Source organism: Amphiura filiformis, chromosome 1, assembly GCF_039555335.1.
Source record: "Amphiura filiformis chromosome 1, Afil_fr2py, whole genome shotgun sequence".
Lineage (NCBI taxonomy): Eukaryota > Metazoa > Echinodermata > Ophiuroidea > Amphilepidida > Amphiuridae > Amphiura > Amphiura filiformis.
In genome coordinates, this window is record NC_092628.1 from 96,460,081 (window position 1) to 96,532,169 (window position 72,089).

At 35.6% G+C, this 72,089-nt stretch overlaps 2 protein-coding genes and 1 long non-coding RNA gene across 3 annotated transcripts; 1 reads left to right on the forward strand and 2 right to left on the reverse strand.

The window, feature by feature from the left end:
• Positions 1-5,247: 5,247 nt before the first annotated feature.
• LOC140167710 (15-hydroxyprostaglandin dehydrogenase [NAD(+)]-like) lies at positions 5,248-15,483 on the forward strand. The gene is made up of 7 exons (XM_072191008.1): positions 5,248-5,417; positions 6,137-6,263; positions 6,506-6,612; positions 11,297-11,390; positions 13,094-13,170; positions 13,454-13,605; positions 14,983-15,483. The coding sequence occupies exons 1-7, from the start codon at positions 5,325-5,327 to the stop codon at positions 15,173-15,175; spliced, it is 843 nt and encodes a 280-aa protein (XP_072047109.1). The 5' UTR covers positions 5,248-5,324; the 3' UTR covers positions 15,176-15,483.
• Positions 15,484-22,855: 7,372 nt separating this feature from the next.
• Positions 22,856-27,392, reverse strand: LOC140167718 (uncharacterized). Its single transcript, XR_011861069.1, has 4 exons — positions 27,369-27,392; positions 24,671-24,715; positions 24,133-24,242; positions 22,856-22,973 (listed from the first exon to the last, which is right to left on the reverse strand). It is a non-coding gene; the product is annotated as an uncharacterized lncRNA (long non-coding RNA).
• A 6,604-nt stretch (positions 27,393-33,996) lies between these two features.
• On the reverse strand, positions 33,997-55,742 carry LOC140167725 (neuronal acetylcholine receptor subunit alpha-10-like). The gene is made up of 7 exons (XM_072191021.1): positions 55,535-55,742; positions 43,056-43,195; positions 39,951-39,995; positions 38,246-38,355; positions 37,387-37,608; positions 35,346-35,659; positions 33,997-34,565 (listed from the first exon to the last, which is right to left on the reverse strand). The coding sequence occupies exons 1-7, from the start codon at positions 55,599-55,601 to the stop codon at positions 33,997-33,999; spliced, it is 1,467 nt and encodes a 488-aa protein (XP_072047122.1). The 5' UTR covers positions 55,602-55,742.
• Positions 55,743-72,089: the final 16,347 nt, after the last annotated feature.

The following is a 72,089-nucleotide window of genomic DNA, read 5'->3' on the forward strand; positions in this document are numbered from 1 at the left end:
AATTCTTCAGAATGATCTTACTACGCTTCACTGGTGGTCAGAGAATAATGCTCTCCAACTAAATCCCCAAAAGTGTCAGGTTATGTGCATTACCCGTCGTAAAAATAAGCCTTCTCCAATTTATCTTGTGTCTAATACTAAGCTTTCTCAAGCGAACAGTCTTAAATCTTCTTGGGGTTCAGATTTCTTCTGACCTCACATGGAATGTACATGTATCTTATGTAACCAAAAAGTGCAATAGATTGTTAGGTTTTCTTAGAACTGTTGTTGGAAATCAAAAACAAAATATTCTCCTTACACTGTATCGTTCTCTTGTTTTACCTATTATTGATTTCTGTTCCCCAGTTTGGTTTGTTTATCGCAAAAATCACATTAGCACCCTGGAAACTATTCAACGTCGTGCCACCAGGTTCATATTGGGTCAACGGCGGGGATCAATCATATGGGGAGCGTCTCAAACAACTCAACATCATGGATCTTAACAACAGAAGGAAATATTTGTCTATATGTTTTGCCTGTACTTGTATATTAAATTGTAACACTTTTGGTTTCAGCAATTGGTCTGTAAACACACGTCACTCAGAAAACTTAGTTTTTAATCATAATATCACACCCAAAACTGACAGTTTCAAATTTACCATTGCTGTAAATTTCCCTCGTCTGTGGGCTGGTTTGCCAAATTCTGTAAAGGATCATTTTATCTTGTACATGGGCACAAAGTCTTTTAAAAACATTTGAAAACTTATTTAGTAAATAATAGTACTGAAGAGCAGGACTCTTAAATTTTGTTGTCTTGGTTTTCTGCTCAGTGACCTACTTTATCCGTCTTCATGGCCTGTGTTGGTCTGGTGGGTGGGAGTGGGTGTTGCTGGGTGGGTTGGTAGGGTTCAGGTGGGTCGGGGAGGAGGGGGTGGGGGTAAATCCATGTGTCTGATAGGTACATGTAGGGGTCACTGAGCAGATTTCCATCTTGTAATAATGTAATAATGTGTACATCCATATCGGGAGGGTGGGCTTGTCGGCTGCTGCATGTGTCTCTTTCCATTTGTTGGCCTTGGGTGGATGCCGGACTCGTCCCCGGTCCCGGTCGCTTGGGTCGCCACCGGGTTGCCTGGTTTGGGAATGTTTTCTGTATTCCTTCATGTAGGCAATGTGGCTTGGGGATGATTTGGAGTGACCTCCACGTGGCATGGGTCTGGTTTCTGTTCCTGGCTGGTGGGTGGGGGAGACATGTGTGGTGGCTGGTGGGTGCATCCTTGTGATGTGGATGTACACACAATGTGTTTAAACAGTGCAATAGTATATCTTTTTATGTAATTGCCCCAATGGGTTGGAGGAGTCACACCTTTTGGTGACAGTGTCTTGATGCTTCTGACTCTTCCTGGCTAGCCCATTGGGTCTATTTTTACTTTTGTTTCCTTTTGCATGTATTGCGTAATTTTACTTTGCTTTTTGATGTATTTTTAGCCGAATTTGTAAAATAAAAAAAAAATAATTCTTCTCATCTGAAGAGTTTAGTTATTGCATGCAGGTCGCACCATGTGCATCTCTCACATGAGTCTAGTGTGCGATATTGCACTGACAACAATGATTGCCTTATGTGAAATCAAATTCTCCCAATTTTTGCTTCATGCATGTATTAACCCTAACCCGCCTGAATACTACAAAATACTACTTGATATATGCGCTGTTAGTGCATGCATCCCACGTGGTGTGATGACGCAATCGCCCTAAGTGATATATAGGCACGGTTTCGCTGGCCAGCGAAGCCCAAGACCCGTGGCAAAGTGTCGCCGACCGAGTGCTTGGCATGCGAGGGGTCTCGGGTTCGAATCCCACCCAGAGCAAACAACTTCTTTCCTTCTTTTCTCTCTTTATTCTTTCCTTCTTTCCCTTCCCGTCAAAAAGCCCTTAGGGGTTAGGGTTAGGATGGTGGTCCAGTCTGGGTTCTCAGTCTGGTTTAATTCTCTGCAGATTCAAGTGAATAAAGAAGAACAATGCATCCACAAATTTCTGACTTATTTCCATGTTTGGTTTTGATTCCTTAATCCAGTTAATATTTTTGTGTTATATTGGGTGTTTTGGGCTGTTCAAGAAAATACATGAGATCGCAAATCCAGAATTATTTAAAAAAAGTTTTGATCACAATAATGGGATATAGGATAGGAAATTTCTTAAAGCTATTTCCCTCAAAAATAGAGTACGTACAGTTATCAATACAGTGGAGTGAAATATAACAGGTGAAATTTGATTCTAGTCCAGAGTGAGTTTTTTCTTATCTTATGACTGAAAAGAGAGTGTAATTTACTCTAAACAAGAGTAATAAGGAAGGGCAATTTATCTGTTCGAAATGGTTTTTTTTGTATTTCTGTTAAGTTTTGTATACTATATCCCTGTGGATTTGTATTTTTTCTAGTGCTGTAGTGCAGTGTCATTCTGTCAGTATACACCTCCATGGTTTATACACTGCGTCAGTTTTTATCTTAGTCTTTGTCTTGTTCCCCACATCGAGTTGGTAATCCTGGCTCAAACCTTTCTGTTGGTATATAATAGGTATAAATTGTTTTCATAACATTCCTAAACAAGCTTGCTGCCAATTATTCTACCATAATGAATGTTATTTAAATGTTGACAAGATATTTTGCACAAATGTTTGCAAAAATATTTGACAACATTTAAAAAATGTTTGTGTAGTGTTTTTAACACAGAATGTTTTAAAACCTTTTCATGACCTTTATTTAACCCGACATGTTAATGTTATTAAGGGCTCTAGTAGTATGAACGTTTGCACAGTATTTTTGTGGGAGATGAGAGCACATCAGACTATCGAATTTGGATTTTAAAAACAATCGCGATATAATGCAACTTTTATGGCAAATTAATAAAAATTGATATTATTGACATTTAACAGTCCTCAAAAGTAAAATTCATAATTCTAATGATATTTTCCTAAAGTGCATGTAGCTGGAAGGAAAAGGCGATGATCATTTGAAAATTTTGATCTTTCGTATTGAAGATCTAGTATTTTTTCTCCAAAATACCTAAAAAATTGAGGTCTTTTTCGGGAAAAATATTTATCTTCAATACGAAATGTCAAAATTTTCTAATGATCGTCGGCTTTACCACCCAGCTACATACAATTTAAGTACATATCATTAGATTTATAAATTATACTTCGAGGATGGTTAAATATGTAAAAATAACAAACATGTCAATTTTTAATAATTTGTCATAAAATTTGTATTATATCGCCAATTTCAAAAATCAATATTATATGATATCAGACGGTCAGTCCTCGTTTTCAGAATACAATTTGATATGTCTGATGTGCTCCCCTGTCACACAAAAATACTGTACAAACGTTACCAGAGCCTTTAAAAGTTTTGACCAAAACCCAAAATATAGCCTGTTTAAAACGTTTTTGTGTTTGGTGGGTACTCGATGCCGTTTTAGTTGGCACAGCGCTTCTTGTATCATCGCTTAAAAATGAAAGACAGAAATAAAGAAGCGAAACAATAAAACAAATGAAAGAAATCAACAAAAAGAAAGCAGGCAAACAGAAAGAAAAAATGAAAGAAATGAAAAAAAGAGAAAAATGTAATTTGAAAGAAACAATAGACCGTACAACAGAAGGAAACAATAGAAGGAAAGGATGGAAAGAAACGACAAATAGAAAACAACAAAAAGATATATCTACTCCCCATTTCAGAAAAATACAGCACTAAATGTTTGGGGATTAAAGGGGGACTCCGGCAATCGTAACAGTATGCATTATATGTTAGGAAAAAAATCAAGCACGAATCACATTGTTTTATTTAAAACAAACTCATATTGACTCTAAAAACGAATAAAAACAGTCGGCTCTCAACACGCGATATTCAAAATTCCCGCGCCGAAATTGTCTAAGTGCGATGACGTAATGGTTATTTGTGTTCAATTGTCGTCAGCCTTCATTGTATTACTGGGACGTCATTGCACTCGGCGCCTGGGAATTTTGCATATCGCGTGTTGAGAAACGGATGTTTTTATTCGTTTTTATGGTCACCATGAGTTTGTTTTAAATAAAACCATGTGATTCGTGCTTGATAATTATTTTTCTAACATATAAGGAATAATGTTGTGATTGCCGGAGACTTCCTTTAAAAAATATGTATTATCAAGTTCTGCCAAATGAAACATAGCTCAATTCTAATTATTCATTTAGTCCAAACTGGGGATAAAAGAAAAAGACTTGGAACAAGTCTAAGCATTAAAAATCTTGAGTACTAGCCGCAATTTTGCTCTAATTTTCACCTTTTTCTGTTACTTTCATTAAATGGTTATAAGAATTAAACACATCTTTTCCAAAAATTAGGAGGCATAAACTGATATTAGTCTTAGTACAAGTTTTTGGGCTTGATTGTCACTACATACGAAAAACACCCTAAAACGAAGGCTCTTTTTAGAGAGAGTGTACATTTTAAAAGTCTTCGAGCTTCCAAAAAAGGACTTTATTGTGACAATGTTCGCGCTTAGCGCGCAAAATGTGGTATTTTACACCATTTTGGCCCATGATCGGAGCGACTTTGATGGGAAACGGGCTCCGTGCCCCTTTTCATTTCCATTGCTTTCTCGGTTTTCTCTTTAATTTTTTGTCAGAGGAGCACTTTCTCTTTAAATTTTTGTCAGCCTGAGGGGTTTCTCTTTTATTTTTTTTTTTTTAGTTAGGGGGGGGGGGGGGCACTCGACCACACCTGCCCCACCGCTGGCTACGCTACTGATCGGGTAGCAGTATTAATTTGAAATCTGCCCGGGAAATCGGCTAAACCCTAGAATCGCGAAACGTAGTTGTTATATTTTGACACATTTTCGTCCAATGCTAAGTAATTTAATAATTTTAAGAATAGAATAAATTGCAGTTGTCAAAATTTAGAAAAATATGTGGGTTTTATTCCTCAACCACATCAACTATTAATTTTGTTTCTGTTTGGTTTTCGTGCATTAAAATTCCCAAATATTAAATAGGCCTAAAGCTTATTAAAGAGCTTTAAAGTTTCCGACGATACAGAACCTTCTTTTCACTCAGGAACCCCGTCAGGAACATAAAGTATAATAAAGTTCCTTCCGATCACACACACAGCCCTAGCCACACACATATGCCTATTATTCCCATAACAGGAGCTTTCCAAGCGTTCAAGATTATTTTGACCTACGATACGACCAGAGTTCAGGTCGTCTGCAAATATTGTACTGCCCTGATTACTTCGATCAGTGCATGCAGTGGCATACAGTCAAAGGGTACTTCGATATTCAATTATTTTATTTTAATGCTGAATAATTGAAACATGGACGTTCGCGGTAAAGTTGGCATAATTACCGGAGGAGCCTTTGGTATTGGCAAAAAACTTGTTGAAACTTTATTGCAAAAAGGAGCTAAAGTAAGTATAATAATTATGACGACGCCTGGTACTATTCAGAAAGCTTTTTTAAAAGCTTCGGATAAAAGCTTAAAAGCTCTTAAAAGCACACTGAAAAGTATGTTCAATGGAATATCATGGGGCGTATATGCTCCCACTTGGGGGGGGGGCGGCGTATGTAGGGCTGTAACTTTTAAGTTAAAAGCCCAAAAGACCCCCTGTTCCGTATTTTCTGGAGGCTAGAAAATCTAGGAGGCCACACTTCCGGGAACACCCCCTCCCGTGCACCCCCTTTTCAGCTTCGCTGTCACCCAAATAGCCTACCCATTATTTTTTAATCACACGTTCTGTCACCAAATACCTCTTATTTTTCCATTCGATCTGTTACCCAAGTGCCCTTATTTTTTTAATTCGAACAGAAGATTTCACCAAAACAATCTTTCCTGATAACATATAATATTATGGCATTGACCCATGCAATTTCACAGTCATGATAGTTGCAGGGTGTATAGGTCATGTTTACCTCTCAACCGGCGCTAACCTGAAAGAGGTCGCTATGAGTTTGCAAAAAGTATTTTGCGTTTGTTAAAAGTATTTTCTTCATATATACACATGCATGAGGAATCGTGAGCAGGGGCATAAATATGGCTGAAAGCTAAGAAATATCGAAGAAATATTGTTTACCGTTATCGACGGTAACGATCGGCAGCGAGAATAAATGTTTTGTCTTTCTTTTCCAGGGTGTTGTCATTCTAGACGTTAATGAAAGTAATGGTCGCACAACTCAAGCTGAGTTTGAGAAAAGGTTTGGTAAAGGGAGAGTGGTTTTCCGAAAATGTGATGTATCCTCGATGGCGCAGATGCAAGGTATAATACATATTGGACAGAAAAACATAATCACATAATTTTCATGAGGGCTCTACATAGGCCTAATGTTTTTCCCATTTTGTAGAAGAAAATACTTTACCGATTTCAACCAAATAATTATAGTTTAATAATGTTACTCCCCGTAATCTAAGCTTTCTTCTAGTTACGTTATGTTTGGATCCCCCGCAAATAACTTAATATTTCCCTAATTATACGTATGATTCTCTTTTCATTCATTCCAGCTGCTTTCCAGTTCACTATTGACACCTACGGGAAACTTAACATCGTTTGCAATAACGCAGGTTTTTGGGACGAACTCAACTGGGAGAAAATGTTTCTGGTTAACATTGTGAGTAAAATTATTTGAAACATGATATAAACATTGCTAGGTGACGTTACTCGTGACCTGATATCAGTTTAAATCAATATGAATTTCAAATTGTTTGTACGCTTCGTGCATACTGTTTTCTATCAATCATTTTAATTTTAAAGAGAGTCGGCAAATAATGCACAATTTCAGAGACACAGTCATAATATAATTATAGTAAATGCACCAACTGCACATCTTCAAAATATATACAACGTTATTGCATTAATATATCAGTTTCAGTGTGGACAATTCCCGCTAATTCAAAATCTGGAAACCAACAGTGTTCGGAAAAAACATCCGTGTCAAAGCTCCAAAATCAGCCTGGTCCGCGACGAAACGCGGTTATGATGTCGAGTACCTGTCAAAATTAAATCTTAAGGTGGCCAGGCAACGATATCAATAGAGGGTCCAGACCATGAAAGTTTTGCGTCATATGACATATCACAGCAAACACAAAACGTTTTCGACATCATTCGCAAAAAGGTTATAAAAGGTTGTCAGAAAACGTTTAAATGTCGGGTTATATAAAGGGTATATTAAGGTTATAAAACGTTTTCATAACATTAAAAACATTTTTGATAATCTACTGCCCAACAAACACAAAACATTTAAAGAACATTTCTGTGTTTGCTGGGTGCAAATGTTTTAACATAATGTTATTTTAGTGTCGACAAAATATTTGGCAAAAAATGTTTGCAAAATTAACTTACAATAACATTTTGAACACATTCTAAAAATATTTTTGTAGTGTGTTTTCATACAAAACGTATTAAAACGTTTTCATGACCTTTATATAATCCGACATTTAAATGTTATTAAAACGTTTTGAAAAAACATTTTAAGAACATTTCTATGTTTGCTGGGCGCAAATATTTTAACATAAATGTTATTTAAGTGTTGACAAAATATGTTTGCAAAAATAACTTTAAATAACATTTGGAACACATTCTAAAAATATTGTTGTAGTGTGTTTTCATACAAAACGTTTTCATGACCATTATATAACCCGACATTTTAATGTTATTAAAACGTTTTTACCTAAACCAAAAGCCAAAATATAACTTATTTAAAACGTTTTAAAAACATTTTTGTGGAACAAATGGACAAATCATTATATCAAAATGTTCAGAAGAATCTAGAGGATTTTTTCTGCCATGTTGTTAAATTTGTGACCCGCGAATTATATTCCGTTCCCATGGCAACGGTCACGCCATTTAAGGATTTTTGTAATTGTTTACTCCAAAATGTCACATTTAACTAGCTATTTCTTTAAAATTAAATGGAGTAGCAACATTATACTGGTGTGCAGAATACACGACACGTGGATATAACAACATGAGATTCTTACATTGACATGAGCTACCTAATTACAAGATCTGTTATGAGCTATCTTCAGAAGATAGCAATATTGGATTGCTACATTGACATGATCTGATATGAGCTATCTTCAGAAGATAGCAATATTGGATTGCTACATTGACTATAGCTCTAGATTGACATGATTTGATATGAGCTATCTTCAGAAGATAGCTATATTGGATTGCTAGATTGGCATGATCTGATATGAGCTATCTTCAGAAGATAGCTATATTGGATTGCTACATTGACATGATCTGATATGAGCTATCTTCAGAAGATAGCTATATTGGATTGCTACATTGACATGATCTGATATGAGCTATCTTCAGAAGATAGCTATATTGGATTGCTACATTGACATGATCTGATATGAGCTATCTTCAGAAGATAGCTATATTGGATTGCTACATTGACATGATCTGATATGAGCTATCTTCAGAAGATAGCAATATTGGATTGCTACATTGACATGAACTGATACGAGCTATCTTCAGAAGATAGCTATATTGGATTGCTACATTGACATGATCTGATATGAGCTATCTTCAGAAGATAGCAATATTGGATTGCTAGATTGACATGATCTGATATGAGCTATCTTCAGAAGATAGCTATATTGGATTGCTAGATTGACATGATCTGATATGAGCTATCTTCAGAAGATAGCTATATTGGATTGCTACATTGACATGATCTGATACGAGCTATCTTCAGAAGATAGCAATATTGGAATGCTACATTGACATGATCTGATACGAGCTATCTTCAGAAGATAGCAATATTGGAATGCTACATTGACATGATCTGATATGAGCTATCTTCAGAAGATAGCAATATTGGATTGCTACATTGACATGATCTGATATGAGCTATCTTCAGAAGATAGCAATATTGGAATGCTACATTGACCTGATCTGATACGAGCTATCTTCAGAAGATAGCTATATTGGATTGCTACATTGACATGATCTGATACGAGCTATCTTCAGAAGATAGCAACATTGGGTTGCTACATTGACATGATCTGATACGAGCTATCTTCAGAAGATAGCTATATTGGATTGATACATTGACATGCTATTAGACTTTAGCAAGGCATTCGACAAGGTACCACATCTGCGCCTTGCTGCCAAGCTCAACTACTATGGCATTAGAGGGAAGATGTTAAGTTGGATTCAAGACTTCCTTGTAGGGCGAGACCAATGCGTCATTGTTAATGGCACGCATTCTAAGTGGTCACCAGTGACATCGGGAGTACCCCAGGGCTCGGTCCTCGGTCCCACCCTCTTCTTGTTATACATAAATGACATAGTTAGTGACATCAGTTGCACCCTGCGGCTTTTCGCAGATGACAGCATCCTGTATAAAGAAATAACATGTGCCGATGATTATAATCTCCTTCAAGAAGATCTGAACAAGGTGTTTAGATGGGCCGACCAGTGGCAGATGTGTTTTAATGCTGGGAAGTGTAAAGCTCTATCCATCACCCGTAAAACAAAACCATTCAATTACACCTATGAGGTTGACGGGCAACGCATCCGGAAATCATCTAAGCATAAATACCTTGGCGTCACTATCACCAACCAACTGGATTGGAAAGACCATGTTCAAAATGTCACTGCTAGCGCACGAAGCACCTTAGGAGTCCTTAGACGTAATCTTTCATCTTGTCCATCACAAGTCAAAAGTAGAGCATACCAGGCATTGGTACGACCAAAGTTGGAGTACGCCTCGGCTGCGTGGAACCCGTACGTCAAACAGCAGGTGAACGCATTGGAGGCAGTGCAGCGTCAAGCAGCTAGATTTGTTTACAACAACTATGAAAGACAGGCTAGTGTTACACAGATGCTGCAACGCCTTGAGTGGGACTCCCTAGCTACCAGACGTCTGCTCAACCAGAATACAATGTTCTTCAAGATACATCATGGGCTGGTTAATATTCCTTTCCCTCGACGGTACTACCATCTGTTCGTCAGGGTAGAGCATCCAACATCTATAGCTACCAGGCCATACAACCGAGGGTCAACACCTACCGCTACTCCTTCTTCGTTCGTACAATACCAGTTTGGAACAGATTGCCATCTCCAGTCGTATCATCTTTGACAGTTAGCCATTTCCAGGCCCTGGCGTTACCACTTCTCCGGGATATGGCAACTACACCAACCCACCAATCCTTGTAGTCTTCGGGGCTTCGCCCCTTTTTACTCGCACTTTTGTTGATGTTTTTGAGCACCGAATTTGGCACGTATGCACAGCACAGCTCTCCTAGGAAAAGCCTCGCTTAACAGGAGTTCATCACTCAAGACTCAAGACTCAAGACATGATCTGATATGAGCTATCTTCAGACGATAGCAATATTGGAATGCTACATTGACCTGATCTGATACGAGCTATCTTCAGAAGATAGCAACATTGGGTTGCTAAATTGACATGATCTGATATGAGCTATCGTCAGAAGATAGTTATATTGGATTGCTACATTGACATGATCTGATACGAACTATCTTCAGAAGATAGCAATATTGGATTGCTACATTGACATGATCTGATACGAACTATCTTCAGAAGATAGCAATATTGGATTGCTACATTGACATGATCTGATATGAGCTATCTTCAGAAGATAGCAACATTGGATTGCTACATTGACATGATCTGATATGAGCTATCTTCAGAAGATAGCAATACTGGATTGCTACATTGACATGATCTGATATGAGCTATCTTCAGAAGATAGCAATATTGGATTGCTACATTGACATGAACTGATACGAGCTATCTTCAGAAGATAGCAACATTGGTTTGCTACATTGACATGATTACGAGCTATCTTCAGAAGATAGCAACATTGGATTGCTACATTGACATGATCTGATACGAGCTATCTTCAGAAGATAGCAACATTGGTTTGCTACATTGACATGATCTGATACGAGCTATCTTCAGAAGATAGCAACATTGGATTGCTACATTGACATGATCTGATACGAGCTATCTTCAGAAGATAGCAACATTGGTTTGCTACATTGACATGATCTTCAGATGAAAATAACATTAGATTGCTTCATCTTTATTTTGGTTAATGATATCATAATCTCAAAATAAGTAGGCTTGCAATCTTGATTATAGAGACAAATATTTAGAACGAAATCTGACATGAGCCAATTCATAAAATACCTTGTGTTAAAAAAGAAAGAAAAAATGTTACTTTTTATATACTTTGAATCTTTGTCATCTGGATTAAAACAATGTCAAAATATAACCGAATTTAACAAGATTTTTTGATGCTGTTTATATTTTCAAGAATGGGGTAGTAAATGGTACTAAAGCTGCTACTGAATTCATGAAAGGCGAAGCTGATGGGGGCGGCGTCATAGTCAATATAGCGTCAATAGCAGGTATGCAATCATTATATTAGATTGAAGATTGTTTAATTTAGATAATCACTTATTAGGATCTCGATTAGCAATTTTATACCATTTTGCATGTTTTGAGATACAGTTGCGAATGTCGATGACGGGTCGACGACACGAAACTAGTGACAATTTTGCTGTCATGATACTAGATATTCATGATCATTCAGTGATCCCAGCGTAAGTATAAAAAAAGTGTTTATAAATTGTGAAATTGTGAGACATTCAAAAGGTATTTTTGAAATGAAAAATTTGGCAAAAAAACGAAGAAAACAGCAGTATTGACAAAGTTGAAGCCCTATTGAAATTTCTCTACTTTTAAGAAGAGTAATTACAGATTCGTGTAAAATGTCTTCTATTGTCTTAAATACACGGCTTTCAACTTAACCATTAGCATGTTATGTTAGCACATTTATGGCGCTAACAAATGTGCCCAAATCTGAATTTGTGTGATTTTTACGATCCTCCCGATGAGCAAATCACTGAAGAGGCCTTTAAGGGGGGTCGATCTTTTGTGCGTAATTATAGAGGGCCAGGGGATTCACTCTATCATTAAAAAATTATTTGAAGAAGTCAAAGAGCCCTAGGAATAAAAACTGTAGTGTAATTCACGCCAGATACAATTTCTTTATACGACAAAAGTTAATTTTTGTAATCGATCAAAAAACAAACGTTTTATATCAATTTTAAATTTAGCCTGAATCCGTAAATATGGTACCTCTCGCCCTTTTTTAGGTCAAGGCTATTTTTACCATTATGCAGCGAACCATTGTTGAAGCTATTTCACATACATGTACAAAACATTCTAGAGAAAGAATGAGGTCATATAGTGTTGAAATATCTTTTGTTGATTTCGAATGATAATGTCATGAAGTCGTAAATTTTAAGGTCAAATTCCTAAAACCAAAACAAAACATTGCGACGCAGATAATTCCCGACTTACGCAATTTCATCATCACATCAGTGTCTTTATTATTTGTTTGAAACCTTTCCCAAACGTTCGTGCTATTTATGCGTAAAACGGCTAATCTATCTTTACAAAACACGTCTTTTTTAGTAAACAAAAGGCTAAAGATGGCATTATGAGATTTATCTTTTATCATTACACTCATCCGCTCAACTGCCACGGTGGCCAAGTGGTAAAGCGCTAGACGCGTAATCGAAGGAAGTTTAGAATCGCTGGTTCGAGTCCCAACGAAGCCTGTGGAAACTTTTTTTCTTCAAAATTCATGATCGCATTCCGAAATGAGTCACTTGTCGGTAAATCATGTATCGTATCCTTAATGTGATTATCAATCATTTGGATTCTTTCAGCCAAACAAGCACACGCAAATAACATGTAATTTTGACTCTGGCAATCGCTCGGTGTTCAAAAAACTCGCACGTGTGTTTCATTGTACATGTGCACAGCACAGATCATATTTCCCTACAACATTTTCTCATCACCCATTTCTAGACAATACTCAAACTAAATAAACCCTCAATACCGAAACCTTCCGGATATTATTATCATTATACCGTAATTATTTTGGGCGCCTCTATAATATCTGATTAAAAGCTATGCCTGTACTTGCATAGTCCGATAGTCATTCTTTATTTCAAGCGAAATTTTAATTTTGTGTACCTGTCTGTCATTATTTTCTTTATACGGTAAGTAATAACTTTGACCTTGCGTGTATTCTTTGCAGCATTACTGTTAATGCCATTGTCCCCACTGTATGCAACATCAAAATATGCTGTACTTGGGTATTCTAGAAATGTAGCGGTAAGTGCAAGTTCTCTTTGATTACCTTTCAAGTATGTGGTTTTTTACCTCAGTTTGTGATTTCCACACCAACCAAAAAGCAGAATTCCTTTTAAAATTATGCATGCCAAAATTGTATCACTCTAAAAGGGTAGATTTTCACTTATTTGTATTCAGCAAAAACGTCGACGACTCTGAATGCTGCATTGACAAGATCTGATATACTTAGTAAGCTATCTCAAGAAGATGTTCAATGTAAAAAGACTTGGATGATTTTAGTTTAATGCTTTTCTTATCTTGATAGCATTTTGATCGAAATGTAATACGGAAGAAACTCCGAGTGAATATCTTATGTCCAAGTGCAGTAAAAGAGACAAACCTCCTTCCAGGAGCAAAAGCTGCTGTAGGCGAACAAAAACTACTGGACGACTATTTAGCTGCTATACCATCAACTACGTAAGTTGCATTAATCAATATTTGGACATTCTGAAACAAATTAAAGTAGGAGAAGGCTAACACCTTTGAGTTGACGTCATTCTGAACACAATCCTTTCACTGCAGTAAACTGTAAATCTCGCTTGTATGGCGTTGACCACATGTCAGCTTCTAGTTTTCCATAATGTCGCAACACTGCGAACATAGCCTTTCCACGGAATCAAAGGCCTTCTTGAAATCTATGTGACTATGAGAGGATGCTGGTAAATTAACCATCCATGATCCGTCTAAGAATGTGGATCTGCTGGGCACAGCTTTAACATTGGCGAATCCAGTCTGATTGTTCCTTAAGGGGTCAATGTGAAATTGGTTTTTATTATAATGGCAGGAAGGATGCAGGATCTTGTTGTATACTTCAGCTGTAATTGACAGGATAGATATTCCTTGGTAGTTGGTCATGTAAGACCAAGGTCTCCATTCGTGGGTATAGGACTAATGACGCTAGTGATCCATTGGCTGGTGGTGTAATATATAGTACTAAATACATTTCAGCACACAAACCATGCATATTAGTATTTCTCAACCCCATTGTACGTATCACCACCATTCCGGACCGCAAGATATACAATTGCACCATCAAGATGTGTCACCTTGTTATTCTTCAATTGGGGGGATAGATTTCAGTGTCTCCTCACGTATTGGTGGCAGGGCCGGATTTACCATTGGCCCAGATGGAGCCCCAAAATTGCCCTGTGCAGCTTCCTTTTTAGCCCGAAAAAGCAATTTACGCGCTTCGCGCGCACTGGCCCGTTAGGTAGCAATATTCACCTTTATTTTGGGCCAAAATAGTCTGCAATTGAATATTTTGAATATTTGTCGCGCCCATTAATGTTCTAGTAAGATCTATGCTTGTTTCCCTCTAAATTGTAATGCTTCCGACGCCACTGTCCATCTTATACCCAAACCAAAACTTGGCCTAATTGATCTAGCGCACATGCCTTTCTGATGGCGAGTTTGGGGGCTTCTAAATTTTGGCCTGGCCAAGGGCACCTAAAAGGTAAATCCGGCCCTGATTGGTGGATTGACCTGAATTGGTAAGCTCCTGAGCAGAAGGTGGGGCAGTTCAGAAGGTTGTTGACAAATATTGTTGTTAAGCAGAGACCAGAAATATTCCCTTCATTTGGGCAAGTAGGTCCTTTGGCAGTATCATCTATTTTCGTAATATTATCTGGGTTTCTTGTCTTTGCCATAAAGATCATGGAAGATTTTCCATGTGGTGATACAGCTACCTATCACCTGTTAAGTTGGCCAGCTTGCGATCTGTTATCTGTTTATTTATTTATTCATTTATTTCCAAAAGGAACTTACTTTCAATGTTATTATTGCTTGTCTCCACAGAACTGATGCCGTAGCCAAGGCGTTTCTTAAGGTTATCGAGGAGCCCTACAATGGTGCTAGTTTTTATATTCCATCATATCGCCGTCAGAAAGGAGAAGTGGCTCCCGTGTTCATTGAAGACGAGACCGCTAGGTTTAGAAAACAACTCGGAGTAGAAAAAAGTATGCTTGAAGTTGTCAAGTCTAGTTTGTAAAAAAAAATTATACAGCATGTCTCAAAAATAATTGGCAATTAGAAAATACCGTTGTGGCATGATGTTTATATCAATGCCAAGGGCGTAGTCGTAGCTCTCAAATACCGGTTGTTCTGTTCAATTTGCTTGTTTTAATCTCGAGATATGTTTAGTTAACAACGAAAGGGTAAAATCACAATTGTGCCACTTTTACTAGGGAAGAGAGCTGTACATGTAAATCAATGATAGCATCAAGTTTATCAAGAGTTCCTTCGTGAAATCAAAAGAATGCATCAATTACACAACAATACAAAATTGTTTTTACTGTTTTATCATGATGCGGGTATATAATGATTCTCTTTTCTACTTAAAACACATTAAAGGAAAAATAAATATTTCACATTCTGCTGTAAAATTAAATACATGTGTATGTCAATGATTTTATCATGGTAAATACTGTTCTCTTTGTCACTTAAGGGCAGAGTAATGGGAGAGAACATGGACCTTTTCGAGCTTCATTATTTCTGAATTGTAAGTCCAAAGTATATAAAACTATACATTTTTGGAAAGGAAATGAGTCAAGGAACCCCATGGTGACGTCAGATTTGTTCAAAAATATCAAGTTTTTGAAAAAATCACAAAAATTCACGTTTTTTACCCCATTTTTTTTGTGACAACTTGGAAAAAAATCCGTTCGGAGTAAAAAAAATTCAGTTAGCTTTTCATGAAGAAGAGACATGAACTTAGGGAAGCTTTTTTTTATTTTTGAAATTCGTCTCTTTTTTCGAAATATTGAAAAAAACATGTGAAAAAAGCCATTTTGTCACTCTATTAAGCTATAAATTGCACATAATGGTGTATATTTTTTTTTAAAACAAATATTTTGAAAAATGAAAAACCTTCCCTAGACTTTGATGAACTGTAAAGGATAGTGCAAAAAGTTTACCCTTTGCTTGCATATTTTTCGAGTTATCTTGTCACAAAAATCGCGCAATATTGTCAAAAGTGAACTCTGAGAAATGCACAAAACGTCCTTAAATTTTAAAACGGTAAGACTTTCACACTTGTAAAAGCTGTATATGGTGCATGGTCTAAATATGCATCTTTTTGCACCAATGAATCTATAATATCTGCTTTCAGTGCGCCAAAATTCAAAATAATTAAACAATCTAAGTGGCATTTTGACTGCAAATTTTTGTTTTGTTTACACCACATTTGCTGGCGTTAACAACATACCGAATGCGCCTTGATGCGTTTGACATACGCGCAGACTTGCGCCGCGTCACGCGACGCGAATCGCTGCGCGTAATCACAATATTTCGCATTCTCGCATTTCTGACTCATTATTTCCCGCCAATTTACTAAGCTGTCTTGAGCCATGTGACTTTTTAGAGTTGAAAAGAGTGAAATAAATCAAGCAAAAATACGAATAAATAATAGCAAGTTGTATTTTATCAGTTTCAAGTGAAAGAATACATCTTAGTGTTGATAAATATCAAGAAATCTTAAATTCGGTCGTGGATGAATGTGTCTTCCATTACTCTGGCCTTAAGACATCTTAAAAGACAAACTAATATTGCACACTTATATGTTAATGAACGCGTATTACTTGTTGGGAGAGAAATTAGACAAAATATTGCACACGCGCTGATGTTGATGCGTCTAATGCACGAGCCCAGAAGGGAGAGTGCATTAGACGCATCAACATCAGCCATCATTGATTTACATGTACAGCCCTCTTCCTTTAGTAAAAGTGGCACAATTGTGATTTTATCCTTTCGTTGTTAACTAAACATATCTCGAGATTAAAACAAGCAAATTGAACAGAACAGACGGCATTTGAGAGCTAAGACTGCGCCCTTGACGTTGATGTAAGCATCATGTCACAACGGTATTTTCTCATTTCACTTGCACAATTGTTTTTGAGACAGGCTGTATATAAAAATTAACAAGTAGGCATATGCCCACAAGTGCGTATAATTGAAAGAATGGATGTAATTTTGCCAGATCAGTTGCTCTTCTGAAGGTGGGTGAAAAGGGACAAAATTGTTCATAAATTTTCCAATATTTGTAAATCAGAAAGAGACAGTGTTAGAAGATCGTAAACTTTGCGAGGATGAATGTAAATCAGAAAGAGACAATGTGAGAAGAATGTAAACTTTGTGAGGATGAATGTAAATCAGAAAGAGACAATGTGAGAAGAATGTAAACTTTGTGAGGATGAATGTAAATCAGAAAGAGACAATGTGAGAAGAATGTAAACTTTGTGAGGATGAATGTAAATCAGAAAGAGACAATGTGAGAAGAATGTAAACTTTGTGAGGATGAATGTAAATCAGAAAGAGACAATGTGAGAAGAGTGAAAACTTTGTGAGGATGAATGTAAATCAGAAAGAGGGAAACGAACTTAAATAACGGGAAGGATAAGATTTTGTTCTTGTAGTTTAATATTGTCTTGTTTACCTGAGGTCTTAGATTCCTATCCTGGGCAATTCACATTTTTCAATTTCTTCTTGAATATTATGTTACAATGTCCACAAATTAATGATACTTGACAAAATTGATATCAAACTAACGCTTTCTCCTGATTCCAGAAAAATACAATTTTATCTTGTTATTATCTTGGCAAATAAATGAAACATATATGAACAATTTGAGAGGAAATTAGCTAAAAACATGCCAGTTTGCATGTTTTCTTTCAATTACAATATTATAAAATTCAAATATTATGATTTTAATAATTTTAATATTTATTTGTACTTTAACATATTTTAATGAAAGTAAAACTGTTTCAACCAATTTTACCATCTTTCTTTGTAATAAATCTTATATGAAAGGAACTCAACACACTAATGCACTTTGACCTTCATTTATGGCATTCAAATATATATATCGAGGGCTCAGCACAACACTGCCTTGTCTCCAGTTTGGCGAAAAAGGGATTCTGGTGTCAGAACACACTTTTCTCAAGATGGCCAAAATGGAGATGAGTATTGCACTGATTATGTTATTTTTTATCATTGATAGGACAGTGATTATCAAATAATATTATTGAACATCTCAAAATTAATTTCATCCACACTTCCTATATTAGATCACATAATATAAATATATATAATACTGTTTATAGCTTAAATTTATGAGGGGCATCTTTTTTTTACAATCGTGCACTAAAACAAGTTGGGTAATGATTAGGTGTGAGAGATATCTTCAATACGAAAGGTCAATATTTTCAAATGATGGACGGCTTTTCCTCCCAGCTACATATCATTAAATTTATTAACTTCACTTCGAGGACTGTTAAATGTCAAAAATATAATAATTTGCCATAAAATATGTATTATCCGATCCCTTAAAATAGGTGGTCTAAAGATTTTGACCACTCATCCTCCATGTCTCGTATCTACCGCTGTCTAATAAAATCCCCACTGGTAGGGGTGTATTGACATATGTACATGTAATACATGTAAAGTGTGACGTAAAATTATAATGTTAATACTGGACAGCCTTTAACAGTCTCTTATTATACAGAACCCACGGTGTAAATGAGGACCAACCAAAGTAATCTACAGTAGGTATGTCTGAAGTGGGTAATTATAGGCCCGTCAGTATTCTTTGTATAACATCGAAAATTCTTGAAAAAGCTGGTTTTGTTCAAATTGATTCTTACTTACGGGAAAATAATATTCTTTATGGACATCAATATGGTTTTAGGAACTCATTTTCAATAGATACATACATGTTTAATCCATCTTACAGATTATATAAACAGCCAAACTTCCATAGGCAATTACACTGGACTAGTCTTATTGGATCTCCAGAAGGCATTCGACACTGTCGACCATGACATTCTATGTGAAAACTTGGGGCCAGAGGAGGCTTAAAGGCATTCCTACAATGCACTATGATTGGGAAATTTGATCAATATAACCTAATTTTAAAGGCAAAGTTCCCATTGCCACACACACAAAATGGTTAAAACTGCAGCCAACAAGTTAATAGTTGAGACTTATAACTTATATTTGACTTTCTTACAGGAAACATTCATATTGTCCCACTGTATTAATTTTATTCATAAGTCTCAATGTTTTGAATGTTAAATAAAAGGATGAAAACACCAGATATGTGCACACAAGCCCAATGCAAGGTATGGTCAACTGTGCAACATATGTACAAAAGCCAGACATACAAGGTCAGAAACTCCATTGGGTTATGGGAATGTCTTTAAACATCCTCTGACTTGGGGCCATGGGTATTGACTCGGTGGAATGGTTTGAGCGGTCGAAAGCAGATTGTCCACGTGAACAAGGTGGATTCTGACCCCTTCCAATCTCTTGTGGAGTTCCTCAGGGCAGTATCCTAGGGCCACTCCTTTTTTGAGCTATATAAATGACATGGCCGTCAGTGTCGGATGCAAACTCCTGCTTTATGCAGATGACAGTGCTCTGCTAGTTTCAGACAAAGATCCAAAGTTTTACTGATAAACTAAGTAAAGAGTTGGAGACTTGTCGTCAATGGCTTGTTGATAATAAACTTTCCTTACATCTTGGAAAGACTGAGAGTATAATTTTTGCAATGCAATCTATTGTATTTTCTTTTTTGTTTGCAATTTTTGATGTATATTGAGTACTAAATAAAATGAAATGAAATGAAATAAAACATTTTGGTGGTAACCATAATTATGTGTTTTAAACTTTAACACATGATCCATAGACTCGGGTGCTCTTCGGCGCTATTAACATATAATATTTAGCACAATAATAAATTAGCAATATGTTTTGAAAGAAAAACACTCCTTTGCGTGCTGGCCATAGGCTTCAACATAAAAAAGGCTAAGTTTTGAGACATTTTCTCAAAATAGTAAGAGCTATCTCAAGATCCGTTGAACCAATATTCTCCTTGTTTGGGTTTATTGAATGCATTTTTATACTGATTTCAAATATGATCATCAAAATAAAAATTTCAGACAATTTGAAACTTTTCTTCGATCCCCGTTGGTAATTACGCATCAGAGAAGAATGTTTTAGCCTTCCATTCATCTTTCAGTTTACCCAAAGCATCGTCAAATTCAATGGTACTTTGATACCATATGAATGTAAGAATAGACACAGTGCTCAATATGGCAACAGCACAGAAGAGCAATGCAAAAAAGCGACTAACAACTAGCGCTACAAGGAACCAGTCTTTGGCAAACACGCTTTTATCATCTTTGTTATGTGTAGTAAAACCTTGATCATGGTTAGTGTTTTTGAAATCCGAGTTAATGGCAACTGCCGGATTCAATATGTGTTGAATCACATCGTCATCAATTTTGTTTCGTTTTCTTGTTGTCGTCCTTTCAGGTTCTGAGTTTGGTGTTTTGTTAGCTTCCCTTACCATCTGTACATAGCTGTGCAAGAACAAAATATGTGGTAGTATTTCAAATGCTAGCCATTTCATCCATTTGGGAACTGGTTCCTGAGATCGACTGCTTATATTGATGACAGCAACTGTTGCAAACACAGATAAGCTGACCATGATGATCATGATTTGGAAATAATAATCTGAAAGTAAAGAAGTCACTAATGTATATAAGCGTAAGGTGTATTCTTAGAACATCTGGCATGTTTGGTGATTAATTTCATTGATAGCTATAATAGCTATTGTTCTGGCTTTTTGCTTTGAATAATAACATTGTTGTACATTTTCGACATGAAATGTCACAGATTCGATGACAAAAGAATGACAATATATTAAAAAAAGTTCATGTGACTGTTTTAAAGAAATCAATGATGTCACATACATTTGAAAGGAGTGATGGTAATTGGAACTTTAACTGTAAGGCCCTGTATCCATAGGCTGTTCCCTTGTGGCGTGTGCCCTTGTTCCGTGTTCACTTGTTCCCATGTGACCTGCCACACAGACAACAAACCTTTGTTTTGCTTAGTGGCCGTAGCGGCCACTAAGCAAAACAAAGGTTCGTTGTCTGTGAGCTTCTGTGTGGCAGGTCACATGGGAACAAGTGAACACGGAACAAGGTCACACGCCACAAGGGAACAGCCTATGGATACAGGGCCTAACGGGAATCCAAAAAACTCAAATAGCCCATCGTGGTTTTTTGCAACCATAGCCCATCGTCGTTGTTTGGCAACTGTTTTATAATAAACTGAAATCAATATTTGAAACAAAATAAGAAGCTGAAGTCAACGTCATCGGGTTAAACTATTCAGAACCCGGTTATTAAGTCAACGTCATCGGGTTAAACTATTCAGAACCCGGTTATTAAGTCAACGTCATCGGGTTAAACTATTCAGAACCCGGTTATTATTTCAAATCAAGCTCATGCGATTCTGGACTTTAAAAAAAGGTTTTGTTTCCATTTTTTACAAAAGCAACAAGCCTTTTAGTTAAAAATAAAACAGGTTTCTCATAAAATATGCAAAAGCTTTTAAGATGATTGCAGTTTTGGACAAGATGCATTTCTTTTATCAACCCGAACTCACCGATTACTGGTGCATTTTCCCCGGCAGGCGGTATCACTTCAGAAATAAGTTTTTGGAAGAACGATAATGCCAGCAAGTTTGTTATTGAAAACTGTAACTTTGAGCCATTATCAGGCGGTAAAAAGAATACTGTGACGGCAAGAAGTGAGAGTAAAATGACAGGAATAACGATATAATTGATGTAGAATGAAGCCTGACGATGAAAGACAAGCCGATATTCCAAGTTGTAGTAATTGAATTCGCAACAGCTGTACTTTGATGTTACTTCTTTGACAGAAACTTCAACTAAATCCCAGATTCCATTCTCCAAATAGCTGAAAGTAAAATTATCTACATGTTATAAATTCATCTCGCCATTCTAGAAATAACACCAAACGTACTTAATATTTATGATAAGGTTATAGTGAATTAGTCAAGATAATCGCACGTGACTATACCATTGTATACGAGTTCGTTAATAGTCTGGACCCCGAACAGAAACCTACAGCAAGGGTTGTTAACATGGATCCTTTTGAACAATTCCAGTGAAAATGATGTTGAGTGACGTTTCACCACTACACTAGTGTTTTCATCAGACTGGCAACTCATCACATCTGACTGTTTCCTTTTATAGGCATCAGGAACCGTTGAGGGCGTAATGAGTTGGTCAAAGATGTTGTTGAGTGAATAGGTCCCTCATCCTTGTTTAGAGTGTCTTTTCCTTTTCGGCGTATCCAGATGGCTTGTCTGGTCAGCTTCCCTGTCAATAACTTTTGAGTCCTCCCAGTTGATAGAATGATTAGAAGAGGCTACATGGTCGGTAATAGCGACTTGAGAATGTCTGTGATTATGATTTTCATCTTGGCCAACTCATCACGCCCTCAACGGTTTCGGTTGCCTATAAATGGAAGCAGTATTTATATTCAATTTGTAGATCACAAACCAAGTTGCACAAGCCGGTGCATAGGTTTGCGTTGTTACAATAAAACCTTCAGTGAATATAGTGTCACCCCTGCCCATGTAGTCGCGCGTGTCTTATATATTTTTCTCCATCATACACTCCTGCATTAATTATTTCGGTTCGAAACTGTTTGACTTCAGTTCAAATACGGATACTAAGAATGTGATCTACATACCTTCTTTGGGTTCCATCAACAGATTTATCGGAATATATACGTAATTCCCGACCATTGTAGGTCCAAGATAGATATTTCATGTAGCAAATTTGTGCATCGAAAGGGAACCATTTAACCCGAACAGGACAATTGCCTTTATATATTGCTTGGACGTACCAGTAGACCATGCCATCGTTGTGAACTTCCACAAAAGAGTCGGGGTTGTACCGCTGAAACTCAGGGCTGAAAAACAAAACATTCGCATTAGATATTAATCTTCTAGCAACGATTTTAGGGTATAATATATTTGTGATTACTGACTAACCTTTCAATCATAACTAGTGATATAAAATGCGCTATGAAACTATATCATCGCATTCGTGTTCATGGTAGTAGCCTGGTATACACAAACACTGTGAAAGCCACTAATCAGTTAATTTCAGAAAAACCCACAATTTTCCCTGCGCGTCCCATTTGCGTTCTCAAAAACAAAACACAAAATCTTTTAGACTCACGATCATGATGTAATACAGTAAGAGGAGTTATAGCAGGGATAACATACACTTGTTTGTACCGTGATATTGCAGTCGCTTAAATTGAAGTCTCCGGCATTCACAACATTATGCCTTATATGTTAGAAAAATAATTATCAAGCACGAATCAGGTTTTAATTCAAACAAACTCAAATAATAAAAACAACCGTATCTCACCACGCGATATTCAAATTTCCGAAACAAGCAATGACGTCCCAGTAACACAATGAAGGCTGGCGACAATTGAGCATAAATAACCATGACGTCATTGCTCTAGACTATTTCGGCGCGGGAATTTTGAATATCGCGTGTTAAGAGTCGGCTGTTTTTATTCGTTTTTATGGTCAATACGAGTTTGTTTAAAATAAAACCACGTGATTCGTGTTTTTCTAACATATAAGGCATAATGTTGTGTTCCTTTAATCATAAGCGGCGGAAACTAATAGAATAATTTAAATAAAGCAATAATTGGGGATAATTTTGTTTTGTTTTCTTTTGCCTTTTTCTTTTGCCTGGGTTACTCATTCAGTGGATGTTTTAAAATATCCCTTGTTTTTCCATGAGGCCCAGGGGCTATATTAAAATATACATAATTAAAAAATATGCATACAAAATATGATATAAGCCAAAATAATCCAACATAAGGTTCATGTTAATTCCTGAAACTATTGATAAGATTGTCCGTTCAAAATGATAATAAACCTAATCCAAATGAACAGTACATCGCATCAAAACGAAAAGTTACAGGATCAAAAATACACGAGTAGGGATTTAATTTAAAAAATGAATACTACGAAATTAGAGTGTATGGATGCACACAATTGCATGGTATGATCAGCATTTGAGTGTGATGAGATGTTCTACATTACCCTTGTTCGAGAGTAATATCTGGTTTCCAAATAGAATCATGGGGTAGATAGATGACATCGGTACCATCATAATCGGACGCATTCCAGGTCAAAAATTCGTCTCTCCAAACCTAGAGCGTCAATTAACGTTTATTTGAAGTAAATGAAACCAAAAGAAAAAAGCAGCAACAATTATTTTCATCCTAACAACAAAGCTCAACAAAATATAATATCCAATGTACATGTTTGTAACAATAATAATGGCGAAGAAGAGAATAAACCAAATTACCGAATGTGCGATTAGTGAATGATATAATGGTGTTTTTAATTGTCATGAAATATGACATTGAAACACATTATGACATTGAACGAACTGTTTTGTGTGCGTTCTGCATGCCACCGCATCGGACAACTAGATCGATACCTCATATATTTTTTACATTTTAATGCAAGTTGAAATAATGTATCTGTATTACTGCGTTGTCTAACTTTATAGCTCTTTATTTGGCTGTTGATATTAAATTAATATATGAAAATGGAGGTGGAATATGGCACTTACTGTTTTCAGGTAAGAAAAAAGTGTGTACTGTTGGTTCCTTGTATCCTGCAATCATGACAATGGCAAAAAAGACATAAAATAATAGTTCCTCTTCTTATTCGATAGAGTTCATTATTATTCATGTAAATCAATTAATGCCTCATATTCAATAACATCAATTTTGGAGCAATAAGTCTACCAATTCATTAGTAGTGTCCCTTGAAACATTGCCTGTAAAAGCGAATCACTGACAAAATTAGCCACGGGATATGAAATTGTCTGGTTAGACTATGTACATGATGTATGAATCCCTATTTTGCGCCGCGAATTCAATGATTGTCATAATACTGTCATCCATAATTACTTTAATACGCTCGTACATCACAGCGACCGATGTAAATTTAAAAGCTCATAAATAGAACTCGCATTCAAATTCAAATAATAATTCTAAACAAATGTAATGATTACTAAGTCGTTTTCCCTATTATCGTGGCTGTGTAAAGAAATCTATGTAATAACCTACAAAATATCAGAAAGACAACAATGCCAAACATTTTCAATATTTTTATACTTTTTTTTTTATGAACGTAACCCCCGGGACGTAACCAGAGTCAGTTAACAAGTGTAGCACAACCCACAGAAATTTACTTCGCGTGTTCGAATTTCAAGCGGGTCTAGAAATTCCATAGAGATGGTAAAAAGTGCTTAAGTTCTCTTTAACGTGTCGTCATGCAATTTTCAGTGAATTTCTTGAAAACATGTCTCAACCTACATCCGAATTCTGGAAGAGTGTGAACTTATGAACGTAACCCCCGGGACGTAACCAGAGTCAGTTAACAAGTGTAGCACAACCCACAGAAATTTACTTCGCGTGTTCGAATTTCAAGCGGGTCTAGAAATTCCATAGAGATGGTAAAAAGTGCTTAAGTTCTCTTTAACGTGTCGTCATGCAATGTTCAGTGAATTTCTTGAAAACATGTCTCAACCTACATCCGAATTCTGGAGGAGTATAATTAAAGAGAAAATTACATTTGAGCGTTGTTTTCACCACTGTTCTATGCCCATGGTCTAGATATTCCATAGCGATGGTAAAAGGTGCTTCTCTTGCGCTCACAAATACGTGTCGTCATGCAATTTTCTGTGAATTTCTTGAAAATATGTCTCAACTTAAAGACCCATTCAGTGATCCCAGCGCAAGTGTAAAAAAATTAAAATTGTTTATAAATAGCTTAAAAGTGAAGGATAAGTCATTCAAATTGTCATTTGGTATTTTTGAAATGAGAAATTTGGCAAAAAATGGATGAGCAAATAACTGAATGGGCCTTTAAATCTGAAATCTGGAGGAGTATAATGTTTTACAGAAAACGTTTAAATGTCGGGTTATATAAAGGGTATAAAAGCGTTTTAATAACATTCCAAAAACATTCTTGAAACCTTGATTCAAAACATTTCAAAACATGTTATTTTGGGGTTGAAAAAATATTTTGCGAAAAATGTTTGCCCAAAATATTTTTATTTATTTTTTTATTACCTTTATATAACCCGACATTTAAATTTTATTAAAAGGTTTTGAAAAAAACATTTTAAGAACATTTATGTGCTTGCTGGGTTCAAATATTTCAACATAATGTTATTTAAGTATTGACACAATATTTGGCAAAAATATTTGCAAAATTAGTTTACAATAACATTTTTTATAAACATTTACAGGCCTATTTGGCCTTCCAGCCTTCTCCTCCATAACATGTCTTGTTAATTGTTGTAATTAAGTTATTTTTCTGATTTTGATGTATTTTGATAATTTAATATTGTCTGATTTTGATGTATGTAATTATGTATTAATTTGATATGGAAATAAATGATGAATGAATGAATGAATGAATGAATGATTTACATGATGTTTACGTAATGTGAGATTCAATCAAAGTGCAATGTGGCCACTTCAACGGCGATTATTTCCATGTTCATTTTCTCGGTAATCGATAACTTTAATGCAGCATCCAATTACGCTGATCGTGAAAAGCAAGAAAATAGTTTTCTCGTTTAGTTGGGAGGAGGGGCGGGGGTCTATTTCCGATTTTATGCATCATGTTGTGCAGGTTGCCGTGTGTGAATTGTAATTTTTGTATACTTGCAGAGGTGTGGGGGAAAAAGTAGTGGGGATGTTTTATATGTGTTAGGATATTTAATTATAGGTATTGTTGGTCGAAGCAACCTAAAAATCGATTTTCATTATCTAGATCAATATATTATTGAAAAATAACACCTTGATGTTTTGCAAAAGTTCATTCTGCAAATCTTATACTTTGCAAACTTGCTTAATTTATTGTTGTTAATGAGTTATGTACGTTTTACAAAAGTGTTGTTGTTTCAGCCCTCTTTACAACGTAACTCAAGAACCGCAGCACGTATAAAAGTATATCTGTGATATTTTAATTCTTCTACACACTCGCTATGAATTGAGCAATACAGTTTTTGCCAAAGCTCACTACCATTCGTAAGATGCTGTGAACTACCAAACAATAATTAATAACCTTAATTATATACATAGTATTGTACTGTCAATCGAAAAAGAGAAAATCTGTCTTATCCATAAACCAAATTAAAAGACACGTCTGGTTGCACAATAATTCAAGACTCTGGAGTCAAAATCAAGGTCATTCGAACTGGTTTTAAACTAATTTAAACACTCTAATTACATTTAGTTACTTAAACGTACCATTTCAATCAGGTTAACAAAGATAGGTCTGAAAGTGACATTTGTTGTAGTCGAAGTTTTTATCACGGGTCGAATGTGAATGGTTGAATAATCTTTCATCAGGAAATCTCGCAATTCTCGATGTGAAGAACCGTAACAACCTAGGAAAGGTCACAATAACACATTAGTAGAAATTAAAGGTAGCTAATCTAATTGACAACACCGTCAAAATTTGACAGTTTGACACCTGAAGAACTTAGGCAAGAAAGTTTTTATTTTTCTCATAACCCCAGTAGAATTTAAGGCCCGTTTGCTTGTAAACAGAAAGGCGATGAAATAACGCGAATCTATAATAATAAAGTCACCATTTACCCGGCTGCTGTGTGTAGTTGTGCCTGTTTTATTTGAAATGAAATTTAACCTCGCCTTTTAGAAACGAGAGCAAAATATACTAATGCGTGATAAAAGGTCCATCTACTCTGTCAATTTGGATGCATTTCATTAAAAAATTAGATCTTATTAAAGTGTCCTTGAAATACCATTTGGAAAATTAAAATGTTTGCATTGAAGAAAAACAACAATTATGATAAATGACACAAAGAGCATATATGAAATGTACTCAAATTTTATGTCTAAATATAAAGCATCTATAATATGTCTTTGTATGGATTTATCAGTTTTAGAATTGAGCTTTCTTGAAATGTATGTACTTTATAATGTTTAAATAAATACACGCAATGACTGCATTTTTTGATGTATTTGGTTTCACTATTTCACTCGTATTTGTAATTTAAAAGATGTCTCCGGCAATCAAAACATCATGCCTTACATGTTAGGAAATTAATTATCAAGCACGAATGACGTGGTTTTATTTTAAACAAACTCATATTGATCATAAAAACGAATTAATACAGCCGCCTCTCAACACGTGATATTCAAAATTCCCGGGCGCCGAAATGGCTGTTTTTATTTGTTTTATGGTTAATATGAGCTTGTTTTATATAAACCGTGTGATTTGTGCTTGATAATTATTTTTCTAACATATAAGGTATAATGTTGTGATTGCAGGAGACATCCTTTAAAAGGAAAAAAAACCTCTTTGTTGAATCAGTCATTCCGGTTCAGTCCAATTAAATATGTGTAAATTGAGAAATAATTCATCTACAAAATAATGTCAATTAGAGTTAAATGTTCTAAAATCTAATTTGCATACATTGTGGCAGTGTACATACAGTCATGTATAATAGGCTTTTTGGTATCGTCGATATCAATCCATAACTTAAACGTGGATTTGACATTATTTTGTTGGAATAGGACTCGTCACTCCGAACTTGGATTCGATCGTGGCTCGGACACAAATGGACTTGGCTCGACTCAAACGAGGTGGACTGAACTTGGGCACAAGCCTGTCTCGTATAACCTCTGTTAGCATTGATATACAGAACGGGACATGAGGAAAGACACTCCCTTGCTTGAAAATAATCACAAATCACCTTCATCATGGGACAAAGGCGTGTAAAAATAAGTTTTAGCGGTTCAAACCACATTTCGGTAGCATTGTGTTGGCATCATAAAATGTAAATAAATGTGATTCTTTTGTTAATATGGTTAATGTAGTCATGGTAATGGTGCTTGCAGGGAAAACCAGTTTCATTGATCTAGTTAAGTACTTATAAATTGTTTAACATTTAACATCACATACAATTATGTACACTGCCCTAAAGATTTATTTATAGGGACGATTTTAGAATCATAAATATATGCATGATAACGGTAAACAATCAAACTGTCTACTTACAGTTGCCTAGGAGCAGAACGAAGATAGTTGGCCTTAGTAGTTCTTTAACGCTATCCAGTATCTCCATGTCCAAATGAGGTGATTGTGCAAGTACATTCAAGTCGTATTTGGTTTCACTATTTCACTCGTATTTGTAATTTAAAAGATGTCTCCGGCAATCAAAACATCATGCCTTACATGTTAGGAAATTAATTATCAAGCACGAATGACGTGGTTTTATTTTAAACAAACTCATATTGATCATAAAACGAATTAATACAGCCGCCTCTCAACACGTGATATTCAAAATTCCCGGGCGCCGAAATGGCTGTTTTTATTTGTTTTATGGTTAATATGAGCTTGTTTTATATAAACCGTATGATTTGTGCTTGATAATTATTTTTCTAACATATAAGGTATAATGTTGTGATTGCAGGAGACATCCTTTAAAAGGAAAAAAAAAACTCTTTGTTGAATCAGTCATTCCGGTTCAGTCCAATTAAATATGTGTAAATTGAGAAATAATTCATCTACAAAATAATGTCAATTAGAGTTAAATGTTCTAAAATCTAATTTGCATACATTGTGGCAGTGTACATACAGTCATGTATAATAGGCTTTTTGGTATCGTCGATATCAATCCATAACTTAAACGTGGATTTGACATTATTTTGTTGGAATAGGACTCGTCACTCCGAACTTGGATTCGATCGTGGCTCGGACACAAATGGACTTGGCTCGACTCAAACGAGGTGGACTAACCTTGGGCACAAGCCTGTCTCGTATAACCTCTGTTAGCATTGATATACAGAACGGGACATGAGGAAAGACACTCCCTTGCTTGAAAATAATCACAAATCACCTTCATCATGGGACAAAGGCGTGTAAAAATAAGTTTTAGCGGTTCAAGCCACATTTCGGTAGCATTGTGTTGGCATCATAAAATGTAAATAAATGTGATTCTTTTGTTAATATGGTTAATGTAGTCATGGTAATGGTGCTTGCAGGGAAAACCAGTTTCATTGATCTAGTTAAGTACTTATAAATTGTTTAACATTTAACATCAAATACAATTATGTACACTGCCCTAAAGATTTATTTATAGGGACGAATTTAGAATCATAAATATATGCATGATAACGGTAAACAATCAAACTGTCTACTTACAGTTGCCTAGGAGCAGAACGAAGATAGTTGGCCTTAGTAGTTCTTTAACGCTATCCAGTATCTCCATGTCCAAATGAGGTGATTGTGCTGCAATGTACATTCAAGTCGTATTTCTAATGATGTTTAATGTCGTTCTGTTTTGCTTAATGGCATACAGCGGGCATGCATTCTGGAGCTGACGTTGCTTTCAATGTCGTGTTAATGTAATCTGGGCAGGTCCATTATTAATTTATTATATAGATTCAGAAGCAACCACATGCACGCCCTCTGCAATTATTAGGTACTTAAATAGGTTCATATTTGGGCTTTCGTGAAACAAGAGCAGAGGAAGGAATTTAGGAACAATAACGGTTCTTTGAGATAATTGGAAAAGGAGCCCCTCCCAAAAACGTCCCTCCAGGAGGGGGACTATCTTTAATATTACCGGTAATACTATAATGTGCATTTAAAACTAGCCGTCTTGTCGCGTGGATTAAAACATGTATATACAGTTCATATTAGCTACGACTTATGCATGGTTACCGAGAAGGATTAATAAGTCTAGTTTGCATTGTCAACTGTCAACTTAGAGTAAAACAACACAAATGTTAACAGAATTAGATGGCACTGACCTACTTTGTCCTGTAACCAAATATAAGGGACGTAAACTATTTTTGTTTCAATCCTGGGACTAGATGAAAAATTTGAACCTATTAAAATGGCAGCCGTTTAAAATTTTGACATTTGACACGTTTTATCTTATATCACTGTAACCATAAAGACGTAGACAGCATACTTTTTAATCTTAATTTTACAACCATCAATGTATTTTTCAGTTTTGACCCCTTTTGGAGTTCGCCCACACGTTTTGGAGGGACATGGGAGCTCATTTTATTTCAATTATGTCAGAGAACCGAAATCAAACCTCAATCTTTCCTCTACTCTCAAAAAACCCTAATATTTTGTGCTTTTAGTGCAAGAGGGGTGCTGCAACTAGTCATCCAAGTCTCTACTCAGTACTCGTTTAGAAGAGGCAGAAAGAGTTATTTGCATCTCCGTCAGCAAAGACATATCATGTGTCACCTGTGATCATGAGAATTTTAAAGACTGCTTAGGTTGCGGCTGGAGCTGCTTCGACGAACTGCTCCATATCTTGAGAATGCACAAAGGGCTGTACTCTATAGAATATGCAAATAATATGGACTGGAGAACACCCACCTCACTATCCCAACTTGACGCCATCCAAGATGACGTCACATAGCTTCATAGATCACTAGCTCAAGACCTTTGACAGCATGGATAGCAAGGCAATTAGCCGGCAGTTGCTGGATGGGAAAATGTTTGCTCCCTTTATTGTAGCAATGGATCACGCAAACGTCCTCTTCGTGAATAGTACAGTCCACTGTGCGTATATTCGTACTTTTTGCAGGATGGGTGAAGGAAATTTACAATGCTGAACTACCACTAACGTGCAATAAAAGTTGGGATCAGTCTAGCAAAGCTGGACAGACTGTACCTACCCTTTGAAGCATTCCAGGGAGCTGCTGGAGAAATGCATTCCAGACCCTGATACCAGCCTGGCCGGGAAAAACGAATATTGGCAAAAGATTAATATTATTGTCCTGTTAAATTACACGTGATATTTCATAGCATCACGTAGCACATCACGTAGGTCACGTAGCATCACGGTTGGCACAAGGTAAGACTGTGGATTCTTAAACATGTGATATGACACGATATCACACGGGTCAGCGCATGTGCATCAACGCGATACGCGTACTCGCTATTTGAACCAATCGGAGGAGCATAGCAACAACGGGACTGATCGATTTTAAGCCCTAGGTAGTTCTTGTAAAATGTAGGATTTAATTTGATTAAAATTTGTAATACTTATTTCTATTTGAATTGAAGTGTTTAAGATGTGATTTGTGGCGTAAAACAACTCGGCTTCGCCTCGATGTTTTACTTAAAATAATGATGTCGCCCGTGTTATATGAGACGATAGATGCACTCCAGTGGCTAAAACCAATACCTTTATTCTCTAAATATAATCAATTCTGTAAGCGATATGATACATTATTTCAACTTCAGGCTTGGCACAGCGTTGCTGTAGGGTTTGCCATTGCAGTTGGTGACGTATGGCTGATACACTACTGGTAATTCTGTTGTCATGATAGAAGACGAAGTGGACCTTTGTTGTACCATTTCCAATTTCCAGATGTAAGAGTGGATTGCGATTCCCAGACGACACTGGCATATTCAATTACAGAGCGCAGAAGTGTCTTGTAGCAGAGAACTTTAGGGCACTGATTGATGTTTCTTAGCAAGAATACACAGGTAGAGTTGGCCTTGAAGGTTAGCCACTATTTTAAACTGTTGCAATTTGGTAGTTCACATCATCTTGCGAATGGTAGTGAGCTTTGACAAAAATTGCATTGATCATTTCATAGCGAGCGTGTAGAAGAATTCAAATATCACAGAATACATTTGTTGGTCCTCTGGTTCTTGAGTTATGTTGTAAAGAGAGTTGAAACAACAACATTTTTGTAAAACGTACATAACTCATTAACAACAATAAATCAAGCAAGTTTTCAAAATATATGATTTGTAGAATGAACTTTTACAAAACATCAAAGTGTTATTTTTTAATAATAATATATTGATTTGAATAATGAAAATCGAAATTGTTTGAATGCGGGGATTTGAATAAGGTTGCTGAAAACTCGCTCAAAAGGATTCAAACTTACTCAAAATTGCTGCGTACAAGTTGCGTAAAGTGAGCGCGGATTGTGCTAAGTTATCCAAAGTCGTTCAACGTGATCATAGCAATTTTATGCAGCTTTGGCCCACTTGGGCTGTGCAATAATTATGAGCCCTGATGGGCGGGTAAAATGGGGGGTTGGCAAACAATTTTGGCAAGCCGTGAGGGGGCAGCAATTTTGGCACACATTTATTGGGCGCCCTTTGAAAAAAATGGAAAACAGTACCGAAACACGGGCCGAGAGGGGGGTCAAGCGATTTTTGCCGAGCCGTTTGAAAATTGTACCCCCAGGCTCATAATTATTGCACAGCCCCTTAGAATTCAATTTGTTTATCATGCAAAGGGGGTGATGTATTAGAATTTGACACCACCAGATTTAGCTAGATTACATCTGAGCTCGGCACTTTATATGCTAAAATTTAAGCACAATAAATTAAACAGTTACATTTATTTTATAACGAAATGATATATTATGGAAAGCTGATCACGAATAACAGCTATTTAACCCAACATCGAATTCGATTCAAGCTCTGCTTGCATACGATCCACAATTCATATGCTCCCCTAACACTTTCTGAAATAAAAAATAAACAATGAATAACTCTATTGTGGCAGAGCAACTTAACTCCATCATAGCAATAGCTACGACATTGGAAAGCTGAATTATTTCCTGTAAATATCTTATTTTGGCAAGAGAACAAATCTCAAAGAGAGCGATAGCACTTGTTCAGTGCCTGTATGAGACCATGACAACCCCTCTCTGACATTACAAAATCCACCAGTCCTAGGGCAGGCACTCGATCCTAGCCGAGGAACTAGAGCTAGTTCTAAGAGAGCGATAGGGAGAGAATAAACCCTAGGAGCAAATCTACAATTTGGTGACTTAACGAAATAGTCGTATGATGCATACAACATTATTTACCGCATTCATTAGAAATAAACTACCCGATAATGCATTAACAAAATTACCCATCAGAGAAGAATGTTTTGGTATTCCATTCGTCTTTCAGTTTACCCAAAGCATATTCAAATTCAATGGTACTTTGATACCATATAAAAGTTAGAATAGTTACAGTGCTTGCAATGACAACTGCACAGAATAGCAATGCAAAGAAGCGACTGAGAATTATCGCTACAAGGTACCAGTCTTTGGCAAAGACGCTTTTATCATCTTTGCTATGTGTAGTAAAACTTGATCCTTTATAACAGTGATTGTGGTAAGCACGGTTATATTTGTCTCTGTAATCACCGTTATTGATAACTGCCGGGTTCGCTATGTGTTGAAATCCATCGGAGTCAACTCCGTTTTGTTTTCCTGTTGTCGTCTTGTTTGCTTGTGAGTTTGTTGTTTTGTTAGCTTCCCTTGCCATTTGAACATAGCTGTTCAAAAACAAAATATGTGGTAGTTTTTCAAATGCTAGCCATTTCATCCATTTGGGAACTGGTTCCTGAGATCTACTGCTTAGATTGATGATGAAAACTGTTGCGAACACAGATAAACTGACCATGATGATCATGATTTGGAAGTAAATATCTGAAATGAAGAGCAAGAGGTTCTTGGTGTCAAGTTTATTTATACATAGGTACTATCCCGCTTGCTGGTACGACTGTGTTTTTATTAAAATTTCGTTTATAGACTTTTTGCTAGTTTTTTGCTAGTTGGTGAAAAATGACCCCTCTATAAATTATCTTCATCGTGTTTATAAACCTGTTGTAGATTTTATTACGGTCATAAATTAAGCAGAAGGTATTAAAATCTATGCCAAATATTCTTTGTATAGCTGAAGACAAAAAGAACAAGTATTTAACCATGAACCAAAATAAAAAGTTTACACAAACAAGAAAACAGAAATACTCTAGTATATTGTGAATTAATGCTGGAAGTGTTTTGGGCTAGTCAAAGAGAAGGGAAACAATAATTGTTTTGGCAGAACGGAAGTGGAGACAAGGTATTTTGGTGCTGGTATACTTTTCAGAGCACCGTCTCGAATACGCCCAGAAAAAGAGGCAAAAGCTTTAAAATATGAAAAACGTTTAAAATACAACATTTCGTTCTCGCATCATATATCGCAATTATTCAGAATCTTAATGTAAAGAATGTGAAGGGAGGGAAATATTTCTTGACATTTAAAAAGGGGAGGGATCCTTGGATTTGGAAATGTAAAATCCCTCAACGTTCAATACGCTATAGCGGTTCTCTAGGGATACTTGAGTGACATTTTATTTGGCTATACTTGAAGCATTTAAGTAATTCAAGTTTGCTTTTATAAAATTGCAGTAAACTTTAACATTCCGTTTATCAACCCTGACTCACCGATTACTGGTGCATTTTCTCCGGTAGGCGGTATCACTTCAGAAATAAGTTTTTCGAAGAATGACAGTGCCAACAAGTTTGTTATTGAAAACTGTAACTTTGAACCATTATCAGGCGGTAAAAAGAATACTGTGACGGCAAGAAGTGAGAGTAAAATGACAGGAATAACTATGTAACTGATGTAGAATGAAGCCTGACGATGAAAGACAAGCCGATATTCCAAGTTGTAATAATTGATCTCACAACACACATATTTAGAGGTTACTTTTTTGGCGGCCACTTCAATTAAATCCCAGACTCCATTTTCCAAGTAGCTGAAAGTAAAAGTTGAAAAATGTTGTTAGGAATTCGCAACTAGGAAGTTTTTATAACTCAAATCGCATGTCCCATGTGTATGGCATTACATATTACTACTCCCGGTTTCAAAAAATACAGCACTAAGAAAATATTATCTTGCTTTGCCAAATGAAACATAGCTAAATCCTAATACTTTAGTTAGTTGTAACTGGCAATAAAAACCAAATTTTAATGTTTTTGTAATTTGAGGGAAAATATTTTCTTACAAGTGTAGTAGCGCAATTATAAGACTTGTCACAAATTTAAGCATTTAAAATCTTGATTATCAAACATCACAAAATATATAGAATTGCAGATTTATACCTAGTGGTAATATAATGAAAGTAAATTAAATTAAACTTCAATACTACTTGTTTATTTTCGCTTACCATCAGCGCTTTTGAGGAACTTCCTCGTCATCAGCCGATGTTGTTGGCTCTGATATATTTTCTTGGGTTGGTCTCTAGCCGTTTCCAAGAAATACATCAGAGCCAACAACATCGGCTGATGACGAGGAAGTTCCTCGAAAACGCTCCCGGTAAGCGAAAATAAACAAGTAGTGTTGAAGCTAAATTTAATTTACTTTCATCACAAAATATGCTTTCCAAAAATGAGAATGCATAACTTAAAATTGATTATAGCATATATTACATACTTAAAAGGTTTTATTTTCAAATTAATTTATACTAGTATTTTATTATATTTTCATATTTACTGTAATGTTTTCGCAATTTACTGTAATCTTTGCAACTTGATTGTCACAGCATACAAAAAGGCCATAAACATGCTAAAGCACTTTTCCTTTCATTTGCCGAAACAGGATAATATTTTTTATTCCAAAAAGAATAGTGCTGTATTTTTCTGGAATCGGGAGTAGATTCGACTTTCACAACGGGCCTAGCGGAGAACAGCCCATTAGGGTCCTTAGTCTAAAAAGGAATAAATTTCCGGTTTAGGGCATTATGTTGGTTATAGCATTAGGATTAGTGTTAGTGTTCGGCACAGGGTTAGGTTTGGGCTATGATAAGTGTTATGATTAACAGTTGTAAGGTTTTGGGTCAGGGTTATTAGGGTTTTGGTTAGAGTTAGGATTAGTTATATATTAGGATTAGGGCTTAGGTTATAGATTAGGATTATTTACTACGCCACTGGATTGTCCTTTAACCAGTTGACAGATTGTGGCTTTCAAAATGTTTATTTTAGGTGTCCGTTTCCTACTGAAGATGCATTGGCTCTGAAAAGAGCCGTTCAAGCGGACTTCCCCGTGTGCACTGAAAGATTAGTGCCTCCAAAAAGAATCATTTCTTGTCCGGCAGCAAATCCGTTGAAACTTTCTATAGGAAGACTAATTGTGTTCATGTAGTATATGTAGTGGATCGTTTAGTGAAGAAAAATATGATAATATACTAGAATACGAGTATAAGTTTGAAAATAAAACCTTTTAAGTTTGTACTATATATATAATGCTATAAATGATTTTAAAATGGAGACATATCTGTAAGAGCAATAAACGTTTTGTGGAAAGGAAATAAAATTATATTTTCTATGGAAATGTTACAATAATTGTTTTAAAGCAATGATTTGTCATGATTGAAAGGTTAAGAGATTTTTCTGAAATGAAAAAAAGCCTCAAGATACTGACGGCTTGGCAACCTAAAAGTATTTGCAAATGTTCTCTGAAAGTTAAATGTGCATCTATACAAACCTTCTCTGGGTTCCATCAATCGATTTATCTGGAGATAGATTTAATTCCTGACCATTGTAGGTCCAAGATAGAAAGGTCATATAGCAAACTTGTGTATCAAAAGGGAACCATTTCACCCAAACAGGACAACTGCCACTAAAGATTGCTGGCACAAACCAGTAGACCATGCCGTCGTTGCGAACCTCCACATAAGAATCCGGTTTGTACTGCTGAAAGTCAGGACTGAAAACAAGAGCAGCAGCAATTTAACTAATCAGTGTATTAATAGTTAAAAGGTATTTTCACAATAAGAATTTTGTTAATGAAATACTATTAGGTAAATGGACATAGATTAGTTTTATACAAATGAACAACCAGTATTTTTCCAAACAATTATATCAGGGCGTCCTTGTAGTTAAAAGGCTTAATTTTGTTTTTCACGGTAAGAATTCTATATATAAACTAGCAATCAATTAAATTTGATAAGCTAGCAGGCAATTAAATGTTATGTAGCAGATTGCGTCTCAATGTTTTTTGTGAAACTGAAGCAGTTTATCTTAAACGGCACTTAATGTTTTTGAGTTCAGTATAGAGTGCCAAAATGATTCACTTTTAATTAAAAAAATATTTAAAGAAATCAAACACGGTTTGGAGTAAAATTTGTAATGTAATGAATGGTTGACGTGATTTTAATCGATGAACTTTGAAATGGCAAATTATACAGAAGTCTATATCTACAGTATTAATAAACTGTGTTTGTACTTGTCTATCTGTATAAAGTGAAAGGAAATATTTCATAACATCTAGGCAAGGTACGAAAATAGTTTCAAGTATTACGGCCGCTGAGACATTCTGTAGGCCTACTATAATGTACTATTACCTTTGTTCGAGGGTAATATCAGGTTTCCAAATGGAATTATGTGGTAGAAAAATGACATTGGTCCCGTCGTAATCAGACGCATTCCAGGTCAAAAACTCGTCTCTCCAGACCTAGAGAGTCAAACATTCAAATCATACCAAACATGATGCAGTCATGTCTACAGTAGAATTCATCTCGACCTTTGCAGGACTTAAACCCCATTAAAAGCTATTAAACCAAGATAACACTCATTGAAAACAGCTCAACTGATTAAATCATATCTTCTCTGGTTGTGCACAAGTGTCTGTTTTCAATGTGCGACATCGCAATAAAGCTGGTATTATAGCTTCAGTTGGGTAACCGATTATAAAGGAAACGAAAGGAAACAATGGTATGTGTACCTTTGTTCACGAAATGAGACAAAGACCTGCTTTTTGTTAACCAGCATTCTTCAAAATGAGCAACATAATGATTGTTGACTTAACACGGTTTGGAAATAATTTCTTCATATTTTTGGTGTTATCTGTCGTTTACATATCCTTCCTAAAACACAAAAGTGCGACCCTCTCCAAACATCTAAATTAGCTAAAAATTTAGGACATGTTACAAACTATATTTTCTAGAACCTATTTAGAATAGTTTAAATGTAGCTTGTACCGTTTGTTTGTGGCATCCTTCAGAACGGAGCGGTCCGTTACCAATATAGCTCAATATTTTTGGTCAAATCTCCATTCAATTAACACGGGGAGTTGGCTAGCTATGAGCTAGCTATGCTTTGCCCTCACTCATATTTTACAAAAGTGCGACCATTTCTGAACATCTAACCTAGCTGTAATTTTAGGTCATGTTAGAGAAACATATTTGCTAGAAGTTTGGAGAATAAATTAAATATTGGCTGGTTATTTTTCACACAGTGATGTTAACTAGGCAAGTGTCCATTCTTCCAACATACATCATTTGTAGAGGTCACGCGTCAATGGTGAGAGCACTGTGTATTGTGTATAGGAAAACGGACAGTAACTGCAGTATGAGAAAATTCCATTTCATTTAAACAAAACAAAAAATGGGAATTTTTGTACATTATTGCTAATGGGCAGTAATTGCCCCATTAGAAAGATCCATAGATGAGTCTACTCTATATGAACTAAATCATCGCAGTTATGCGTGAAGGGATTTTGAGGATTTTTACACCATTTGAGAGAAGACACTTCATGGTTTTTGGATTTTCAAGAATTTTAAGCTACGTCCTACAATCCAAAGGGATTTATTTTTTATTGAGACACCCTGTATAATAATAATAAAAAAAAGGTTTCATCATTCTGCAACGCTTTCAATTGTCCATATTATGCATAAAATGTGATTTGTCAAAAATTGGAGTACATAATAGATGGATGATAAAACAACCCAAGTAAAGTTTTTAGTCGATATTACACAGCATTTTCGCGATGTATGACATTGAAAGGGTAAAGAACTGTATGGTGTTGCTTCAGGAACAATTCAATCTATGCTTTTAAGCTTTCTATGCTTTGAATGCTTTCAATGTATTATTAAAATTATTACATTCGCACATTTAATTAGTCGAGGTCGTGTATAAGGCATATACGGGTAACCTTGAGCTGGGACATTGAGTTGGAAATACACGTTTATTAGTTGTAGCTAATTTGATTGCTGAAAATCACAGTGGTTGTATAACTTGTATAAAAGAGGTATATAGAATGACACTCACTGTTTTCAGCCAGGTAAAAAGTGTGTAATGTTGGTTCCTTGTATCCTGCAAGTATATTAAAACAAATCAGTTTGTTTAATTTAATATATAGGCAGACAGTTTAGTTCAGTTTCATTTCAGTTTTCAGGCATTGCAATGTATCTTACAGAGTTAAGTAATGTGTATATAAACCTTTTTTATGACCATTTATTGAATATTTATTGAATTTTTTATTGTCCTCATTTTGGCCCACTTAAGCAGTAAAATTGCAAACTGGAACTTGGTGTCAAATCCGTGAATAATAACGTGAGTAGGGAATTTCCATAACCTGACCACTTTTTCTGACTACCTTTTCTGACCACCTTTTCTGACCATCTTTTTTGACAATCTTATTTGCCATTATTTTGATGTTTGCTTCATTGTTATTATCTTTACACTTTGCACAATAATGTTGTACCATTCTGGATGTTAAGTGACATAAAATTGAAATTATCAAGTGAAATTTGTTTTGTTTTTCCATACTTCCATGGTTTTTCACAGGGCAGTTAACTTCTCAGTTTAGAGAGGAGACAGTTATCATTTCAGGTGCTGGGTCAATAATCAATAGAGTAAACACAATTACCACTTCACAAGGTCACATTCATGATATTTGTCAAACATGCCCGGATATATTAAGGGTGCAGCATGAATGTGAATATGGGTTTAAGGGTATACGAGGTATTGTTGGTCGAAGCAGATTTTCATTTATCTGAATCAATATATTATTGAAAAATAACACTTTGGTGTTTTGCAGAAGTTCATTATACAAATCATATACTTTGGAAAACTTGCTTAATTTATTGTTTATGAGTTATGTACATTTTACAAAAGTGTTGTTGTTTCAGCCCTCTCTACAACATAACTCAAGAACCCCAGGACCTACAAAAGTATATCTGTGATATTTGAATTATTCTACACGCTCGCTATGAATAAGCCCAATCGCCATAACTTTCAGGTTTTTTGGGACACTTTGACCTCGGACATATCTGGAAAATTGCTGTAGGCCTAATCTTTAATTTATTATTATTATTGTAATAATGTAATCATTATAAATAATAAAATAATTAATTTATACAATAATCAAATGTTTGGGTTTGTTTTTATTCTAGTAACACGTTTTAAATTATATTTTGTACGCTCAAAACCCCAATTTTTCTGAATTTTCCCGATAGGTCAAAGGACAAAGTGTCCCAAAACTGCAAAATGTGTCCCACAATGCATTGCAAACTTCCAATGCCGATTGGGCTTATTGAGCAATGCAATTTTTGCTAAAGCTCACTACCATTTGCAAGGTGCTGCGAACTACTTTGTTTTCTGCTGCTTCGACCAACAATACATCGTATACCCTTAATTGTCCATCAGACAGACAAAGTCTGAACAGGTAACACTGAGGGTAACACTGGGGAGCACTCGTTTGAATGAAGTCAGGAAAATTGGATGTGTGTGCAAAATTTTATTTTATTTGTTTTAAACCGGGGTTTTAAATAATTTCATTTACCATGAAATTGTTGTAGTTTTTAAGTTTCAAGTTTTTATTTGGAAATTGCTTTTACATCAGTGGCACTCGATCTAATGGTGCATCCAAGACATTAAATATACAAACAAAACTGTATTAAACAAAACAAAATCAAAGGATACTCGACAAGCAAAAGGTACAAATAAATAATCTAAAGTGAGAAAGAAATAACAACCATGTACCCTTAAAAATGTTGTTTATCTATTAACAAGTCCCAGAGAAAAGCTTGCTAATTATCACCCAGCATGAGTGCTGCATGACTGTCTATGATTATGGTGTAAAACACTAGGATCCAAAACATTCTCATCTATTAGTGCACAGTTCTTTAACTCCAATACATTTGTACATTCATTGAATGACCTTTGAAAATTGGGGTACAAAAACCTCATACTCTGCAACTTGAGGTCAAATTTTGCACTATGATTGTTTAGTTAATGTTATTGAACTATGGCATTGGGATAAGGCCATTGTGGTCTATAGTGTATGAATCAAATATCACAGGGCTCACTGTAAAAGCTGGTCAGAAAAGGTAGTCAGAAAAGGTAGTCAGAAAAGGTGGTCAGGTTATGGAAACACCCTTACAAGTACGCAAATGCGATTTTCTAGTGCTCTTACCATGCTCTTATTGTTGACATGACATTGAATTTCAATCAGCGGTTGGCCTGGGGCATACCGGGCTACTAAGCCAAAGGTGGGGGAGGTCCACTGACTCTCTACTGAAAAAGATTCTAGAAGGTCAAATTCGCGCGAAGCGAGCGGAAATTTGCAATTTTAATTCTAAACTTTGCCATATTTTTTTGTAAATTTCAGTACATTTATAACGAGAGCTCACTTATTGAACAAGTCTGATTTTGGGATCTACCTGTTTATTGTTCGCGCAACCCCGACTATGTAATTTTGAAACGGACTTCGCCTGGGACCTTTGTCCCTAACACACGCTGTCAATCATACTCGCCATCTATTTGTTATCAATCCAATCTCACCACAAGCACCAAGTATTATACGTACTTCCATGCACCAAGTTTAGAGTTTAACTTGCGCGAACAATTCCACAGATTTTTGTGTATGCTGTAGTTGGTGGTAATGGTAAATTACTTTCTTGTATTTTTGCTACATGTACTTTAATGGGATATTATTTGGTGGTATGCCTCAGAATAACACAGCTAGTCTATGAAACCTCCCGTCGTACATCTGGTTGAATCGCGAAACCATCCACAACTATTATAGGTCCTATAGGTCATGGTGAATGGTCAATCTTGGACGTCCAAGAAATCTTAGGCGTCTATGAATTAATTGGTCAGTATTTGAATACGCTTAAGATGATTGGCGGTTTGTGATTTCTGGCTCTAGGATTCGTCGATTTATTAAATCTACCTCGAAATTCTTAGACGTCCAAGATTGCATCTTGGGCGTCTAAGATTGCATCTTTGACGTCCAAGGTTAGGTGTATATCTTAGGCGTCTTTTGAGCTATACGCCATTATAAAAAACGCTACGCTCGTTGCGACTGCGCAGTATTACGACCACTAAACATAATGATGTTAGAGGATATAGCTTACCCATCTAGCTTACCATTTCTATCAGATTAGCAAAGAGAGGTCTGAATGTGACATTTGTTGTCGTTGAAGTTTTCTTCACAGGTCGGATATGAATGTTTGGATAATCTTGCATCAAGAAGTCTAACAATTCAAGATGTGACGAACCGTAACAACCTGGGTAAAAACATGATAAAGCATTTAATTTACACACAGTTACGTATTTCAAAAGCTTTAAAAACATAGTCGTAGAAAGGTGAGGAATTAGTTCTAATAATTATAATATTGCGTGATCAAATATTACAAAGCATGAGAGAGTTGGAATTGAAGATTAAAGGCTGGAATCTTTTGGGACGCCAATGCAAGGATCATGGGACATCGGTCGGTTGCGAATCCAATAAGATCGGTCCGGAGGTGCATTTCTGATCCCTGTCGGGGAAAGAGTTATAGTTTTAGTGGTACAGTACTCTCTGTCTTTACTGCCGCCTTGTGCTATGTTGGGATCATTATTTTATTGATTAGCTCATCTGATGGTTTCTGGAGGATATGCCCGAGCCATTTCATCTGAATGAGTTGTGAAAATGGTTGCTGGTTGGTCATCTGGTACACAGTCACATTGGATACTCTATCATGGTGGTGGTTAATCTGTAGCAGTTGGCGGCATAGCTGTGAATGTAATCCTCCAGCTTATGTGTGAAAGATGCTGAGCATAAGTTGAGCGGGGATGTGACTTGCAGTGATTTCCAGACTCTGTTGGGTTTCCAGCCATCATGTATCCAAGGTTTTGGAAAACTCCTTTAATTTCTTCACCATCCAAAATCAAACCATCGATATTTTTGCATGAGGTATATCTCTTAGAAGTACTCATGTAGTAACATCGAATTCCTGTCAGAAAGCTGTCTACAAACACTTACTTTGCTCTAGATCAAGGCTTATATGGAAAAAGCAAGAATATATCAAGTTCAAAACTGTAGACAGACCTTGGCCTGATAATCACAGAATGCATTGTTATTTAATCAGAATAATATGACTGGAAAGCAATATATTGCAAAGAAAGATATGTATCAGGGTGGTACACACGGTCATATCATCCTTTATTGGCATAATTGTTCATTATTCTATTATTCAACTACAGATAGTTCCCATCAAAAATATGATTGAGAACATGAAAAAGCTAAGGGTTATGCAAGTAATTATTATAGAAAAGGGAAAAGACACAACGTGTGTGTTTGGTTGCCGATCCATGCTCGTCATCGCAGGTTATTCTCCGGGTGCTCCGGTTTTCATCTTTTTTCTAAAATCGGACCTCTTCCTATCCCTGGCCGTCATATTCGGTTGGTATCACCTTTAATTTAGTAGCCTCTAAGCACTATTGGGATTTGCCTGGCTTCAGCCGAATGTTATAGATAAGTAAATAAAACGTTACAGTAACGTGTATGTATATTACTTTGTAATTAATTTGTTCATGACATTATATTAATTGATTCGTTAGTTCTTCAATTTGACCTCGATTAAAACTATTAGTTGATCAATTCAAATGAAGTTGAATTATGTGTTTATATAAATCGTCACTAGGGTTGCACGACTTCAGCTTGTTTTAGTAGTCGACTAGGCGGCACCAATAGTCGCGACTAGTTGACTATTGACGACTATTGAGTAAACGCTCCAAGTACCTTTCTTGCCAAAAATGCACAAATGAAACACGTGTAATATTCAAAATGAATGACACAGGCAATATAATAACAATACAAGTATGATACAAAACTAAAGACACAATTAATGTAAAATACCGGTATTGAAGCAGACATCACAAAATTTGCTTTTACTTTTTCTGGTACTTAGTAGGGAGCTTGCGATTTCCCAACGTACAAATAATACGCCCGTAACATTCAATGAACCAGAGTGTTTATCTTACCACTCTACTTTACACTCTGGAAAACTGGTAAGGGTACATGTTTGCTAAAATTAACGTAAATGATATGGTTGCACAATAACATTGTCCCCTTGAGGGTTAAAACATTAAATTATTAAAATTAAAGTTAATTTCACCCGTATGTATGTTTATTACATGGACATGTATATAGCGTTAATGTCATTGTTACATTCAGGAAAATAATATAGCTGACCAGTCAATTCAGGACGTCGTACTCTTTTGAATCAACGTTTCATGAATTTGCCGAGAAAGTGATAGGCAAGCAAGAGCCATGCGGACTACCAAGTTGGGTTCTGTGTGATATTGCGTCCCAAGAATGGTTTGCTGATGTGTGTAATACTCCCAAGTTAAGAACATATAGAAATTTTAAAACATTGTTGACACCAGAAAAATATTTGCTTGAAATTTGTGATTATCGTTATCGTAAGTCTCTTTCTAGACTTAGATGTTCAAATCACATGTTTAAGATCGAAATGGGTAGAAGGGGAAATATTGATTATTACGATCGTATTTGCTCACTTTGTAACACCGCAAGCATTGAAAATGAGTATCATTTTATTATGTCATGTCCGTTTTTTGTAGATATAAGATCTGAAATAAATGAACTGAGCTAGCACTTGAGGTCTATGACAGTACCATCAACCATAGACACATACTTCAAGTACTTGGGTCAAGATGGACTCTAGTGTTGTGGACCTAAAAAGAAGAAAAGCACTAGCCTCTGTAGCATCCTGGAAACTGTAACGCATTTGGAAAAACCCATCCCTGCCAACTGAAACAAATATTAAGCTGCTTGGGACAACTGTGTTACCGTCTTCCTTTATGGGTGCGAGTCATGTGTAATCACCAAGGAGATGGAAAACAATATCAATGCTTTAACAACATCTTGCTACAGAGTCATGTTAAACATCAATATTCCAATCCATATCGGATTCCAAATGAAACAATCTACAATCTGACCAACACCACTCCACTGGTTGTCAGGCCCACCAACTCAGATTTCGTGGCCATATACAAATACTTCGCCTACACACAAGGAGCCTGTGAAAGAATATGCCCTTTATATTTCACCACATGGGAAGAGGAAACAAGGACGTCCATGTTGCGGCCAAACAAAATTGCTTCGCTAGCCCAAGATCACAGTCGTTGGCGAAAGCTTGTAGTCGCAGCCGACTGATGATGATGATGATGATGACTCCTTTTGATATACTTAATTAAAAATTTTCTCTATTTTAATTTACATCGACATTGAAATGTGTAAAGCCTAGCAAAATGTATCCAATTTATACAAATCAATTGCATACATCAGTAACCAAGGAAACTGTTATTTCAACTATATGTAAATTGCAAGACGTGATTCGTGATGATTAATGTGAGTCCTTGAAAAATGTGAGGTTTTGACACGTGTAAGCCAGTACATTGCAGTGAGTTATCATTCTCTTTTGAACATCACATTGCTCTAGTAGGCCTATATAATATCAACCACACATTTTAGTTTAATGGACCTGATTAAGGGTAGACGGGGTATTGTTGGTCGAAGCAACCTAAAATCGATTTTCATTATCTAGATTAATATATTATTGAAAAATAACACCTTGATGTTTTGCAAAAGTTCATTCTACAAATCGTATACTTTGCAAACTTGCTTAATTTATTTTTGTTAATGAGTTATGTACGTTTTACAAAAGTGTTGTTGTTTTAGCCCTCTTTACAACGTCACTCAAGAACCGCAGCACCTATAAAAGTATTTCTGGGATATTTTAATTCTTCTACACGCTCGCTATGAATTGAGCAATGCAGTTTTTGCCAAAGCTCACTACCATTCGTAAGATGCTGTGAACTACCAAATCACAACAGTTTAAAATAGTTCATAACCTTAAGAGCAATCTTTCTCCCTGTTTTAAAATAAAGGTGACACACAAGAAGAATGCTATGTGAGTATATGAGTTCTTGATATAAGAGGTGTCATATCCGCACCATGTACATAATTTGAGGGTACCGGGACAGAGTTACTATTATTATTTCTTGACCTTAAATCAAGAACCACAAACAATTGGATTCCTTGACTCAGTTTCCATGAGATCAATGTATTAATATTATGAAATACACTGCAGGTTTTTAGTTACATGACTAAATTTAGCTCCTGTCATCGCACTCGCCTTTCAGTCAATTCCAGACGCCTTACTGCTTTGTATGCTTTTAATATAATACTTAATTGAAGATCTTCTCTGCTACTGTGGTTATCAATTAAACATTGTCATTGAGATATGCACAGTCTTATGACACCTATCCAACTTATTAGTAAAAATTTAATATTTCAGAGAAAAATAAAATCAGTAACCTAGGAAACTTTCACTTCAACGCGCGGTTAGTAATTGGAGTCCTTGAAGTCCTTTCACACTGTTGAACGAATCGCAATAACTGAATAATATTTTACAATATTTGATGTTAACATTCATTTGCTTTCAATTAACCTGAGTATAAAGCAGTTTGTGTTAGCTATACTAGTGAGATTGGGAAGGGTTTTCATTCATCCAGGTATAATTAGATATTAATTGGAATCATACAACTATTCGACAGGACTTCCGTTTTTAAGTGGCTGCGGTATCGCATTTTATCCTAGGTGCATCTTAAGGCCGATTGATGATCTGGCGGTTATTGGTCATTGACCGGTGCCAAGCTGGTGTCGATCATTGATTATGAGTCAAACTTCTTTTTGAGCCACTATTGTATATACATTTGTACAGCACTTGACACCTTCGACAACAAGGACGGTGAGATTTTTGTGCAGGGGGTACTAATAAAGGGTAGGTCATGGAAACGATATATGCCAAGAAAGAACAATCCTCGCTTAATAGTGGGGGGGGGGGGGGGACACAATTTGGCCTATATTTCTGTTCAATCAAAAACATTCCTATGAAGTTTGACTCAGGGAATGACACCTAAACATTTCATAGCCGACTGACCCCCTTCACTATAGTTTGTTCATTTGTGTGTGTCGAGCGATCCTCGGAGGCCGTGGGACTTATGGTAGGTTCTCAGGTAGAGTCTTGAGCCTCATTTACTAGAAACGCATTCATTCAATGTTAGCATGTTAAATTTGTATCTTAAAAACTTGTTACTTAAAAAGATATTGCAACATTTCCATAAAAATATAGTAATTCTTTTCCATAAAATGTTAGCTTTTACTGTCAGATATGTCCCCTTTTAATTGTGAGCCGAACAACTGAGGTAAAGCAAAGAAAATCGGAATGTACTACTAGTGCCAATGCGTGTTACTCAGTCGATTGTGTTACGGTACGTTCCTTTGATGTGTGTATGACCGTCCCGCACGCCATGTACGTACTGTGTTATGAACATCACATACACGTTCGACTATCATATCCATCGTAATAATAAACCGTCTTGTTCAGACGGTTTATTCAAAATCTCGGATTTTGACAAATCTACAACACGTAATGTCTTGATTTGTGCAGGGTATCTTAGTTTATCAAAGTACATTGCAATCTTATAACAGAATTAAAAAATATTGAGGGCGTCCTCCTCAGCAAATGTTACAATATGGCTTAAACAGGCCTTTTGAGGCGAGTAACCGCTTTCGCTCTGCACCACCGCTCGCCCAAATTCGATTTCTAGTTAGCGAATTACTATTCTCCATAGACACTACATGTAGATATCGGTCGCGCGCTGCGAAGCTCCCAAAATTTGCATTCAGCACTTTTAATGTATTTAATTTAGAGGGTTATTTTCAAAATGCCTGTCAAATACCATTATATTGCGTGTTAAGGCTTAAAACAAGTACAAATTAATGCAAACTATGCAAAAAACAGTCGAAGACCACCAGACTGGCGGGCTCCTTTGTTCAAAGAAAAGGTTAAAAATATAGCACAGTAATTTAACACAGATAAATTTTTATTTAAAATCTACAGAAAATAATTATTGCTTAAACGGGTTAATTAAGCTAAGGTTTTAAACTGCAATTATGGTAGTACTAAAAACAGATTTATTTTTATGCATTTTGACAACGTTTGGTTGCTAAACTGACCCGCTTATGTTTGATCTTTAATATAAAATTATAATTTTCACCTTTGGCATGCGTGATTGTTCATAATTTAAAAATAAATGCGGGTCTAACAGGCTTATTGTGAATTATTTTGTAAAGAGGAACAATTTGAGATCATTTTCATTACGATCGGAGCCAATTTCAAATTTAACCCCTGTGGAGGTTAAAGTTTGACCCTTGACATTTTTGCTTATAATTCAAACACAGTGCATACTTTTCTGAATCCTTGTGATCTGAAGAATACATTGGTATAGGTGTTGAGACCCTTCCCCACAGAATGACTGGTCAGATTATGTGTAGCTGTAGGTTTTTGTAATCGGCATACCTTCAAGACCATATGTGCAAATTCTTTTGATTGCATTCGAATTGTTGAAAATAGAGGACTGTACAATTAAAAAAAAGAAATTGTCTCACCGAGGAGTAAAAAAAAAAACCACTGTCGAGATGTTAAAAACAAACAAATTGGCTTCACCAAGGTGCTACCCAACTACCCCCTTGATATCTAATCTTGGTGCGTCCCTTAGTCACAACAAATGACAAGCGCATGCGACCAGATCTCGGAACCAACTTATTCGAGAACTAAACTAATCAGCACAGACAGCTTCGAAGTTCCGCCGTGACACACCTATAAGCTTACCAGCTTCACACACCGTAATACCTTCGTGTTAGAAATTGCCATGATAGTAGGACGAATCCACTAGTTCTTCAGCAGCCACGCATGGCGATTTTGTTTCCGCGGTGTTTAATAGACTTAGATTAGTACGATATGTTTTTTCCCACTACACAATGCGCCGCTGCCACTCAAAAGCTTAATAGACTCAGATTTTACAATCTGCGCATCTAATTACGCATCTTTACAGTTACCGACACAATGAAATTCAATTTTTTGTCAGTTTTTTATTTCAAGTTCAAGTTGTTGTTTTCAAGGCCCCAGCTGTGGGGTCAAGACCCCGACTAAAGCTTACCATATTCTTTCAATACATATATTCAAGTGCAAGCGTGACAATAGGTTTTTATAATAATCAAAAATAACAGGATGGTTTTCTGCAAACATTGACATAGGCCTACTATGAATATCAATACTTGATAACACCATCATACACTAGATAGCACATACATGTAGTAGGTGTATCAAGGGAGTAGATAATTTTTTTAATGAAAATGTATCGATCAATCAATACAAAGGAACAATATATCACTTGGTAAGATTATTGTCCCATTTCAAATTATCAATATGATTTTGACTATGTTAGTGGCCAATTAAAAAGCAACTGTACACTGTACTACATCGCTGAGTGATATCAATTGGTCGGCCAATGAGAACTTTTCCTGCTGTGTTGTTAAAAGCGAGCTACCTTATTGGTCAAATACCAATCGCTCGTCGCTCTGCGACGGAGTAGGGCCTATAAATTCAGCTTATTCTGTTAATTCGATGATTCGATACAGGGCGTATTTCTATTGGTTAGTTTCACGCCTGAACTAAAATAATTATTTAGCTGGTGTTGACACAGTGCTTCATTCACTATATCAAATTGTCCCTATCCCCTTTTATAACATTCCCTCCCCAACATGATGAACAATATCTCACTTTCAAGAACGGAATCATAAAACAAAGCGATAATTTTCACACTCAACATTAAAGAAGTTCAGTTTTCGATGGTGTTTAATCTAAATAAACGTCACTGATATGTCAAAGCAGGTCTTGTTCTATTATATTTCTTCATAGGGCTCTCTTCCATCGGTTTCAGAGCGTAGTTATTGCAAAATGGATTAAGTGGATTTCAATGAAACACCTAATAAATAATTCATAACAGTTACGTAATCAGCCGACAGCGCAAATCACCGAAATTCGTCATTGATTTGCGTTGCAAAGAAAAACCGTGAATTGAATGCTCTCATAGGAGATATCCACTCTCTGGCAACATCATCTTGTCAATTACCAATAGCCGCCAGATCGGTTCACCGCCAGATCATCAGTCGGCCTGAAGATATACCTAGGATAAGGTGTGATACCGTCGCCACTCAAAATCGGGTATATTACAAGCTAGTGGGAATAAAGCTTCTCATCTGCTCTGCTTCTCAATCTTGCTCATTTTTTCAAACCTGATTTTTGGCTATATTTGCCATGTTAACACATGTCCCAACCTTTGCCTGAATTTATGTAATCAGCCAAATTCGTTGTGTTTTTTGGTTAACAGAACAATTTCCAACATAATGTCATAATTCAGACATTAAATAGCCAATGGGATTTCTTTCACTCAATTTTCGTTATTTTTACTTAACATGGACAGAACCTCTTCCTGACAGTTATTACTAATATTATTCCAATATTTTAGAATAACAAACTTAAAATTTAACGGATATCGTACATTATGGCTTTAAGTGTGATTTTTCTCTCTGTTTCTAAATTATAAAATCAATATGGTTGTCAACTCGTTTACGCATAATTATGAATACAGCCATATTAAAGTGAAGCAAAATGGTTCTCAATAGTCCCTATGATCATGAATATTATAGCTGGCCAGATAATCATGTTTTTGTTTTTGTTTTGGATGATATAATGTCCCGTAATTTGAATAGCGCATTTCATAATAATCTTAATGTTAAAACACATCTCAAAAAAACAATGAGATTTTTCAAAGAACAAAACAATGACTTTAAATTATAGATGAAGTAATTGAGTTATATCAATGCGATTTGTGTGTAGCATTTCGTCTCCTGGCAACGGGTTTATTGAAGATTTAGTGCCGTCTAAAAATCTTGAATAAAATGTGACGCTCACTAGAATTTTAGAATTATAGGATCCACATTATAGAAAAAAAATTGTAGTTTAATAGTTTGTTTCATCTCATTGCATCAATAACATATAGACAAAAAATATAATAAACACGAGAACGCAAAGCGTGATAAGTGAAAAAAAAGTTACATAAAACAATAAAGAACCAACAGACATTGCATTGATGACATAATTAAGATTTACAAACTCTACAAGGAAATATATATAATGTAGGTCTACATAATAATAATTATTATTGTAAATAAGGTCTACATAATATTGTAAATAATTAAGATTGACAAACTTTACAGGGAAAGATATATAATGTACAGGGTGTCCCAGAAAAAAATACCGGGCGAATGAATTTGGGCGTAAGTCGAGAAATAGACATCAGAATCCATAAATCTAAACATCAGCGTGTAGCCCATCTTATTTGACATCTATCCTATACGCTAATTTGGCAGGAATCGGTTGACTGATCGCGAAAAAAGGAGCAATTTCATAACGCAAGCGTCAATTCACTTCATTCCAAAGTTGAAAGAAAGATCATTCAACACAATGCGCACTAGTGGTTAACTGCCTATGGGCTTCACATTTTGTTCTGTGAAATCCTTCTTTTTAAACAATCTGTTTCTTGCAAAACGTTTAATTAAGTTTTATTCAAATTTAAAAACCTGCACGATATTGAAAATGAAAGCTTGCATTAAGTTGCATGTAAGATGATGCTCAGTACTTATAAATTGATATATACTTGATATAAATGTTGCATAAAGAATTATTGCATAAAGAATTACAGTTGGCTTTAAACAAATTCTCACACATATTAATGTTTTTGAAATATTTCCAAGAAATTATAATTCAAAGTTTATATCTTTTAAAACTTCAACATTTATGTTGCATGGTATCAAAAATCACACGTAAAGCTGTAAGTACTTGATCATTGTCATTCTTGGCTCAAATGTTCTTTGGAAAGTTAAAATATAACATATTTGCACAACATAAAGAATAGTTGGAAAGCTTCCAATTGCAGAAATCAAAGTTTGCTCTGACAAACTGTTATTCAGTGAAAGTATGAATGACATAACATCGTCGGATTATAAAATAGATAATGTGGACTAAATTTAATGAGATACACAAACTTTAGGAAGCGGTGAGCGAGTATGAAAAAAGCGCCTGTTGATCAAACTTGGAATGAACTGCATTGATGCACGCATTATGTAATCGTTCATTTCTTCGCAACCAGTCAAGTGAATCAAATACAATTTTCGTATGTGATGCACAACAAAATAAGCTATACGCTACATTTTAAATTTGTTGATTCTGAAGTCTATTACTCGACTTACGTTCAATTTTATTCGCTCGGTAATTTTTTCTGGGACACCATGTAGATCTACATTTCGAGCATCTCAAGCTTTTATTTTAGGGGGAAACCGCATTACGAATTTGGATTTTCACATCTTCGCAAGCTGTGTGACATATTTTTGGGCCTTGGATGTCTGTGTTGCTCTTTTGATTGTTTGACCAATGAGCATGAGGTAATTCTACACTGGTCAAAGAGTCTCTCGTGTTGTTTTGGCATATCATACTCTGGGTCATCTGCAATCTTGCCGGACCATGCTCTTTTTTACATTCTTCCCATTCTGCGGTCTAGCCCGAGGTCTTGCTCCTTTCTGCTAATTGAGTGCTCTCTATAGACAGCGTCGAGTGATGAATTCTAAAACAGGACACAAGGCCAAAATAGGTTGAGGCTTCAGTGGTTTGACATCTACAGTGCGTGGACAAATGCACTCATTTATACGGTCTACAATTGGACAGCAATTCTGAATTCTCACGGATCTTGGCACCTCTTGGCGCAGATCGATCAGTCAATGATATCAAGGACAGAACCGTTGACGAAAGAGACCCTTTGGAAGATTTGGGATGGATGGAACTAGAAGACGCAAAACTCATATCTTAAAATCGTATAACAGGGTCGGCAACCTTTTTTGAAGCATAGCGCCAATGTAACCAGATCAGCCCTCCCACCCCCCTCCACACACATGCGCAACCAAACATTTTTTATCCTATAAAGTATCTTTCTCACACACATAATTCATGCTTCAAGCAAGTTTTACAAATAGAAGATATGCTAAGAACTGATGAGTGTTTTTATCAATGTGGACAAAAAGTTCATGCGGAACAAAAATTGTGTCTAATCAGATTATTTAGACGCATGCCTCAATGTGAGGTACAAAACACAATATGAAACATCTGACCATAAATAATAAATAATAAATAGGCCCCGATCTGATATGCCGTGTATGCCAGAGCACCTTGACTAGCCATAAAACGAGTGAGGTCTAGGGCTCTAGGCATGCTTGTCTCTTAAAGGGTCCCTTGGGCAGGGGCAGGAGATGGTTCCTAGAGTACGGTCAGTAGACGATTCTTTGAAAGGTTTACCCTACCCCCGACCCCACCCCGAAAAAATAGCTTACTGGGCAAATTTTCGGGGTGGGGTCGGGGTAGGGTAAACCTTTCAAAGAATCGTCTAGACAGCTCTCATATAAATATAGGCTTACTGCGACACATTAAATGTGCGAAGAGTGGCAAACATCTGCTGATTTCAAACTCATCTAAAATAAGATGGTTGATGAACAAAGTTATTTTCCCTTGAGGTCTGTTTGTGTGTTTGTTTGTTTCCAGAAACAGACTGCGTGCCAAAGTTGCCACGTGCCATCTTTGGCACGCGTGCATGCCTGGAGCTGACCCCGGGCCGACCGTACTACTTGGAAGTTTCACTCATATCATGCGGGGGCAGCTGGTGCACATAATGCAAAAATGCATGATGCTATCTGTATGGTAGATAGATTTAGATTCATACCATCTTTTGTAAATTACCATAAATGTACATACTCACTATGAAGTTTTCAGTATAGCTTATTCATGCATTTTCATACGTGAATTTTGTGATTTTCCTAAAATTGCATTTGGCCTGTATTTTAGTAACATGAAATTTATACCATCATAAGTTCATCAGTGGAAATACTTTATCATTGCAATGCTAATAATGTTTCTTTAATAATGCGATGTTTTTTCGAAGTTATCACACCCAATTCCTGAATTTTCATGGTTTCAGAAAAATATATGAAACACTGGGTATTAAAAGTAAAATGTTTGGGCTATCGATATAATAGTATCTCTTTTCAATGGTATTTCAATGAACCTGTCTCCTATAGTGTTCTTTTTATAACCTCTAATTTTATTATTTTATTAAAATCCATGAAAATATATAAATCTTATAAATATATAATTAAAACGTAGGAAAAAGTTTTCTTTTTCTTTTTTCTTGGGTAAACCAATTTTATTTCATTAAATTTACCAGTGACCGGACGACTTGCAGTATTCAATAATTATCTTTGTAAAAATATAATATTAGATGAATTATCCAGATTCGACCAATGTCAATCTATCACTCACTGTAAAGTCAATTTTCGTGTTTCAACTCAGATTATTTGACTTTTATATCTGACAGTTAATAATAATTGAAACAAAATAAGCTTGTTTATACACAGAGAGATAATGGCATCGTGAATTAAAATCAATCCTTTGCAAATTAACACAAATCTCATTGGTAAATTGCTTTCAGAGTTGTATAATCTGTAGCTAGGCTATAACATTCAGAATGCTTTTAATGTCTCAATTGGAAGCTTACCAGAAACGATGCACGTACGCATGTAAATGATAGAGAATCAAGCGTCTACTTACAGTTAACAAGGAGCAGAACGAATATAGATGCTTTAAGAGGTTCACTTGCTCTGCCCAATTTATCCATGTCAGAAATCTTCACATTGGGCTCACATACATACACCCACTCGTATGGTAACTCTATGGTGTTATTGCCGTTCAGTTTGACTTAATGACATTAATGAAATACGATACTGAAGTGCTGGTGCTGCTTTTAAATGAATTGACGACGTTTGTTGATGTATTCTAGCTTTAATATTCTGCCGAGAGGTCCATTCTAGTTTAATATATATAGTATGTGTGTAAAACAGACACACGCCCTCCCTCTGTAATTACAACTACATTTAAAATTTCCAGTTGTCATATAAATGCCATCTACTCTATATCATGAATAAACTGGGGAGAGAAGGATCTGTTCATGAGTCCCTTGGATGCATACTGCCCTCAATGTCAGTACAAGTTATGCACTTCTTATACACGGAAGCGCTGCCGGGTATGGTAATCATTCGTCGCCGAGTGAGCATGGTAAGGGGAGATAAATGTGTCTTTTCTAAAGACATTGTTTTGCTGGAGTTAAAATGTTCCAAAATAAGAGTAATGTACTTTGAAAATCGACCGCGGAATAGTTATGCATACACATATGGTCGAATCCAACCAAAAGTGTCCACGGGCCAAAAATAAAAGTCCGAAATAAAAATGTCTCCAAAATTTTTGCCTTTTGCCCATTGATTGATGACATATTGGCCTTATAGGAACCAAAAGTGCCATTACTAATCTTGAAAAATAAATCCAGGACGTGTGATAGTAAATGTGATATCAAAACCCAATGTTACCTTTATCAATCAATCTTTATTTCATTCAAAATACAACAATACAATAACAGCAAAACAACACATTTGAATGAGGAGATGCTCAGAAGGCCAAAAAGGCCTGAACAAGCACCCCTTAACCTTAGCCTAAGTTTCTTAATTTGTCTAATAAAATACAATTACATACATACAAACACCCCCACCCTCTTTCATACATTCATGTAGAACGAACTAAGCAGGAAAAAAATGATGAATAAAGAACATGCAGAATATAAATTAGGATTTCATAACATTTGCTCACGTACGTATATCGCACAAGAAAGCTGACATTTTGTGAATATAGTATAAATGCTAAGAGATCAGTTAATTTTAATCGATTTTTTTGTTTTAAAAGGAAGAAAAATAAAAATAAGTAAATCCAAACTAAGAGGTATTAAGTGTACATTTCTATAAGGTTTGTTTTAATTTGGGATCTAAAGAGTTTTACTGATGTAGCCGTTTTGGCGCATCTGTCAATCGAATGCCATTTTCTTGGCCCGGCGGTTCTTATTGTTTTGTTAGCAAACTCTGTTTTTGTAAGACAGATCTTGTAATCTTCAGCGTTTCTTGTGTGATACCTGAGGTGATTCCTCTGCTCAACAAAATAACTATTGAAGGCCTTTGGTAACTGATTGGTATTATACTTGTACATAAAAGTGCTTAGTTCGAGATCATAACTATCATAAACATTAAGCAAATTGTAATTCTTGAAAATAGGGGCTGAGTGACTTAAAAGTGACTATTCGATATCATTCTAAGGGCTTTTTTTGAAGTTTGAAAATCTTTTCCAAATATTTTGACAAGTATTTCCCCATGCTAAGATACCATAGTTTATGTAAGGAAGTATTAAAGTACAATATAGTGAATACATTATTCGCTCGGGGACAAAATGTTTCAGTTGGTTTATTACACCAACACCTCTAGATATATTCTTTGAGATGTTGGTAATATGAAATTTCCAAGTTAAATTCTCATCAATTGTCACTCCAAGAAATTTGGTCTTATTCAACCTTTCCAGGATTACATTATCTAATATAATATTTTTAGTAACATTGTACAATACGTGTGATGTTTTGTGATGTGTACCAAGCACCATATAATTAGTCTTGCTTGCATTCACTGATAGCTTATTAGCCTTAAACCAATTATTTACTTCTTTTAATTCATTGTTGATAAGATCGTATTTGGACACAATGTCCTTATGTGAATAAGTTATAGTAGTATCATCGGCAAACAAGACAAATTTTAGAATGGTGGAAGTATTTATGATATCATTAACATACAAAATGAACAATAATGGGCCTAGGATGGAGCCTTGAGGTACTCCACATATTATATCTTTATGTTCAGATTTACAAGAATTGTAATACACATACTGTTTTCTATTATGTAAGTAATTTTTAAACCATTTTAAAACGTTTCCTCTAAAACCATAATGTTCCAGTTTATGTAATAAAATACTATGGTCGATAGTGTCAAAGGCTTTTGACAAATCTAAGAAAATCCCAACAGTTGTCTCATTGTTTTCGACAGCATTACTAATTTTGTCAATAAATTCCAAGATAGCCATATAGGTAGAATGTTTAGATCTAAAGCCAAATTGCTTATCATTTAGAATTTCATATTTATCAATGTAATGTATGCATCTGTTGAACACAAGCCTTTCAAGTATTTTTGAAAAGCATGGCAGAACAGAAACTGGACGATAGTTTGAGAAAACTTCTGGATTTTCTTTCTTATAAATGGGAATTACCTTTGCGATCTTTAACTCATTTGGTACTACACCAGCAGTAATAGACAGGTTGAATATAATAGTTAATGGAATCGATATTTCCTTTGCAATCCTTTTTACCACGTAATTACCAATAGTATCGTGACCAGCACTCTTGTTTTGATTAAATTTATGTATTATTTTTATAACGTCTTCATCAACAATTGGTTTCATGTACATGCTACTGCTTAATGGGCTCTTTAAATAATCATAGTACTTCTTGCCATTTGTTGTAATCTTGGAAGCTAATTTAGGTCCGATGTTAACAAAATATTTATTAAATTCATTTGAAATTTTCTGGGGATCTGACACCGTTTCGCCTTCATCATTTTTGAATTTAGCTTGCATATTTCTTTTGTTGTTACGTCCAATAATACTATTTATTGTTTTCCATGTTTTTTGTAGATTGTGTTTAACAGATTCAAATTTCTTTTTATAATACTCTCTTTTTGATTTTCGTATTAACGTGTTTAACTTATTTCTATATGTTTTGAATGACTCAAGCGTTTCATCACATGGCTTTTGTATATACCTCTTATACATCTTATTCTTAGTTTTTATACTTTTGAGAAGACCTCTACTTATCCAAGGAAATTTTGGTTCTTTTTTATTATTACTCTTGTGTTTTGTCAAAGGCACACATTCATTATATACATTATTGAAAATACGTATAAACTTATTGTAACTATCATTTACATCTTCATTATCCAGTTCAGCATGCCAATTCACATTGGAAAGTTTTTGCTTCAAATTATTTATATTACAAGTATTATGATTCCTCTTATAAAAATAATTTCTTTCATCAGGCGATGTTTTTCTTACTGCCCGATTTTTGAGTACTATAGTTAATAGATGATCACTGACATCAGTAACTATTATTTCTGAGTTTACATCGTTGTGATTATTTGTAAGTATATTATCAATAATGGTTGCACTATGTTCAGTTATTCTAGTTGGTTTGTAAATTGTTGGCATGAACGAATATGAATAAACAAGATTAAGATACTCATGAGTTTGTTTGTGACAGTCATCCTTTAACAAGTCTATATTAAAATCCCCCATTAGATAGCATTCCTTATTTTCTTTAGTTATTTGATCAAAAATAGGACCAATATCTTTGATGAAATGCTCAATTTTCGTATGTGCACGATAAATAGCACCTACTAACATATTTCGTGTATTTTCTCTTTCTATTTCTACAAAACAAGATTCAAAATTAGAGTTTGAAATACAAAGATCAGATCTCAGTTTATATTTGATTGAAGTGGAAATATATAAACAAACACCCCTTTTTCTCTTTCTGTTCTGTTTGTATATTCCATATTATAACCATTTAAGTTGAAGTATTCGGATGGCGATTCTTTTAAGTGGGTTTCAGATAGGCCAATGATGTTAAATTCGTGATTTAAGGTCTTAATGTTTTCTTTCAATTTTTCAAAATTTTTCTTGATACTTCTAATGTTAACATTCAGTATGGAGAGTTCACTATTGGTATCAATATATTTTTGGCTGAATTCTTCCGGTGTTAAATAATTGCATTCTGGTATTTTGTTCATTTCAATAAATTCGTCATTTTTGTTATTATTTTGAAATCTAATTGGATTAAACATCATTTTATCATATTTGTCTATATTAATATCCGATACGTGGATTGTTTCTCCAGATTCATTCATAAGGTCATTATCGCCATCAGAATCCTCATCATTATCTATATTCACATCATTGATTTTGGAACATTTATTACATACATATTCATCTATTTTAAGTAACGAAATTTCCTTTCGACTGAGGTTCATACATTTCTTATGCACATAGTTTTTACATATTTTACATGAGAAAATTTGATGTTTCTTTTGCATGTTCTTTTTACAAACGATACATTTTTCTTTACCTGCCATTTACGTCTACACACATACAATCTTATAAAACAAATATAAATAATAAAAACAACAACAACAGTTATATAAAATGTTATCAGTGAAAGAACCTTTTATGTCGTGAAGTTCTTTGCACGAGCAACTCAAATGAGTCTACAATAACGTATATAACCTACCTACGAATACCACTAGGATGCTTTCACTATCGCAATACTAATCAACCTAAAACAAATGGAATATTCCCATTAACGCTTTTTTCGTGTAATGTAGACCACAGGGTGTCAGGAAAATGCTAGCTCAACCAGAAAATATTTTTTTATTTTTATAACGCGATCAATATGATCTTAGTCAATTTATGCTAGTTTATTTTTGAAAATGAAGTTTAGGTAAGTTTCTGTATTTTATTTATCAAATGAGTATGAATCAATTTACACATTGTATAAGAACGAGTAGGATATATGTTTTCAAGAATATTAGGAATTATAAGCATACACCTAACGCTTTATACAATGAAAAGGTGAACAAACCCGGGTATTCGTATTTAACATGAGCGATTTAACAATATCTATATTGAGTTTAGAGGTTTAAAGTTTGCTATTATGGTAATGAATTAATAAAATGGTAGTTTTAGATCTCTTTCAGATGGTACGTCCAAATGAATAAATGCTATTACCTTAGATCAAATTTTTTGATGCTTTTAGCAAGATTTTGACCACTTCATTTTGATATACAAGTAGTTAATCAGCAATTTTACATAATAAATAATTGTTGAATGAATCCGTATATGGGTAATAATAGTGGCCTGGGGTACCGCTTAAAGTTTTTGACAATTAATTTCCATTGGTAGCGACACTTCATTACACATGTCATGTATGTATTATGCTGTATTCGTAAGTAACATTTCAGTATTTGTAGGTAAGAATTAGACTTTTGGTGGATATCCCAATCAAAACTTCATTTTATAAAGCACTTTGAATGTATCATTTTCTTTATGTGCGTTTATTGATACTTTAGACCCTATCATGTATTAATAATGTCGGTTCACAGCGGTTGAAAGAGTATTGAAGTAAGAAACAAAGGCACTAAAGTGACTTTAATTTGCTTAATTGCACACAACTCGCTTAAAACCGTTATTGCAGACTTGTGAAGTCCATCTTGGAGTCAGTTACGTCTTGTGGCCTTTCGTTTGAGGGCAACTACAATTAGCTTTATACCAGGGTCCATCATTATGTTGTCTAGATCATGAGACAATGAGAACAGTCGTTTTTTCCATGGTATTCGTAGGTAACCTTAGCGAAAACGTCAAAAGTTACCTTCGAATAAATCAATTTGGACACAAATTACTCAGACACCAGAAGGTCGGTAAACATTTAAAATGAAGCACACATGACAGTTGACAAATCCAAGTATTTATCCCTTCTAATCTTCTTTGAATCTGATTTTTCTTTCAAATGAGCAGACCGTCGTCTATTTCAGTACATATTTTTCAACAATTAAGCCGAATTCAGTTTTGCATGGTGGGCATGTATGTGAATTCGCAACTTTCATTGACATATGATTTGATAGCAAACATACAGGCCTTCGTTATGTACCAATATGGGCATTGGCATGAATGGCAGTGTTTCACAATACTGTCATGATGTCAAATTGTATTCGTAGGTAACATTCGGTTACCGACATTTACCTACGAATACTTGCTTTTATTGTTGACATCTCAGAAATATTTAAACGCAGGCTATTGAAACTTGGTAGAAATAAAGAGTGTATTACCCTGCACCTATTGCTTAACTATTGTTTACTATTCTCTCACTTTGTGGAAATGACACAGCTTTTAACATGTATTCGGAGGTAATGCATATTTTTTACCAAACCTACCTTTGTGCCATTTAGAATTTCTGGCAGCTAAACACAATAATAAAGATGCCTGAATGCAATGCATTTCAGTATTGGACATATCAAAGCTTGTATCAATTGCGCATTTATTAGTGATTTCCATTTTTAAAGATATATCTAGTGCTATGAAAAATTGTATTCGTAGGTAATGTAAAAAATACCACTCAAAAATGATCACAAAAAATTCATAATTATGTACAAATATGTGAAAAATTGAACAGGCAATCTTTGAATACACGCCTTTCAGGAAATCAATTTAGATTCAATCCAATGACTTCTTTTCATAACTGATTTAGACGTTTTTAAAAATACTTAAAGAAATATTTTGAAAAAATGGGTAAAAATAGCATGTTTTGGGGTCTCTGTGTCTAAGTTTTTCACAGAAGGGGGTCTTATTATATATGGCGCGAAGCGTATGATCAAGGCGAATAAACACAATACAAAAATGAATGCCAATTGATTAATACTTTTAAGTTATGGTCCTGAACATGCCGTGTACACTTTTCGTTGGATTCGACCATATATTCTTTCACAGTCAAAATAGCAAAAGCTCATTGGATTTTCTAAAGTATGCTCGATTTCTCCGCTCTTGAATATTGCACTGCGAAATTTTAACATTTCTTTTGTATACTTAGATCAGGTAACTTCAAACCAAGCGACTATGTTGTTCACACGATTATATAAAAAACATAAAATGAAAACCGAAACTTCTTGCTACAAATTTTAAGTTTCTAACAAGTACAAACAAAGACATCGATAATTACGTCACTCAAGAGCTAGGCAGGATAATAGGAAACCACGTGACCAAACCAAACCCAATACTAAAACTCAATATTTGAAACGACCCACTCTCATTATTGATTGGTAATATTGGAAACAAATTGGGCACAACAGATGAATATACGCTGCAGTCCGTTGGTTCTGTGTGTTATAGCGCCACACATTATGTTCGGTCTCGATGATTTATTAATAAAAATTAAAGTTACACATTAATAGGCCTGGTCTACTTATTGTTTGAGAGTTGACTCCTATGGACTGAAGTGCAACTTTTAAAACGGCCTCTTTTTAAAATTTGATTTCGGTCCACAGACCTATAGCCTGATGGGAGTCATTTTGCCCTTTTTAGCACGAAAAACATCGTGTTTTTGCCTAAATAGGGTAAAATTGTGTATTGGCATATCAATAGAAAAATACATATTCATCATTATTTTGGGACCCGGATTTGGGGTTAAAATAGTCTGAAATTGAAATATGTCCCCAACCCCATCAATTTTTATGCTTCCGCCGCCACTTGAAGTACAGAGAACTTATCCAAATGATAGAGAGATATTTAAAAGTTTACAGAGAATTGAAGCCGTTTTTGCTAAAAGTATGCCCAGCTTAGAAATAAAAACACAATTTGCTTGGATTTTATTTTATTATTGTTTTCTGATATGCACGGGATAAAATCTTGTGCGTATATACTTTGTTTAAAATACAAAATTAATGGACTTATAAAAAACACCAAATAAACCGAGACCTTTGTATGCCTTAAACCAGATTACCGCCTCTTAGAACCCGATAGACGGTGACCAAAACTATGGACCACAATAGCCTAATCTCAATGGCATAGTCCAATAACCTCAAATAAACAATCATAGTGCAAAATTTGAAAAAACTTGCAGAGTATGAGTTTTTGTACCCAAAGTTTCAAAGCCATTCAATGAATGTACACATGTATTGGGGTTAAAGAACCGTGTGCTGATAGATGCGCATGTTGCGGATCCCAGTGCAAGTTGACCATTAAAGATCAATAAAACGACACATTTTTACTATACAATGTAAACATGAGCAAGGCCATGTTTTTTGTAGCATCAGCAGGTATACTGATAATCATAATTGCACGCTAATTAAATCTGAATATACAATTAAAAAAACGCTTATTTTGTAAACAGATAATACTCTGTGATTATTAATGGAAGAAAGTTAATGGAACTGCTCTCATTGAAATAATTAATATATTAAACATACATTTTGTTTGTCAACGATGAAAATCCGTTCACAAATAAAGTTTTTAGGACATTTTTTGACAATTCAATTCATTCAGAAAATGCAAGATTGGATAAATCATGCAATCTTTTTGATTTAATGTGCTTGTAACTAAATCCTGTTATCTACCCAGCAATGTTTGCTTATCTTAATTGTAAACGACTGTAGTGTACTAAATGGTATAAGACAGAAAAGGCAAACAGACAGAAATTTAGGGTTTTAAATTAGAGAGGTGACAGGAAGTTGTAAGAGTTAAATAATTATTATTGTTATGGACATGATTGGTGTAAGCGCGAAAATGTTGAATGTCAGATCAAAGTCATCCGAGGTGAATTAAGTATTGTCGATCACAATTCTGCGCCAAAATTTTTTAAAGGTCATCTGAGGTGGACTAAGTATATATTTGGATTGTCAGAATGTTCAAAGTCGTGTCATAACGTAATCACAATTAAGCATTAAAACCATCAAGGTCGTATCAATGTTAGCAGTTACTGATGATAGATATTTGGATTATTATGGCTGGTTATGATCACCGGCAGTAAACATTCATATTTGATGCGAAACTCGGTGGATGTGATTTCCATTGATCCCTTTGTTTGTACAAGTATAAATTAAATGTAGACCTATTTAGCACACATTTTTCAATTTAGCTTTCAACATAAAAATCCTTATGGGATTTACCGAAAACATAGGCGTAGATCCCGGGTGGGGGATAACCCCCCCCCCCCCATATTTTGCCAGGGGGGCTTACTTATTTGTGTCTTCTATACTATTCATCATATACCCCTGCATAACGAAATTCAACAATATTCAATGTCCAAAGCAATATCCTCACTACAATTGGCCCCAAAAACAGAACTCCCCCACCCCACATAAAGCTTCATTCCCATTTATTTCATCCAAAACGGTCCTGTCATACACTTTCCCCAATCAAACACATTTCTCTTGCATTTGATCATTTATTTTATTTATTTTTATTTATTACACTTTATCACTGGCACAGAATTACAAGAAATATATAATATTGCACATAAGTTACATCAAAATTACACAATATTATGAAAGGAACATTTGTTTTAAAACGTCCCGTGAATGGCTGGAGCGAACAGGTGCCAGGCACCTCTAAGACCGCCCCACCAAAACCAAAAAAGAACGGAAGGGAAAAATAAATTAGAGGGGAAAATGCAGGTAAGTTACATTTGCCTGCAATTTGGACAATTACAAAAAGAGGTCCAAGTGCAAACAGAAGTTGCATCAAAGGTGCGAGCAAATTTGGACTGGTAAAACTCCAAAACTTGGTGCTTAAATGAAGCAACAGAATTTGTAGATCTGATAATACTAGGGAGCTGGTTCCAAATGGGCACCATACGCTGAAAAAAGCCCATCTTGTGGCACTCAGTTTTAGAAAGCTGATTTACCAGCAACAAAGGATCAGAGGAAAATCTGGTGGTGGGACGGTCTTTGTTAATACCATTAAAAACTACATAATCATCTAGATTGATGTCATATAATCCCAGATTGCACTTGAAAAATATATTGAGATCAACATATTCTCTTCTAAAACTTAATGGGAGAAGAGTTAGCTCTGTTAACCTTTCTTTGTACTCAGCCTCGGGATAATCTAAAATGAATTTATTTGCCCTTCTCTGGACCCCCTCAACTTTCTGGATGTTGCGCTTTGAGGTACCACTCCAGAGGGGACTGCAATATTCCAAATCACTACGAACCAAGGCTGAGTACAAAGTCCTGGATACATTACGAGGGGCATTGAAGCCAATGGTGCGTTTAATCATACCAAGTTTTTGTTACACTTTTAACAACCCTGTTAATGTGATCATCCCAAGTGAAAGACGAGGAAATATCAAGACCAAGATCTTTAATGGAACTAACACGGTCTAGAATGGCACCATTCATTTTATAATCATGACGAATTGCATTCCTACGTCTGGTGATTGATATGATCTGGCATTTAGAGGGATGAAAATGGAGATCCCAAGTTTTGCTCCAATTAAATAATGCATCAATATCACTTTGGAGCATGTGACAATCAGAGACATCAGAGATGTTTTTATAACATTTAGAGTCATCTGCAAACAAAGCTAAAGAAGAATTCTGGGCAACACTGGGCATGTCATTTATGTACAAAAAAAAAAGCATAGGCCCCAATATTGAACCTTGGGGTACCCCTGAAACAACTGGAAGCCAGTCGGAATTTACCCCATCAATAACAACCCTCTGCCTCCTCCCTGTTAAATAAGCGCGAAACCAATTGAGGAGGTCAGAATGAAAGCCAAAAGATTGCAATTTGTGAAGCAACACGCTATGACAAACACTGTCAAAAGCTTTCGAGAAATCAAGATAGATCATATCAACTTGCCCAGCGTTGTCCAGAGTAGAACTGACTTCATGAAAAACGGATAAAAGCTGTGTCACAGTGGAGCGACCTTTGATAAAACCATGTTGCAGATGGTATAATTGGTCTTTAATTGCGGGGAACACTTGATCAAAAATAGCTCTCTCCATCACTTTTCCACATATACACAATAGTGACACAGGTCTATAATTTTCAGCACGTTACCTGTCAGACTTTTTAAAAACAGGAACAACATTGGCTTTTAACCAGGTCTCAGGCATAATACCAGAACTCAAAGATAAGTTAAAAATGTGGCACAAAGGAAAAACAATTTCATGAGCGCATTCTTTCAAGACCCTGGGAGATATCCCATCAGGACCAATAGCTTTGGAAACATTTAAATTGCACAAGATCTTGAGGACATCACATTCGTTGATCTGAATATTACCCAGTGAAGGATGTTGAAACCCATGTATCTTTGGCAACTGTGTGTTGGAAGTTGGCTGAGTAAAAACAGAATAAAAATAGTTGTTAAAAAGAGAAGCTTTTTCTCTAGCTGTTGTAGCTGTGATGTTATCCCAGCTGATAAGAGATTTGGATTTTGTTTTTGATCTAAAAAATGACCAGAATCTCTTGGTGTTATCAACAACACTTTCACCAAGACTATCAATATACTCATTAAACTTGGCAGAGAGCAAATTTTTCAAACGATTACGTAACTTCCGAAAATTGGCCCAGTGGCTAGAGAGATTTGATTTTTTAGCACGCCTCCACGCAGTTTCCTTTTTGTTTTGGAGATGCCTAACTTCTGCGTCAATCCACGCTGGGGCCGAAGAGTCTTTGATCTTAATTTTTGGTATGTAATCGTCTAAGGGAGTGATCGTTATTTATGGCAGGGGGGAATGGGTAAATTTAGGGGAACGCGAAATTTTTTGTGGTCTTGAGGGGGAACCTGAAATTTTAGTTGAAACAGGAGGGGGATTGTTAAATTTTAAATGGAGAAAATTGGGAAAACAAGGGGAACGCGAAAATTTTGAGCGGACGCGAGGGGGAACGCGAAATTTTTGTCGATATTTTTGCCAAAACACCCATTCCCCCCCCTGCCGTAAATAACGATCGGTCCCTAAAACCTTGGTGAATATTTCTGAAAATAAATTCCATGATGAATTAACATCTATTGCACAATATACTTGACTAAAATCAGTGTTTTGCAGCTCACAACGTATATCATTAAAATTAGCTGCTTTAAAATTGTATATAAATCGAGGTCTTTGTTTGAGACGCTCAACCCTTGTACTCACAGTAAATTGAAGCAGCTTGTGATCTGTTAAGAATGTTTCATGTGATATGGTAACACCATTGAGCCTGTCAGGGACAGTTGTGAAAATAAGATTTAAAATATTATCACAATTTTTTCTAGATGGGATATCATTCATTTGCTTCAGGAAAAAAGAATCCACAGAATCACAAAAAGCTTGTTCAGAATCTGTAACATTGTGATATATAGTATTGTCAAGACAACCTTTTACATCAGGAAGATTACAATCACCAATTACATGAATCTGGTTAAAGTCATTGTGGAGTTTTTCAATTGTAGAGTCAAAATTATTAACAAATGTTTCGACGTTGCCATCAGGTGCTCTGTAGCATAACACAAGAGCCATTTTTTCACTTTTATTTGGTCTTATTTCAATTACCATTATCTCGTCAACAGGCTCAACATCAGAACGACGTAGTGAGAAGATAGAGCTTTTAACTGCAAAGAGGAGACCCCCGCCACGTTCTTTCTCAGGGTCATCTCTATCCTTGCGATAAATATCATATCCACTGCAAGGGATTTCACTATCATCAACTGTTTCATTGAGCCATGTTTCAGAGACGGACACACAGTCAAATTTATTTGTAGATAAGATGGATTGAAAATCTCTAAGTTTGTTAATGTTCTTTTTCCTTTTAATAGTTTTCATACTCCGCGCATTTAAATAAAGAAAGTTGAGTTTATTTGAATTGACATTGTTTGAAGTTGAATTGTTTGAAGTTGTGTTGGGATGACTTGGACCTGAAGACGCATTCACATCATCGTTGGAGAACTCACTGGAGTCCAGATCACCGTCGGAAGAACTGCAGGATGAGTTGAAAAAGGAGTCGCTGAACTGTGGGAGCGCACAAGATGAACAGAACCAAGGGTCGTCAGATGAAGCCAGAGTTTCATAGCTTTGAACATTCATACCAATGCACTTCGTGTGAAACCACAGATTGCACATGTCGCACAGTATACCACGTTGATTGGACCGAACACACTTTGAACAGCTTCCACATGGATCTTTTGTGGGACCCGGGTTAACTTCCACATCCCCACAATTAAGTAGACAGAGACAGAAAATTGAAGAAATCTTGAGTTGAACACCAGCGCCATTACTCAGCATCTCACGTTTCTTGTCACGATGATTAGCAGCACCAAACTGATGAATGGGTGTAAGTAGTAGTTTACTGGATTCTTCTATGGACAGTTCTTTGTTGAAATGTTTAATGTTACAGAGCAATAGTCTAGTCATCTTCTACTCTTCCCTAGAAAAATCATTATAATACCAAATCTACACACCATGGAAATCACCATATCACGTCCAAGCTCACATTGGGCGCCCCATTCCTTTTTTAAAGGAATTTTTATTAAGTTTTTGTTGTTGTATTTTTTTATTTTTTTTGCTGGGAGTCTATTATCGGGAAAAGCATGTTGACCGGGTGCTTTCAAGGTAATCAGAGGTCAAGGTCAAAGGTCGTGGATTTCAAACTTTGTCCGATCAGGCTCAAACTTGGTGGGCGGAATTCTTGACAATAGAGGAATGTATGCGCGATATGGAATCGAGGTCAATCCAAGGTCAAAGGTCATACAGGGGCTAAATTTAAACTTCGCCCGATTTGGCTTAAACTTGGTGAAAGTAATTTTCCATATCACGGGAGCATGAACAATATCAAATCGAGGTCACTCGAGGGCAAAGGTCGTATGGGTCAAACGTTAAAATTGGTAAAAAGAATCCTCGATATGACGGGAACATGTCAAAAAGTCAAAAGGGGTTAGATAGCATCGCTATCAGTTACTCTCACAGCTACGGGTATTTTTTAATATTTTGCCACAGATGATAATTAACGTGTTGATTTGTTCCCCCGCACGATTGTAAATGATCGTTTGAAATGTTTTTGAAACGTTTAAACAGGTTATATTTTTGGATTAGGTTTTGGTAAAAACGTTTTAATAACATTAAATGTCGGCTTATATAAAGGTCATGCCAATTACGTTTTGCATGTAAAGCCACAACAATATTCTAAAAATCTTTTCAGAATGTTATAGTAAAATATTTTTGCAAACATTTTTTGCCAAATATTTTGTAGACACCTAAATAACGTCATGTTAGAATATTTACAAAAAATGTTTTTTAATGTTATGGAAACGTTTTATACCCCATACATGCCTATACGCTTTATATAACCCGACATTGAAACGTTTTCTGACAACCTTTTCTATACAGTTCTGATTTTTTAGGCTCGTTTTTGGAATATATCATATTTGTGCTGTACGACTTACAAGCAGAAAACAATTTGCGAATTTTATACCAAAAAATATGACAATTGAAAAAAAAGGTCGATCGGAAAATGCCAATATAACTCCAAATATTGCTCCCCTTCTGTTTTATAGATGCCAACTATTTTGGTCAAATAAATCCATCACGATTGACAGACTTCATTTAAGATATCTTTAAAAAGTCTGCTGAAAACTGCCTCTAGCGATGCTGTTAAAGGTGAATTATGGGGATAATCATGAAATACTGGCTATATTCTTGATTTATCTTGATGGTAGATTTTTATACTGGTCAGTGATCAGTGGTCACTGATAAATTTCAATACAAGAAAGTCGCCGGCACGTGAACTAGATTTCTGGGCTCTTGATCTGAACAATACTTCTTGTTTCCGTTGGTTTTGGCTTGCACAAGTATTACTCATAAGAATTTCAGGAACTTCAGCGCTAAATTCAGTTATTATTATATTTTTCAACAAAATAATATTGCCTGTGAAGAAAGACCTGCGCGTAATTAAAAACCTATTTTGTGAATTCAAATGACTTGTCATGCTGAATTTAGGAATTGAAGTGGGTCAGTAGTGTAGCCAGGGGAGAAAATGGATACTATTTGAGCCACAAATGAAGGTACGTTTTGCTAAAAATTATTGATAGGCGAGTTTAACCATATTTTGGTCACACAAAAATTGCGTTTTCGGGCTAAAAAGGAGGATGTACAGGGCAATGATTGCTTCATTTTTTTTGCTATTACGAGAGGGGATGTCAACTATGGACAAATTTAGGGGAGACACAACCCCCTCCATCGCCTGTTCATTTTTCGTCTTTTTTTTTTTTTTTTTTTTTTTTTTAGTTAGTTAAAGATGCACTTAATATTTTACTCGCATGTAATTATTTCTTCGATGCAAGCTTCAAATAAGTATAAACCTGTGAAAATATCTATTACCTGTCTGCATGCAGGAACAGAGATAGGAATTTCTTATAGTGAGTTGTAGTAAGTTTATTTCCTTTTATTGATGGGCCAGGGGCCTGTGTATGTATAATACTGTAATAAAATCCTCTTAGCAATACGAAATTGATTTTTTTTCTTCAATTTCGGCCGTGAATCTGGCCACCCGGTAAGGCGTCCTTCCGAACACAATTTTTAAAGTGCTAAGTCTGTACAACCTGTTCACCCCTGCATGAGACCCAAAGTGTCGTCTGAATTCGTGACTTGACTGGACTCGGATACTTTAAATACTCAAACAGACTAGACTCGAAATTGGACCTTAATGACTCATCTTCAGGACTTGACTTGATTGTCGAATGTTCTGCGGATAATCTCTATTTCATGCATTGATAGCAGGGAGCAAATTACAGATTATTTTGTCGTTGACGCGGCACAGTGTCGACTTCCTATTCGATAAATATAAATTTAATACTCCGTTGGTGAGCGACGGGCGACTGGTATTTCACCGAACGCAAGAAAAGGAGTTCTATCTGATTGGCTAGCAATCGATCGCTTAGGTCGCTTAGTAGTCAACTATAAACTCAAAACTGAGCATCGTATTCAATTCGATTGAAATCGATATTCTATTATTGCCGTAGATAAAGAGAGTGATAGTGTGTCAATAATGCACATTGTATTGCAGCTGGATTTTACATGCATTCTTTTATATAAATTTTTTCTCAAAGAGTTGAATATGATCAAAATTTTTACTCAGGATTTCAAATTTTTACCCGCAAATTGCAGTTAAACATATCCACAGCAAAATACCGGTCCTCACTAATTAGTGTATTTAATTTCCAGTTAGTGTATTTAAGATAAAACCTGACAACAAATAAAATTTTCTTGCAATAGAAATATCATATGGGATACTGATATGGTAGGCCGCAACCGCCACAACGTGGAGCTGGATATACGCGTAGCTGACTTTTTGCTCCATGGAGCCAAATTGACCAATCATGATGTTAGAGTTTTTCATTACTCGGAGGTAAAACTGACTAATTAAGTACGACTTACTCATTACGTGAAGCGAATTTATTCATTAAGAATTTGCCAGACGAGCGTCACGTAGTTGCAAGATATCCTCGGTCACGAAAGTTATGATTCAAAAAGTAGTTTATGAAAAGTACGAACTGACTTATTATTAAGATGGACATGCACTCATAAGAAACTCATACAGTATTGTACATATAACTATATAGCTAGGCAGAGTGGTGGTAAACTATGCACACAGTTCTGCGATCTGCAGT

Bases quoted from the DNA above. Each gene is read 5' to 3' on its own strand.
- LOC140167725 (XM_072191021.1), bottom strand. From the start codon at position 55,601: ATGGATAAATTGGGCAGAGCAAGTGAACCTCTTAAAGCATCTATATTC. The intron at 39,996-43,055 runs GTAAGCTAGATG...ATATACTTGCAG, and splicing joins TTGCTAATCTGATAGAAATG to GATACAAGGAACCAACATTA. The intron at 34,566-35,345 runs GTGAGTCAGGGT...TCTTCATTTCAG, and splicing joins AGAAAATGCACCAGTAATCG to ATATTTACTTCCAAATCATG.
- LOC140167710 (XM_072191008.1), top strand. From the start codon at position 5,325: ATGGACGTTCGCGGTAAAGTTGGCATAATTACCGGAGGAGCCTTTGGT. The intron at 5,418-6,136 runs GTAAGTATAATA...TTTCTTTTCCAG, and splicing joins TATTGCAAAAAGGAGCTAAA to GGTGTTGTCATTCTAGACGT. The intron at 13,606-14,982 runs GTAAGTTGCATT...TTGTCTCCACAG, and splicing joins GCTGCTATACCATCAACTAC to AACTGATGCCGTAGCCAAGG.